The sequence below is a fragment of the Rosa chinensis genome, chromosome 1 (genome assembly GCF_002994745.2).
Source record: "Rosa chinensis cultivar Old Blush chromosome 1, RchiOBHm-V2, whole genome shotgun sequence".
Taxonomy (NCBI): domain Eukaryota; kingdom Viridiplantae; phylum Streptophyta; class Magnoliopsida; order Rosales; family Rosaceae; genus Rosa; species Rosa chinensis.
The window spans coordinates 45,765,585-45,837,673 of NC_037088.1; the positions used below are offsets into that span (position 1 = coordinate 45,765,585).

Below are 72,089 nucleotides of genomic sequence, written 5' to 3' on the forward strand. Positions count from 1 at the left end.
ATACGAGCATTTCGATATATAGTTTGTAATTTTTGGAAACCGTATGAGCATGTTATGAATTTTCCAAGTTTTAGGGTTTTCGGTTTTCGATCCGTGAGTATTCGGCCGTCCAATTGACTTGTAGTTTTGTTATATTGATCGTATAAGTGTTCCGATGACGTTGGATGGTCTCCGATGAGGATTCGACTGTTTGATCGTCATATAATTGTGTTTTGTGAATTGTGTGTTTTGTGTGGTATTGAGTGTGACCTTGATGTGATTAGGTGATTGATGGAATTGCGTGAGCGGAGTTTGGATGATTTTGTGCTTGTCTAGGTATTTGTGTGAAGACGCAGCTGGAGTTAGAGGTGAGTAAATCTCACGTGGTTCATTTACGAACCAATTTATTTATTACTCGGAATTACTTGTTTAATTGTTAAATCATTTTCAAAATAAATTATTTGTTTTAAAATATATGAACTTGATCGACAACGGTTCATGGGTAGGTTAAAACAATGTTTGATATAAAATGATTTTCGAGAAGTATAATTTATAAAACTATAGTTGGTATTAGTGGTCATTCCTGCGTGAATGACTACGTGTATATATATATATATATATATATATATTTACGTGGAATATATATATATATGGATGGTGTGGCGTTGTGATATTTATATGTTTGATGATTATATTGTTGAAAGAGTGAATTGAAAATGTGATGTGACATTGTGAGTCGTGTGGGATTTCCTTAAAAGGTTTTGTTCTGAGGGCCAAGTGGTCAGAGGTCCGACGGTTACAGTGGTAACCTGTTAGGGGGGGTTTTGTTCTGAGGGCCAGGTGGTCCGAAGTCCGATGGTTACAGTGGTAACCTGTTGTTAAGTCATCGGATGCTTGCACTTTGGTCAAGGGGGCAGGTTACGATACAGTTATCGGATGCTTGTACCTTGGTCAAGGGGGCAGGTTACGATACAGTTAGGGTGTAAGTCATCGGATGCTTGCACCTTGGTCAAGGGGACAGGTTACGGTTCAGTTATCGGATGCTTGCACCTTGGTCAAGGGGACAGGTTACGGTTCAGTTATCGGATGCTTGTACCTTGGTCAAGGGGGCAGGTTACGATGCAGTGGGTTGTTGTGAGATGATTTATTTGGAGTCAATGGGTGAACATCGACTATCGACTTTAGTTTGGAGTTGATGGGTGATCATTGACTTTAGTGTGAGATGTTGGACTTCTTCATTGATTTTCCTTTTCCTTCTAATTGTTGAATTTTAAGTAATCTCCTGAACTAAGTTATATGCAGGGATTACTGCATTTTGTATTGTTTGCTTTATTGTAATCTCCTGAACTAAGTTATATGCAGGGATTACTGCTTTTTGTATTGTTTGTTTTAATGTAAATTCCTGAACTAAACTCTATGCAGGGATTTATATGATTTCTTTCGTTTGTTTTCATGTGATCTCCTGAACTAAGTTTCTATGCAGAGATTATTGATTTTGCTAAATTCTTATTGTGGGTACAGTTGTGGGTTGTGATCTGTAGTGATTGATAAATGAGTTGGGATGACATGATTTTGGCAACCGCGTTATGTTGAGGGAAATGAGTATGATTTCCTGGTTGTGCCGTTGAGGCAAAGGAATAGTGATCTAATAGATTGTGGGGATGTAAAATGAATTGAGAGACAGAGCATGTGGGTTTTTAGTTGGGTTGAAATTGTTGAGCATGTTATTGATTAATTTGAACTTGACGTTTTGTTGTGATAATTACATATTGTTTTTGTTAAGCTAAGATGGTGAAAGCATGTATTTTGTGGAATTAAATGTTGTTGCTTGAATTATCTCACGAGTTGAGAAATTATAAGCATGAGTGACGTGAGTCACTTTAATTGAGTTTACTCATACGGGCTGAAAAGCTTACCAGGTTTGTTTTGTTCAATCCCGGTGCACTATTCTATGGTGTAGGGTTTATTGTGTAGGTTAGAATATCGGGTGATCGTTATCGAAGTTGAGGTGGACTTTCCGTCACGTGGGTGTAGAAGGGCGCTCATACTTGTAGTCTTCCGCTGTGTAGTGAGTTGTGGTAGGTGTGTTTACTTATTGAATTGTCATTCAATTTGATTTGTAAACTATCTGTAATGTAATATGTGACTCTAAAGAATGAGTCAGTATTGACATTGTGAGTTCAGTTTGTTTGTTACTTAGTTTAAATGAAAAAATTTTATATGTGTTTTCTTGTGTTTGTTCTCGCGTTTCGGATTTGAATTTTCTTTATTCAAAATTCGTGGCCTGAGAAGTATAAATTCTTTCTTTCTTTTCCTGATGTTATAACTATTTAACTTTTTGTCCACTCACACTAACGTTTTAAATGCTTTCCCCCTGAGCCCTTTGGTTTCAAATGCCTAGTTCACAGCGTTGCTGCTCGACGCATTAGGAGTGAGTGATAGTGACTGCAACTGCTTCCGTCTTCTCATATAGTAGGTTACCTATTTAACCTGCTGAATCTTATATCAATTTCTATTGTTAGATTGCTCTGATTACTATGGAAATTGTGACCCAAACTTGTAATGAATGATATTTGAGGTCTATGACCTAACTTTGGTGAATTGTTGTATTTTAATTATGGAGCTTCGTGGAACTTTAAGTATTTGAACTACTATTATCATCTTTGATTTTGAGTTGGTTGGAATATGGGAGTAGGGTGGCTCCAGGAGGATACGGTTAGGTTATTAGAAGTGTTTTTGGTTTCTTATAGGTTTGGGTTGCCTACATTTAGGGGAGGTTCTGCAGAAATTTTTCGGTAAAATCTTCTTTAAAAGTGAGTCCCGCAGGGCCACTGTAAGACCTCGGAAATTTGTTATTAATTCCTAAATGTTTCCTGGGATTAATGAAGTGTTCGTTTGTACGAGTTCGTCATTCAAGGGTGGAGTGGAAGTGTTTCGGGCGCAAAGGTTGACTTTTTATACGTTGGGTTTCTCCGAAAACTTCCCTCACAAAAGTTGTAGAGCACGTCGATACGAGTTCGTGGACATGCGGAACGCGAAAATCGGAGTTCGTATGATGAAGTTATGGCCGTCGGAAAAAGTTTCCATTTTGGTTAAATAGGGAAAAAATAAGAAAAATCAGAAGTTTCCAAAACGGGAAACTTTTTCTCTCTCCTCTCTCCCGACCTCAGTTCCGCCCAGCCAACTTCGACGGCTTCGTTCTCCGCCGTCCGGCCACCGTAGGCGGTGATTTTTGTCCCTATTTCTTCAGTCCCAACTTCGTCTCCATGACGTTTCACGGTGTGGGTAGACCTGTGCACGACGCAGCAACTCCGGGAAGATTGGCACCTGAACTACAAATCACCCAGATCGGAGATGGAGTTTCCGGCCACCTCAGTTGGTGATTCTTGGGGGCTTTTGAAGCCCAGAGGACGTAGATGTTTCTCTCCAAGCGGCTTGCAATGATTCAACCTGTGGAGCTCGAATTTTGAAAATTGTGATTCTAGGGTTCTTCGAATTTCTGAACTTGCGAGGTAAATTCCGGCCAAATGGCTTTGATTCAAGCTTTGTGTTAGTTATGAAAGTTTCAATTAGAGTTGAGATGAAGAACTCTGGTGTTGGAAGTTTTGCCAAATTTTAACTTTGGACCGGTGGCGGTGCCGCCACTGTGGTCGTGTTTTCAGCGGCTTCCAGCCACCCCAGGGATGGTTTCTGTTCCTGATTTCGATCTACTCGTCGATACGAGCATTTCGATATATAGTTTGTAATGTTTGGAAATCGTATGAGCATGTTATGAATTTTCCAAGTTTTAGGGTTTTCGGTTCGATCGGTTTTCTATCCGTGAGAATTTGGCCGTCCGATCGACTTGTAGTTTTGATTTGTTGATCGTAGAGGTGTTTTGAAGACGTTGGATGGTCTCGGATGAGGATCCGACTATTGGATCATCGTATAATTGTGTTTTGTGAATTGTGTGCTTTGTGTTGTATTGAGTGTGGCCTTGATGTGATTAGGTGATTGATGAAATTGTGTGAGTGGAGTTTGGACGATTTGGTGCTTATCTTGGTTTTGTGTGAAGACGCAGCAGGATATGGAGGTGAGTAAATCTCACGGTGTTTCGGTTGATAAATTAGTTATGTTTTATTTTAGTGTATTTTATTGTTAGCATGAGAAATTATTTATCAAAATAAATTATTTGTTTTAAAATATATGAACTTGATCGACAACGGTTCATGGGTAAGTTAAAACAAGGTTTTGATATAAAATGATTTTCGAGTAGTTAATTTATAAAACTATAGTTGGTATTAGTGGCATCCCTGAGTGGGTGACTACGTATATATATATTTACGTGGAATATATATATATATATATATATATATATCTGGAAGGTGTGGCATGTGATATGTAGACTTTTGATGATTTATATTGTTGAAAGAGTTATTTGGAGTTGTGATGTGACAATTGTGAGTCAGAAGGTTTCAGTGGTAAACCTAGGTTTATTCTGAGGACCGAAAGGTCTGAAGTTTGAAGGTTACAGTGGTAACCTGAATTTCTATTCTGAGGGCTAAGTGGTCCGAAGTTTGAAGGTTACAGTGGTAACCTGGATTTCTATCCTGATGACCGAAGGGTCTGAAGTTTGAAGGTTACAGTGGTAACCTGGATTTCTATCGTGATGACCGAAGGGTCTAAAGTTTGAAGGTTATAGTGGTAACCTGGATTTCTATTCTGAGGACCAAAGGGTCTGAAGTTTGGTCGTAAGGTTGAACCTCGGCAGAGGTGACAGGTTACGATTCAGTTGAGCTCGAGTCTGTCGTAGTTCAGGGAAGGTTTTTGGGGTCTTTCATTTGTGTTTACTTGAGATTTGGATTTCTATGAATTCTATTGTTGAATTTTAGGTAATCTCCTGAACTAAGTTTCTATGCAGGGATTACTGCCTTTTGTATTATTGTTTTCATGTGATCTCCTGAACTAAGTTTCTATGCAGGGATTACTATGAATTCTTTTGTTTGTTTTCATGTAATCTCCCGAACTAAGTTATATGCAGGGATTACAGCTTTTTGTATTGTTTGTTTTAATGTAAATTCCTGAACTAAACTCTATGCAGGGATTTATATGATTTCTATTGTTTTCTTTAATTGTAATCTCCTGAACTAAAATTCAACGCAGGGATTACTATAATTTGAATTGGGTGACTTTGGTGACCTCCTAAACTAAACTTTCGATGCAGGGATTACTAATTGTTATCTTGTGTGATTGTATGTTTGGTTGTGTTTGTGATCTTAAATATTGTTGCTTTAATTCATCTCACGAATTAAGAAATTATAAGCATGTGTGACGTGAGTCACTTTAATTGAGTTTACTCATACAAGCTGAAAAGCTTACCGGGTTTGTTTTGTTCAATCCCGGTGCACTATTCTATGGTGGAGGGTTTATTGTGCAGGTTAGAATATCGGTTGATCGTTATCGAAGCTGAGGTGGACTTTCCGTCACGTGGGTGTAGAAGGGCGCTTATACTTATAGTCTTCCGCTGTGTAGTGAGTTGGTGAGAGTGGTTACACGTTGAATTGTCATTCAGTTTGATTTGTAAACTATCTGTAATGTAATATGTGACTCTAAAGAACGAGTCGGTATTGACATTGTGAGTTCAGTTTGTTTGTTGCTTAGTTTATTTGAAAATTTTCTAAGAGTCTTCTTGTGATTATTTGTTCTCGCATTTCGGATTTAAATTCCTTTATTCAAAATTTGGGGCGTGACAGTTACTTTGGGTTTCAGGGTGAAATCTGGGGCAGGCCATGTCAATCATGCAGATAGACATTAGACAAAACAAGAAGTTGTGGTGGTACCACAGTGGTACATAGGAATAGGTCCACTCATTGAACACTTCGCGCACACTTATTCCTAGCAAGCTTATTACACTATGAAACAAAAACATAGTACATAGACCCACCATAAATGTAAAGAACATAGATATGGTTAGCTGAGACAATCCACCGGGATCCCAAACCCGAAACCCTAAAGGGCCAGAGCCCATCAGTTTGGTCCACAAAAAGGCCCAATTCCAGAACCATAGGCCCAAGGTTGAAAACATCTTCCAAAGCCCAAAGGGCTTGGCTCTCCATCTGCTTTGGGCACCTTGAACTCGGGCACCCAGTCCATGGTTCTGGCTGAGAAGAAACGCGTCGTGAGGCGCTACTCTCCTGCTGCCAGTGTCTCTGTCGTCCGCCTCCACACGAGTCCAGATAGCCCTGACGGTCAATCTGGCATATCGAAGCGGAGCAACACGAGCCCAGATAGCCTAAAGCCCCACCGCTGTCATTCCCCCACGAGGGTCAAAACCCCTTGTCGTAGTCACAAGTTGGAAACTGGAAAAGCCAACCTGACATGCTAGCCTTAAACACCAAGCCACAGCGATCTGAGGAGCCTTGAGGCGTGCTCTTCGAGGTCAGACCCGACCAACATCCGTTTGTGTTGGCCTCCTCGAATTCTCAATAAAGGTAGCACCATCATCTCCTCCGACGTCAATGGGGTTAGACATGGTGGAAGAGAGAGTTTGATACACAGCCTCTGCAAAGAGAGATCTCGGTTGGGTAGTCATAGAAACTGCTTGACGTTGGTTTTCCCCTAGAAGATCGAAGGCAAAAGGTAGAGCGTGAAACTTTGCTTGGCGTTGGCGTCGTGCGCCACTGTTGAGTCCCCAGACCATGGCGACGGCTAGGGTTTGCTAAGAGTCGAAGTGGGAGGCGGAGAACCATTTCTCCGTCTTTAAGTCTTAAGTGGGAGTCGAAGTATTAAGAAAATGGTATGGTGGCAATAGTCGCACTGATAAAAGAAAAAAAAATTACAAAGGAGGGTAGTTAATTAGGGTAGTTAGGGTAATTTGTAAAATAGAATTGAATTAAAGTAATAGAAAAATAGAGGGTGTGTGAATAGAGAAAATGAGTGTGTGAATAGTACCACCCTTTATTATATGCAAACTGATGTTTACCACATTTCCTTCAAAACATATCACTTACTGAGCATTATTAATATTCTGTTCTTACTAACCCTTTTCTTTTCCCTTCTGTTGATAGTGATCGTACATTATTGACAAAAATATCTTGAAGGTGCAGCATGGAAGAATATGACTGAAATATATGATAGATGATATGAGGTTGCCAATTAAAGGAGGCTATGGAGACCGTTATACTTGACTCTGTGTGTGTGTGGGTATGTATATATAACTATATATCAGTGGAAGAATGAAAATTCCTCACCGTACCAGTGATCCAGTTATTATGAATCCAAATAGAAACTGAATCGGCTAGCTTTTTATTTTGCATTCATTTAATCAGTTTCCGCCTCCCTTCTCTTCGATCTTTTGTTAAATATCTGCTCCTCTCTATCGTGTATGCTCCAGGCACAGAACTAGGAATTAAATTTGAGGTGGGCTAAATTTACCTTATGCTAGCAAGAAAAATTATTCTAAAAAATTTGGCAGAGTTTATTTTGTTTTGATGGAATATCTCAATTGCATAGCACTTATAAAAATATCATCCACAAAATGTATTTTGTCACCCAAATTTTTATTCAATGTCAATACAAATTCAACTACTTAAGTTGTGCTCTTCGGTTACCTGAAGCACAAAACTCATTGCACTACGACAAAAACATGATTTAAGGACATTGAAACAGTGTCCTTAAATGCATACAAGGACTCTCTAAAAAAGAGTCCTCTATCTGGGAGTCATTGTAAGTCTCAAACAAGGACACTGGAAACGTGTCCTCTTTTCTATACGAGGACACAGTTTGTGTGTCCTAAAAGCTCTGGATGTGGTGTCCTTAAATCCATAAGAGGACACCTAAATCGCATCCTCATATTATCTAATATGTGTCCTCTTTTCTCTACTAGGACACACAAAGCATGTCCTAAAAACTCTAGAAATGGAGTCCTTAAATCCATAGAGGACACAAAAAAATACATTCATATGTGTCCTTAAAACTAAAATAGGACACTTAAAAAGAGTCATGTATAAAAAAACACCATGTCCTTGAATATGATACAGGTCATTGAAAAAGTGTCCTTAAAACTTCCAAAGAATCCAAAAAAAAAGTAATAAAAGCAATCTTCCTCCAATTATACACCACCAAATGCATTATTAACTGAACCAATATTTCATATCCGTACATATACAAACAAGTTTCTAAAGTGTAAAAAATTACAATTCCACAATTCTAGTCAAGTAATCCAACCTACTGCACCTTGTAGCCTTATAGTTGCTTAATCTAATTCCCAATATCTTCAATCACAACCTGATAAATATCAAAGAAATAAGAAAAAAAGATCAAAGAAACCAAAGAAAAGAAGCACCAGCAACACATTGCCAGGTAGACTAAGCTAAGCAATAGATGAATGAAGACATGAGGGGAATGAAATGTTACCAACTATCAAACAGAAGGCAGAATGAGAGCTCAAATGGAGTTGCATGCATATTGCTTAGTTGTGCTGGTTGGTTCAGGGTCTTGCAAGCATATTGCTTACCAACTATCAAACTGGTGGTTTTTCTCTAGTGTTTGATGGTGACAAGCTAAACCTGCAGATTGCTTGGGTTCTTTTGTTGTTTGTCAATAAGAATATATTGTTAACAATTGCATGCATCAACTGTTTTATATTATGTTTTTGTTAAAGCACCTTTCATCATATTAATCAAGATAAAAATTAAAAACACAACGTTGTGTTATCAACGAACCTCTTATGCATCCATACATAATAAGGAGAACTAACTACTTAATCATTCAAAGGGGGAAAAAAAGAGATGGAAGCAGACCTTCATGGCTTTAAGTATCTAATCATCTGCTACTCAAAAGCCTTGATCTTTTATTTCCTGCAGGCACATATGTAAACGAAAAAAGGTAACTGCATTCAGCATTGATCCTTAGTTCATTTACATAAACTCATTAAGGATTAGTGATACTAACCATGAGCCATGGAATCTGAACTAATAGCTATATTCAAAGCAACCACTGGTATAACCCTGTCCTCTGCAAATCAGTAGTTGATAAATAACAGGAAGGAACCAGAGAAAACTGAACTTGAGATTACAATTCATCCCATCAAGCCTCAAGGCTCAGAGGTAACCAGGCTTGATGACTTGGTACACTTATAGCATAAACCAATAAGCCATAATCAAAATACAAACATTCCTTACTTTACCTATTATAAAATCTTCAAGTAGAGCACGCATTCTGCCACAGAAGAAAAAAAAAAAAAAGAACAATTCAATAGAGTAGAAGAGCATAATTCTTGTTTCTTTTACTACCTACTTTATGTAGTCATAAACACTATAAAACATATCAAAATATACAAGGTAAACTTGAGAGAAAAATACAAACATGTATATAAATGAAAGCTCTGAAGAAGATAGATACACAAAACTAGTAACTCAGAAATGAAATGGCAATCGCAATAAAGGATGTGAGCTGACCTAAAATCCAACTGCAAGATACATTGACTTGGGCTAAGATGTAATAGACTGTCCTGGTCAGAAACATTTAGCATATCAAGATGGTGTATAACTTCCAGCAGAGGATATTTTATATATATATATATATATATATATATATTGTCCACAGTATCAATATGTGTTATCTACTAACCTCTTATGCAAATATGAACAATGTTTCAATATTGTACCTTCAATCCTTCAATACTAATGTTCTCTCATGCAGTTCATGTTTGCCGCCGCCATTAAATTTCAAGGTCATGTTCTCTGAAATACCACATTCATGTTTTATGAATCACCACATTCATGTTTTCTGAATCATGTGAATACTGATTAACAAGTTCACATGCTGGCGTATAATTAGGAAACTAATGTTCAAATTGCATTCTACAAAAAACCTAGATACCAAACATATAAAGTTGGGGCTTGTAATTAAGAAAATATCTATTTTCTATAGGAATCTCTCACGCAAAACAAGAGGAAATAAATTCAATGAATTATATAAATTCCATTAAGGTGCATGTTCAGAGAAAGAACAGTTAAGAAAACTAGGTTTTGCTATTTATGAATCATGAGGTTCATACCTTTGACTTATGTCGATTAGCAGCAACAAATTGGGAAATTTTGCTTGCACTCAATGAACTTGCATGAGCCTGGTTAGCGCCTTCAGCATTTACAGGGTCATCATCAAAATCATCATACGATTCAGCTTCCTGTTCAATTCTAAGTTGGTTGAATTAGTTTGCACAATGGAGGAATGAGTTAAATTACAAAGTATAAGAGTAAAGTCAAACCCATTTAATGGTTTCAGATGTTTCTGGGGTCTATCAGTTCTTGGAGTGATGGAATTGAAAATACCCTTCTGCTTCAATTTTTCCTCGAGGGCAGCTCTTACTTTCAACATTTTCATGCTCTGTAAATCAAATTCATCATTCTGCCACATAGTAAGAGGTCTACATCAGAACCAAAGATATCACAACTAACGAGCTTTGTGAATATTAAAATAGTTACTACATTTCTGCTACCATGATTTCAAAACAGTAGAAGAGACGACAATTATTCTCCAGTGCCTCAATTGTGGCAGTTGGTTCAGGGTCTTGTAAATATCTCGAAGAGCTACGACTGATAAGGCAACAATATATAAAATCAATGATCTGACTATATGGTAGCCTTCGGTATATTACAAAATAATTGTTAAAAAACTTGCACTTTTTTCAGTCACCTGGAACTTTCATCAAACAGGTGGTGTGCATGACTTCCTTGGCTTGATAATGGAAATGAATTTCTTTGAAAGTGGTAAAAACCGACAACCTGGATTATTAGACAATAACCACTACATCTCTTTTAGCATCCCATTTACTAATGCACCAATCATTCCTCCAGTTAAACCGAAAATTGAGTACTAAAACGATCACAAGAAAGTCCATCAAATGCAAAAGAACAAAAGAAACAAAAAATCTGAAAATTCTAGTACTTACTGCTGCAACAGTAAGGCCCAAGTCTTCCACAAATCTTGATCTAGCAGATGATGAGTATCCTATCTACAAACTAAATTTATAGCGCTTTAGGACCAATGCATAAACAAAGAAGTAATGTACACTATTGTATCTCCTTTCTTTGTGTATGGCACATTTAACCTAGACCAACAACTTGATGCAGCAGAACATACTTATTAGTACACTAACTCTCCTTTCATAATAAAATATGGTAATATTTGGCAGAAAAATGTAGAATTTGAAATGTGAATGAGAATGACTTACAGCACATCCATAGCTGAAGGAACCACAGAGAGCGACCAATGTGCTCAGAACCACAACACCTGAAGCTCTATTGATATTGGATTTTGAACCTGATAGAGCTAGTAGCCCCTCTTCCATGGCTTCTCTGTGCATCAGAAGGAGATGAGTAAGAAGAGTGGGAGTGCAATATTGTTTTATAACGAGAGAATATGAAATCCATCTCATTGTAGATAATATCCATATTATACTATGAACCTGTTTGTTTAGAGACTAGATCTATAGTCTCCATATAAGACAATTACAGACACATAATTCCACATTCTGAAACCGAAAAATTCCAACTAAAACGTTTAAGACAACTACAGACACATAATTATAAAACTAAATTACTAAACACACAGCGAGCTCTAGAAAATTAAAAGAGATAGTTAAACACAACAAAGAAAGCATGAAAATGAATCCACTAGCCTGAGGAAAGGGCGTTTGAGCCATTGTCTCCGTCATCCTCAGCTGCTTTCTGTAATCATAGGCAAAATTCATAGCATTCATTCAATAATATGTCTCAAACTTCCAGCAAGAAAAAATTGAAACTGAGCTCAAGAAAGCAAACACTTACAGTCTGTCCCAGAGAAAACAACCAGTCGTTTCTTATGCACATAAAAACTCGGTAAAACCGAACAATCACAGAGCCTTACTACCTCATAAAACCCAAGTATTCGGTGGAAGAGAAACAGAGGCGAAGAAACGCACCAGAGGAAGACTTCGGTGAGCTTCAACAGAGATCCGAGAGCTCTTACACCAGGCCCTTCGTCTTCAGCTTCAACCATCTCAGATTCTCAGGCTTTGAATTATTCGGCGTATACATGACCGAAATCTGATCCCTACTCCATACGTATACTCTTTGCTGCTGGGATTAAAATTCACTCCTGACAATCAAATACTAGTTCATTCTGTCAAAGAGCTTCTCCAAACTTTGTAACACACCAGAACATTCAACCCACCAAAAAAAAAATTGGGATCGAGTAATCTCACCTTGTACTGAAATTCTTCCCAGAATCTGTCAACCCAGAGTATGTCTCACACCGAGTAACCTCACTATGACTTGAACCCTTGTTATGAGTCGTCGTCGTCTCCTCCGCCGAGTCAAATCAGATCGAATCTGCTTTCGGCTCGAGTTTCTTTCATTTTTTTTCTATCACAACTAAGAACTGGAAATAGATGGAGTGAATCATCTTTCTCTATTTGGGCCTTTGGGGAGGGTTTCAATTGAAGAGGGAAATCGAAAATTGGGGGAGGGAAACGAAAATGCATAGTATAGCACAATAGCTGCAGCGCCGTGCGTTTTCTAATTTCAATATTTTAATTTTTCAGTTGGAGCCCAATATTAGGACACGGCATCCCCTAAACCGGGTGTCCTTGAAAGACTCTCCACCCATTCAAAATTTGCAATTTAACATTGTCTGTCCTTAAAAACCTTCAAGGACTCCACATAAAATATGTGTCCTCGTTTGATGTCCTTAAATCCCTTTTTTCTAGTAGTGTCGATAACCGAATTTGAATCAATAGTATCAACAATTTCTCTCTCAATATGCACTGTCATTAAATCTGCAAGAAAATCATCACTCATCTTGCTTCGAAGTCGGTTCTTAATGAGCTTCATGGCTAAAAATGCTCTCTATGTTGTAGCCGTAGAAACAGGAAGAGTCATCACTAGACGGACTAGTCTCTCAATCAACAAGAATGGTGTCCTTGTGTTAACAAATATGCAAGGAGCACACCCGGGCACCCCACCAGGCCACCACATCCCTCCCCACCACAAGGGAAAATAAATTTAACTTACTCAAAAGCTAAAAAAACACCCAATCAAAATTATAATCAACTCAACTCTCAAACAATCAACACAATAAAGAAATTGCCACTATTATGGGCAATTGGGCATTTGGGTATTAATAATAGAAATTCAATATCTTTCTCTAGGAATCAATAGATTTGATTAATTACATCAAGAAATCTAGAAATACCCAAATTCTAACCTAAATTATATTCTAATTTCGTAAAAAAAAATTCATTATAGAAGATTAGTTAAAGTGTAATACTTGAACAGTGTTGAGAGATGAGAGCAGATTATTGAGGAGAGGAGATAGAGTGACTTGGTAGAGACTAGAGAGAGGTGAGAGTCTGACTGTCTGAGCTTGAGAAGTTGAGAAACGTAGAACTGAGCAGTGGGCAGAGGTGAGGAGGAGAGGACAGAAAAGGGGAGAAAAGAGAAGAAAATGAGAGACTTGCATACATTAATCATACTAGTGGCAGCACTCGTTTTCGAGGCAAGAGGCAGTGAAGAAATATGGTCAGATGCATGTACTTTAGTTATCTTTTATATGTGTATGATTTTTTTTTTTTAAGGGGAGATATGCTGGGGTCAGATACATATAATCATTTTTTCCCCCCAAAATACTGGGGTGTGCTACAGCACACTTCAGCCCACCCCTATGTCCATGCCTGGACTATGCTCCATGCTGTAAGTTTCATCTGTTGTTGTAGAACTAACGATCTCTCCTAAATGAATTATTGATCTCTCCAGTGTCTGCAGGTTTAGTAAGGCTAGCTTAGTTCATGCATGCGTACACATGGACTAGACTGGAGTTTGAGATATGCATAGAGTCGATATTATTTTGTGCGTATCAAGTAATAAGTTTAATCTCCTTGGGTGTTCATGACAGTTAACACTAGAGGATACATGTATCATCAAAATCTGGACAACATGAACGATCAGCTAGCCAATGATGCAGAAGCAATTGAACTACGGTTAGTTCTTTTAACCCCTTAAGGACCTTTAATCTTCGATCTTTTCAAACAAGGGGATGTCTTGTATTTGGAAGCAGTAAGGTGATTGATTAATGAATATAGGCATGGCTGCAGGCCATCGTATAAAGGGTAATTGATTGTAGTCTGAAAAATCCAAATTTATCTACCATCATTTGGTGTTGTAACATAAGTGTATTCGTTTATTAGCTGTTTCATGAATAATAAAAATACTACTAATGTTAGACACGTTGACTATGTTGGTATAGATCCCACATAGAAAAATTAGGGACCTTGCTTATGAGTTTATAAGGATTTGGGTCACTCCATCTATTGCCAATTGGATTTGGATGTGAACTCCAGTTACTTTATCATGTTCTTAGAGCAAGTTATCCCACATGTGCATGTTGAGAGTATAGATTCCACATGGGAAAATAAGGACTTTTCCTATGATCGAGTTTAAGGATTTGGGCCACACTCCATCCATTGCCAATTGATTTTGGATGTAAACTCTTAACAACATAGATGGAAATGCAACTAACTGATACATAAACAGGAAATATACTATATTGACGAAGGCCATGGCTAAGATCTAATATATATGTATTTATATAAAGGCCCTTCTAGTGAGGGTTCCCTTTTTTTGGCCATTTTAAGAGATCGCTCATTAGACCCACTTTTCGATTACATATTCACATTTGAATAGTTCAGTTTTTAGGTATGTATGAGTAGATCATGTCTACAAATTTTCAGTCAAATTGATAATCATTAAGGCATTCATAACTGCGATTTACAATTATAAACACGAACAATTCAGGTTGGACAGATTTGGTTTGTCCATTTATTAATATAGTTCGATTCCTTAACGATCATCAATTTGGCTGAAATTTGCAGAAATGATCTATACATTAGGACCTAAAAACTGAACGGTCGAGATGCCGAAATAGCATCAAAAAGTTGGTCCCACAAGGGATCCCTTAAAATGACCAATATATATATATATATATATATATATATAAATTTCATCCATATATATCTCTTGAAATTTTCATCGGCCCATGGATTCACTCAACGTGGGGCCTAAACTTGATGGGAAAATTCCAAACCGCCAAATGTCAGTTCAAATACATCATTGTCGCCATCGACTACAACAGCAAGTGGATACAGGCGGAGCCCCTGACGACAATAACTACCGCCAAGGTAATTCATTTCCTCTGGAAGAACATCTACTGTCGCTACGGTGTCCCGCATACAATCATCACAGACAACGGCACTCAGTTCAATAATAAAGAACTCATCTCTTTCACTGCCAACCTGGGTACCAAGATGCGTTTTGCATCTGTAGTCCACCCCCAAACCAACGGCCAGGTCGAAGCAGCAAACAAGATAATCAAGAAGCTATTACAGAAGAAGCTCGACAAGGCCAAGGGTTTGTGGGCGGAGAAACTCCCATAAGTGTTATGGGCCATCAGGACAACCCCAACTACCGCCAATGGCGAAACCCCCTTTTGTATGATGTTTGGAACTGAGGCCGTCCTGCCTATTGAGGTAACTCAACCAACCGCTAGGGTAGAGGGCTACCACCTCGAGACCAACAGCGACGGCCTCAAGCTTGACAAGGATCTCCTAGAGGAAAAACAACATAAAGCCCATCTGCACAACCTCCAGAACAAGCAGCGGGTATCGCGTTTCTACAACGCCAGGGTCAAAGCCCGCAACCTCCAACTGGGGGATTGGGTAATGAAGGAAGTCATACCACTACCAACAAAACTCCGCCCAACTTGGGAAGGTCCATACAAAATTGTAGAAGTCGTTAGCTCAGGCACCTTCTACTTAATGGACAAGGATGGCGTCACAACGACCGACCCTTGGAATACCGAACACCTTCGGTATTACTACATATAGTCATGCCGCTACCCAAGAGCATCTTGACTTAGCTAAATTTTTGTTCAATATTTAGCTAAGGGAAGCTACCCAACGGGTACTACCCCGCTTTTGTAAAACGCCGATCAGTCGGCTATCAATGAAACTAGGAATTATTCAGACCATTGTTACCAAGTCTAGCACTAGGGGCAACTGGCAACGCCAGTCAGCGGACCACGTCCGATACACTGTGCACTTGGACCAATTTTAATTCCTTTAATGTTTCATTTGTTGGCAAAAGAAAAAATTGTCAAAACTCTAGCGGTACAAGACATCGAAAACAAAATTACCAAATTCGGAAATTTCATTAACTTTAGGGCTGTTCATTACATCAGATAAATACGCCTTAGCGGCTACAAAACTAGACACTTCCATCTTCAGGGGTTAGCGAGGTTGGCTTGGCTTCCTTCGGCATTTCCACCTTCAGCGTCCAGCGGCGGTTGTTGGCGGCTTGTCTGGTCAGATCCTCGGGCTGTGGGACTTGGGGGTCTCTATGGTACCTTTCGCCAGTGTATGACCCGCCAAAAACCCGACACGGGACACCTCCGACTGGATAGGAGTCCGCTGGGAGTCATCCGCCGGACAAGCACCACTTTCCCCGCTACCCGAGCGGGCACCATCAACCTGAGAGGGGCCTACTCCCTTTGCCTGCGGGGCACCCTTGGTTGGTGGCATGACCGGCATGGACGCCTTCGCCTAGTCAATGGGGCCTTTTTGCTGCAACATTTCCACATTGGCCAGGGCACCGGCCTTCGCCGCTTCGGTCAGTGCCTTCTTGTAGTCTGCCGACTGCTTGTATGACTCCACGGCGGCGTTCGCAGCGCGGCTCCCCTCAGCACTCAGGCGGGCAACTTCACCGTCCAACCGTTTGACCTCGGCCAGCCTAGCGGCAGATTCCCGCTGAAGGATCTCAACCTTTTTGTCTTTGGCGGCTACCCGATCTCGGAGCAGGGACATATCTTGCTCCAACTTGGAGAATTGTTCATTTCGTTCCAGGTCCCGCTCAATGGCGACGGCCAGCTTGCCAATGGGCATCTACTGCGTCACAATCGGCCTTTTTCAGGCGACGCTCCACATCAGCCAACCTCTCTTGGGCCTCTCCCAAGTCCCTCTGCAAGCCCGCCACCTTCTCCCTGAGCTCCCGCTCAACCCGGGGCTGCTTCGACGCTGCCAGGAACATCTCGTGCAGCCCAACAGAGATGTGCCCAAATGCCGTGCTAAAGGGCGATTGGTCAACGGCGGTCGACCGTACAATCCCCTCCAAGTCGCCGAACCCCAGCCACTCGCAGAGATGGTACAGAAACTCCCGCTCACCATCATTCAGGAATTCCGCGTATGCGGCAAATGAGTCCAGGTTGCTCGTGGCCGCCTCTTTCGCCACGTCCACAGGATCCTCGGGAGGAGCCTGTCTAGCCTTCTTCTGCTGGCGAACCCCTGTGATCTCCACGGCATCCTCCTCTTCTCCGCCGGAGTCATTCTGATGGCGCTTTCTCTGAAGCACTCGAGTGCTTCCATCAGGGGCAGGTCTCGAGCCCCTCGTCGGCGGCTCCAACCCAGCAACGGTGACATCCTTCGCTGGGCGCACTGTTTTCTTGTGCACCCCGCTCCGGGTGGCCGGCACTCTCTCTTTCTGCGGCACAGCCTCGCTTGCCCCACCAGTAGCCGCCTGAGCGGCAGGCAGCCCGTCACCGCCAAGATGGGAGTGGTGCGGCATGGATAGCACCACTAGAACATCAGATGGGCTTAGCGCCAGCGTCTCTGAGTTCACAACCGTCTTATGAGCCACCAGCCCGGAAGCGTACGTGGATTCCAGGAAGTTGTCGATTTTAGCGCGGTCCATGGCTTTCGCGAAGGCGTCACGGCTCGCCTTGTTTCCCGGCGGAGTCTCTACAAAAAAAACAACAAACCGATCAGCATGAGACAATCTCATCAGTGATGCGATATAGCGGAGAGTACTTACCAACGGCACGAGTCAGTTGTTGATCCACCAACAACTCCCAGCCTGTAAGGAGGCGAAAATCCAGCAAGTTGCTATTCCGCCAGCAACCTCTGATGTGTGCCACGCAGCACACTTCTTCACGAGTCAGGTTATACCGCAACCCCGCTGCACAAAAAGGTCGTTGTCAGTAAAGAGTACAAGGCTGTGTACAAAAAAAAAACCCCCGCCAGTCTTGTTCAGCGGAGACCGACAAACGACCTCGAATAGGCTGAAACTCCGACTTAATCCTAAACGTCGGCTCCCCTTTGTTGGACCCGGCTGGATACTCCCACCCCGTCGTGGCAACGCAGAAGGTACCCCGCCAGTAGGACATGGAGTCTCTCAGATTTTCGATCAACTTTGGCGCTGCCTGGCGGCGACTCAGGTTTACCTGCCCCCTACAACCTTGGCGCTTCACGTACACCAGCTCGTAGAAATGCAGCACCTCCACCACAGTCGGTCCCTCGCAACCCGACAACCGCCATAGCGAGTTCAGCGCCAACATCAACCGCCACATGTTGGGGCATATTTGCCCAAAGGCAACGCCAAACTCGCACACCAAAATTTGGAGGTTTGGCACCAGCGGGAGAGTCACCCCCTAGCGAAATATCGCCTCGTGCACGGCGGCAAAGCCCGCGGGCAGGATCAAGGCTTTCTCCTCCACCGTCGGCGAACGCAATTTCACTACGCCGGGCAACCGGAACACCCTCTTCAGCTGGTTGACAGCGGCAACAGTCATTCTACCCCCGCCTCATCAACAGGGGTACCGTCCTGGAGGACCCACGCCGACTCAGTACCCTCTCCCGCTACATCTCCCCCTTCAACGGAACCACTGGCTGCACTATTACTTGCTAACCGCTCTTCAAGCATATTGTGGGCAGCGGCAGCCTCCCCCGCCCTAGAACTCTCTGGACGCGTTGCACGACCCATAGCTACTTCACACAGTATGGTCTGTAACGGCTCAACGTCTAGTGGTTCTGGCAGTGAGGTTCCTGCACGGGCAGACGGACGCAACGAATCAATAAAATTTTTATCCACCGCGCTGAATGACACTTCAGATCCGGAATCCTCACTGCTCGAAATCTCTATGTCGTCGGCCATCCCAAAACCCTAAAACCCAAATCAGTCAGCTCACACAAGATCTAACCTATCCCTATATCAGTTAGTATTCAAGAACACCAAGAACAATCACCCAGAAAATGCCAAAACAAGAACAAACACACGCAACCCAGATGCAACTATCTAGCAAATCCTTAAAGGCTCCAACCTAGTCAACTACATAACCCACCCCCAAACTCACTTTGACACCCTCATAACAAGTCAAGGAAGAGCATTTCAAAAAGTAAACCCAAAACCCAGAAACTGGCCGTGCCAGACATCCAATGAAATAGGGATAAAAATCAGAATACCAACCTCAACGATGGAGTCTCTGGTGCGACCGTGAGCGCTTATCTTCGAGGCCGGAGATCGTCGTCTTCCTAGGTATGATAACTTAACAAAATCGCCTCAGTCTCCTCCTCCAGTCTCAGACGCACAAAGCTTGTAGACGATGTATGAAGTTCGAGGTTTTGAGCAAAGTGTCAAATCTCGCTAACTTCCCCCCCTTTTATGTCAACGTCAAATAACTCTAGGCAGTCCAACTGAAAAACGACATCAAATCTCAGCCGTACAAGTGTCCCACGACTCCAATTACTCTCCGGATTAACTAAGGCGTCACCTTGGTTACAAAATCCATCATTACCTAGCATTAATAACTGGGAGACGGCTAGGCGGAGGAGACACGCCTCCGCACGCTAACCCTCTAGGGGTTCGCCACATGTCAACCACTGTCAGACGAAGCGTCTAATGGAGGCCACCACTTTTGCGAAGAAAGCGCCAATCGTCGGCAGTATCCGCTGAACGAAACCCTGCCAGCGGAACTTCCCACTTGTCACCTTCCAAGTGCCGAAGCCCCCGCTGAGCGAAACCCTGCCAGCGGAACTTCCCACTTGTCACTTTCCAAGTGTTGAAGCCCCCGCTGAGCGAAACCCCGCTAGCGGAACTTCCCACTCTTCACTTTCCAAGTGTCGAAGCCCCCGCTGAACGAAACCCCTCCAGCGGAACTTCCCACTTGTCACCTTCCAAGTGTCGATGCCCCCGCTGAGCGAAACCCCTCTAGCGGAACTTCCCACTCGTCACCTTCCAAGTGTCGAAGTCCCCGCTGAACGAAACCCAAACCCCGCCCCCGCTGAGCGAAACCCCGCTAGCAGAACTTCCCACTCGTCACTTTCCAAGTGTCGAAGCCCTCGCTGAACGAAACCCCTCCAGCAGAACTTCCCACTCGTCACCTTCCAAGTGTCGAAGCCCCCGCTGAGCGAAACCCCGCCAGCGGAACTTCCCACTCGTCACCTTCCAAGTGTCGAAGTCCCCGCTGAACGAAACCCCGCCAGCGGAACTTCCCACTAGTCACCTTCCAAGTGTCGAAGTCCCCGCTGAGCGAAACCCCACAAGCGGAACTTTCCACTTGTCACCTTCCAAGTGTCGAATCCCCCGCTGAGCGAAACCCCGCCAGCGGAACTTCCCATTTGTCACCGTCCAAGTGTCGAAGTCCCCGCTGAGCGAAACCCCGCCGGCGGAACTTCCCACTTGTCACCTTCCAAGCGTCGAAGTCCCCGTTACCAGAACTTCCACTCATCAATTTGCAAGAACGGCAGCCTCTGCTACACACAACACCGCCAGCAGAGCTCCCTTTCCATCTCGCAAACTGCGTACATTGTTGAGCGCGTCACCGCTCAATAAAATACCGACAGCCACGTCTAAGCAATGCTGGCTCTTGCTACAACAAGTGGGGGGATATCCGCCAGCGGCGAATCCCGAGGCTACGCCTCACTCTGACGACGACCACCATGCGGCTTTACGGTCAGATCGTCCCTACGGGACACAGGGACTTGTCAACAGTCTACGATGACCCTGATCAGGTACGTTGACCCCCGATACTTGGGTACTAAGATTGGGCTCGCTACCCAACACCCTCTACTCTGTGCAGCTCCCCCTCAACAAACAAATTGCCGACCGTCCGGAGATCCGTCTTGGCTAGGGAGTGGGGGACTCCCTGGCGGGCCTAGCAGGGGCCCACTCGAAAGGGTATAAAGCGTTTGCTCAATAAATCCATGGTTGACAACGCACTGACGCTAATTATGCTTCTAGCAAAGTCTAGCGGAAGTAACGCTTCACACCGTCGATCAAGTCCCCAACCAAGATTGCCCTCCTTGACTGGGGACTTGGGGGACTTGTACCTACATATACCAGAACAAGCATAATTAGCTATAATGAGTCACGCTCATTGTACCGCCAGAGGTGCCAACTCCCACCAATGGAGTGACCTACGAAGGCACGGCCAGGCGGGCTACCGCCCGAGCCCTGGATCACCCTCATATCACCGATGACGCGCCGCCACGCTCCTCGCCAAGGTAGCATCAGAAGCTCCAGACGCTGGGAATCGAAGTGCATCAGTCCCACATCGAAGACTAGATGAGGATCAACCTTCTCCTCACCTATAAAATGTTCTCTCCTCTCTCCTCATTAATTACGCATTTACTACTCATTCATTGTTATGCTACCTATCTGCATTGACTGACTTAGGCATCGGAGAAGTGAAGACCGCCCAACGCGGTCTCCCTCTGACGCCCCGTCTCTCGTGTGACAGCTAGTGGAAGCTATCAAATCCTCAGAGTAACGGTCCGCCCACCGGACCAGCGTTAAACAAAAGATTGGCTACCGCCGGATTTTGAGCATTAACAACTACGTAAAATATGCCACATATAGAGTTTGTGCAGGAACTTGGTTTCAATAGCCAACATATTGATACAAACTCTTGTCTTCCCACTATTCCAGGAACTTAGTCTGTGCAGCCATGGTGTCAAACCTTTAAAGTTGAAGCGAATGGTTTGCAATTTCTGTCCAAATGTCCAACCAAAGACATCTCAGCCAAAAAATCCAGTCCAGAACCTATATACAAACAAATAAGCTTCAGAAAGTTGAAATTCCTTTCTTTCCATCAGAACACAACCTTTTGCATGCCATCCAAAAGTGCATATATCCAATTGTTATGCTTATGATTTAAATATTGAAAGTTGCAAGTCAAGTTGTCCAAATAGAAGTCATATACATCTCTGAGCTGTATATTAGTCATTTGCTACACTCTTATGATTTGATTGATACATGCTAATATATACCAACTAATGTTACTTACAAACTTCGAATCGATATAGTGATCATTTATGTATGAAACAAAAGTGAAATGCATGAGTACTTTAAAAACAATTAGGCAAAGTCACCACTAGTAATATAAATGTACATTCCATTCCATTATTGATTACTTGTACTATGCTGACATGAGGGATAGGCCACAGCTTTATCAATTCATGGTGAAAAACAACAATATATGAAAATCTCACTCTCTCTCTCTCACACTCTCTCACTCTCACTCATAGAGGCTCTCCTTCTCCCTCGCATAAACTACTTTCTGTGATGGATATGATAAGGGGGTGGCAGTGAGATTAACACCAGTACAAAAACCTCATTACCAAATCAATATATCTCTAATACTACCCAAACACATTTGCAGCTACCAAGTTCTATTACATACATAACCATCTCGGCAAGACCCAAAACCCACCAGAAAAACAAAGAAACTTAGAAAAATACTTCATTCCAAACCGAATATATGAACATGAGTAAACAAAAACTAAACCATGCAAGTGCTTAACACAACCATTGCTCCTACTTTCCTCAATTTAGAGGGTATCGTTCATGTTAGTATAGGTTTGATGTATATTGGCATTCCTAATACAAAAGCTAGAATCATAGGTCTGCTAGAGTTATCAAGTGTAAATTGGAAGTGATATATGATCATACAATGCTCCAGCTGACTCTTCGATGCACTTCAGGTATGGGCATATGCATTTGCATTTCATTAAGGTCAATCTATTCACTAAGGTCAATCTACATGCATACTGGGATTGTAATTTGTTCTGCAATCCCTGTCAGGTCAGGTTGTTGGATGTTATTTCTTCTCTTTCACGTTTTGTGTGTATCCATTAGTTGGGTCGTAAAAGGATATTTCTCTATATGATTTGATTTGTCAAGTCTTATCGTCTCTATTAAGAATAGAATCATGTTTATTTGTTGAATATCTTTTTATAATTTGTTCCTTTCATATTAGGAGTCAATTAGGTTTTGGAGTCTTTATTGTCCAAGGTTTTAGGGGGAGACTGAAATATATATTCAACGTGTATTGTCATTCATTTGGGACTTGTGAGCGTAGAAATTTTGTGCATCTATTGAGTCCATGTTCTCTCGATTAGTGTTGTGAGAAACCCTGTGCTTCAAATTTGAGTCTATGAACTATTTGTTCCATGTTTAAGTAGATCATTGAGTCAAACACATTCATCATTCATTACACTCTTCACATCAAGTGCTCTCGAGGTCAGTTGGATTCGTTGATGTGCGTAAAAGGTTGAAGGTCGAGGTCAGCACCTATTAACAGGTGAAGACAATTCAAAGGTGGTGAAGATCTACGAGGACATGATCAGATAATCTACTAGAGTGTCTAGTACGTAAGCCGAGGTCAGAGCTTTTGGTTGTTTGTAAAGAACTTGTATTCTTCATCGAGTGATTTGTTTTCATTAGGGTCTTTAACCTTAAAGGCCCCGCAGTTGTTTTCCTCATTTTTGAGGTTTTTACTGCGCAAACAATTCTGGTCTCTTGCTTGCTGTGCGTTTGTGATTATCTTGGTTGCCTAGTTCTCTTTCTGCTGTTTTGGGATCCATACCTGTACTTCAATTCTTGTATTGTCTTTATGCTAGTTTGGGATCCATACCTGTGCTTCAATCCCTGTAGTTTCTGTTACGTTTTGATTTGAAAGAAAGTGTGATTTCTCCGAGAATAGCCTATTCACCCCCCCCCCCTCTAGGCATATTTGTTTCATCCTAGTATTTTCATTTGGCATCAGAGCAGGTTACTAAGGTGTCTTAGTAAGGTTTGTGGGAAGGATGGAACGTGAGCGCGATCGAGCCTCGGGTTCGATTAACTGTCCCCCTTGGTTTGATGGGGAAGATTATTCTCAATGGAAAATCATGATGAGAGCTTTCCTTTACTCTCAAGATGAACATATGTGGAACGTTGTTGAGAATGGATGGGTTCACCCAACTAAACTTGAAAATCCTAAAGCTAGTGAATCCTCTGATTCTAAAAGGATTCCTAAACCAAGGTCTGAATGGAGTGAATCTGAGATTCGGGATTGTAATCACGATTTCAAGGCAAGGAACAGTTTGTTCACCGCCTTGTCAAAAAAGGAGAGAGTTAGAATTAGTCAGTGTGAGAGAGCCAAGAAAGCTTGGGATCTTCTCCAAGTTACTTATGAGGGTAATAAACGGGTTAGAGCTCAAAAACTTCAGAGGTTGGTCTTAGAGTTTGAAAACATGTCAATGGGGACTGACGAGTCAATAGATGATTTTCATGCTAGACTTATCAATGTGACAAGTCAGTGTCATAGCCTTGGTGATCCATTTGAAGAACATCGTATTGTTAAGAAATTCCTTAGGTCTCTTCCACCTAGTTTTCAGTCCAAGCAAACAGCCATAGAGGAGGCCCAAGACATTGACAATTATTCCTTGGATGAACTTGTGGGGAATCTCAAGACTTTTGAGATGAGGATTAATCCTGAAAAAAAGGTGAAAAATGTTGCCTTTAATTCTATCAAAAAGGAAGAAGAAACTGAGGTTAGCACAGAAGACTTGGCCTATTTGACTAAACAGTTCAAAAAATTCTTTAAGTCTAGAAACTCTAGTGGTCCGGGCTCAAAAAATTCTTTTGACTCTAGTTCAAAACGCAGCCTGCCTTCTGAAAATTCTTTTGAAAGAAACTTCAAATCAAACAAACTTTTACAAAAGAAAAACTTCAGTGAAAAACCTAAATGTTTTGAGTGTGGTGGGATTGGGCATCTAGCTGTTGACTGTGGAAATAAAAAGTATAGCTCACGTATGGGAAAAGCTTTGAAATCCACTTGGAGTGATAGTGAGTCAGATACTCACTCTGAGAATGAGGAAAAGAATCTTGCACTTACCTCAACTCTTCATAACGAATCCTCCCATGAATCAGACGATGAGGAGCATTCGGATGAAGAGATGGATGGTAAGTACAAAGAACTTTATGCAGCGTCCAGATCAATTCTCAAGAAAAACCATCTGCAAAGTGAAGAGATTGTCTTGATCAAAAGAGAGAAAAAGAAAGCTGAGGATAGGTTGGAGTCATGTACCAAAGAGTGGGAAAGTGAAAGATCTGACTTGGTTGATCAGGTAAAGACTCTTCAGGTAGAATTAAAATCTCAAACCTTTCTTGCTAGTTCTTTAGCTTCAGAAAACGAGTCTCTAAAGCTTGAGTTGGAAGATGCTCAGCAAAAGTTCTCTAGGTTCTCAATTGGGTCAGACAAATTGTCTAAGATGATTGGAATGGGTAAACCTGATAATGAAAAAAAAGGGATTAGGCTATAATGCTGGTAAGAATTCTAAACCTCTGAAATTTGTGAAAAGTTCAAGTGTGAAACAAACTGAGAAAGAGAGACGTGGTCTAGGGTTTAGCCCTTACAATCAAGTTAGATATCCTAGCTTTGAAAGAAATTCTTTTGTGCGTCAAGTCAATCATTCATCGTGGTCTAGGAGCTTTACACCTGTCTGTCATTATTGTGGGACACCTGGGCACATTCGCCCTAGGTGTAACCTGTTGAGAAGAGAGTCTCAAAGGTTGTGGAACTCAGAAAAAGAGAATAAGAAACTATCGTTGCAGACTAAACTGAAAGAACATCTTAGAGAGGTGAACAGGATTGCTAAACTTGTTTCAATCCCAAACAGCCTGGATCTGAAACTGAAACAAGTTTGGGTGAAAAAGGAGTCATATAACTGTTTCTCTTCTTGTCTGAATGATTCTTCAATGGGTTATGAATTTGTTGATGCAACTTGCTTGTTTTCTTCTATATATCCTGCTACTAATGATTTTGAGGTTGTTGAAGCAACATGTTTAGTAGCATTGACAGCACTTTCAGCCAGAAGAGCAGACACTTGGTATGTTGATAGCGGATGCTCTAGGCATATGACTGGAGACAAGAGTTGGTTTGTCTCCTTTTCTGATGAGTACACTAGTGGGTCTGTCACGTTCGGTGACGGAAGGAAGGCAAAGGTTATAGGAAAAGGGATTGTTAACACTCCAGGTATCCCTAATCTGAAAAATGTTTTATATGTGGAAGGTCTTCAGGCAAATCTCATCAGTGTAAGTCAGTTGAGTGATGATTATGAGAATGTTAACTTCAATAAACAGAGGTGTATTGTGCTTGGCAGTGATGGTAAGAGTATCATGGGTGGTGTAAGGTCAAAAGATAATTGCTATTGTGTGTATGCTAATGAGTCTGTTGTGTCTCAGGTTTGTTTAAAAGCTAAAACTTCTGATAATATTCTTGAACTCTGGCATCGACGTTTAGGGCACGTGAACTACCAGGACATGCTAAAACTTTCAAGCAAAGAGAGTGTGAGGGGCCTACCAAGCCTAAGTGGGAAACTAGATAAGGTGTGTGCGGGATGCAAGCTGGGTAAGCAATCCCGAGCAGCTCATAGTGCAATTAATGTTACAACGACTTCCCAGCCACTAGAGCTCATGCACATGGATCTTGTTGGTCCGTCTCAAACTGAAAGTATGGGAGGTAAGAAATACTTACTGGTATTAGTTGATGATTTCTCTCGCTTCACTTGGGTTAATTTTTTAAGAGATAAATCTGATACGTTTAGCAGTTTTAAGGGTTTGTGTAATAGAATTCTCACTGAGAAACAATCCTCAAATTCTTGCATTGTTAGACTTAGGACTGATCATGGAACTGAGTTTAAAAATGCATCTTTTGCAAATTATTGTGATGAACATGGTATTACACATGAATTTTCTGCTCCAATTACTCCACAACAAAATGGTGTTGTGGAGAGAAAGAACAGGATTCAACTTGATATGGGGAGAGTATTGCTGCACTCTGCTGGATTAACTCCACACTTCTAGGCAGAAGCAATCAGCGCAGCATGCTACACTGCAAACCGAGTGTTTCTTAGACCTGGTACTGACAAAACCTCATATGAATTGTGGAAAGGTAAGAAACCCACGGTAAGTCACTTAAAAGTCTTTGGAAGCCCATGTTTTATTTATCGTGATAGAGAATACCTTGCTAAGTTTGACGCACGAAGTGATAAAGGTATTTTTCTTGGTTACTCTCCAAACAGTAGGGCTTACAGAGTTTATAACAAAAGAACATTGTCTGTTATGGAATCCATTAATGTAACAATTGATGATTCTATTGTGAATTCAGTGAGCTTGAGTACAGATGATGAACAGAGTTTTGGGAGCAAGGATGTTGTTGCAATCAAGGAAGAAGAAGAAGGGTTGGTGGATGATCCAATTTTCGATCCTCAACCTGTAATGAGAAGAAGGTTCAAACAAGTGCAAAAGGATCATTCAACCTCTGACGTGATTGGAGATGTGAATGATGGGATTAAGACCAGAAGACAAGCAACAAGTGAGGTAAGTAGTGATGCTGCTCTTTTATGTTTTATTAGTGAAAATGAAGAAAACATTGATATCATGACTCATTTTGGATTTGTTTCCTTAATTGAACCAAAGAATGTTAAAGAAACACTAGGTGATGATGATTGGATAAATGCCATGCAAGATGAGTTAAATCAGTTTACTAGGAATGATGTTTGGTATCTTGTCCCTAGGCCTAGTGATGTGAATGTTATTGGAACAAAGTGGATTTTCAAAAATAAAACTGATGAGGTTGGGAATATCACTAGAAATAAGGCTAGACTTGTTGCACAAGGGTACACTCAAGTAGAGGGACTAGACTTTGACGAGACTTTTGCCCCGGTTGCAAGACTCGAATCCGTAAGACTTCTTCTAGCTATAGCTTGCCACCTACGTTTTAAGTTATACCAGATGGATGTCAAAAGTGCCTTTCTTAATGGTCTCCTACAAGAGGAAGTCTTTGTTGAACAGCCGCAGGGATTCAAAGATCCCAGCAATCCTGATCATGTGTATAGGCTTAAGAAAGCTTTGTATGGATTGAAGCAGGCTCCCAGAGCTTGGTATGAGCGTTTATCTACTTACTTGTTGGGTAAAGGGTACAATAGGGGAGCTGTAGACAGAACCTTGTTTGTAAAAAGAGATAAAGACCATGTGATGATTGCTCAAGTGTATGTTGATGATATTGTTTTTGGATCCACGTCTGAAACATTTGTGAAGGAATTCACTAGTGTGTTGGAAAGTGAGTTTGAAATGAGCATGTGTGGTGAACTAAATTTCTTTCTTGGACTTCAAGTTCGGCAATTGAAAGATGGTATGTTTCTATCTCAAACTAAATATGCTGAAAATTTGATAAAAAAATTTGGTTTGCAATCTGCAAGTGTTGTGTCTAATCCCATGAGCACTAGTGCTAAGCTTAGTGAAGACCTCACTGGTAAGTCTGTGGATCAAACTCTTTATCGAAGTATGATTGGAAGTTTATTGTACCTTACTGCAAGCAGACCTGACATTTCCTACAGTGCAGGAGTTTGTGCACGTTTTCAGGCAAATCCAAAAGAATCTCATCTAGAAGCTGTCAAGAGGATCATCAGATATGTGTCAGGTACTACTTCATGTGGTATATATTATACTTTTGAAACTAATGTGGAAATTGCAGGGTACTCTGATTCTGATTGGGGAGGAAACTTGAAAGATAGGAAAAGCACATCCGGAGGCTGTTTCTTCATTGGAAACAATATGGTTGCTTGGCATAGCAAGAAGCAAAACTGCATCTCCCTTTCTACTGCCGAGGCTGAGTATGTAGCTGCCGGTAGCTGCTGCACTCAGATGATTTGGATGAAGCAAATGCTTCGAGATTATGGAATTCCTCAAGGTAAGTTAACCATTTTTTGTGATAACTCAAGTGCAATCAATATTTCTAAGAATCCGGTTCAACACTCACGGACAAAGCACATTGACATGAGGTACCACTTCATTCGTGATTTGGTTGAAAGAAATATTCTTGAGCTTGCTTTTTTACCCACTGAACACCAATTAGCTGATATTTTCACAAAACCTTTAGACAATGCTCGTTTTGAGTCACTTAGGAATGCCATTGGTGTGTGTTCTCGGTACTGATACTCTTCCTAAATTGGTTCATCTGCGTTTATAGCTTCTGCATGTTCATTGTGTGTTTTCATTTAGAGTAGACAAAAACAAAAAAAAACAAAAAAAAATTTAGTTGCAGTAGAATGCATTTGTCTATCCTAGGATTGCATGTGAGATTTCAATCCTGAAGTGTTTGGTGGAAAATTGATCTTAGATTGAGATTGTTGCCTCTTGCTCTCCTTTTCGATCGTGGGTCCGGGTTGCAGGGCACTATATGTTCTTCTTTCTACCTTGGGTATTTAGTCAAAGATTAAGGCTAGCTCATTCTCCCAAACTTTGCTATATTCACTTGCACACTTAAGTCTTTTGTGGGGGTAACAACTTGTTCTACGTGATCTGGGATTAGTCCTTCACAAACTATGCTCTTTTTGGTATTCGTAATTCTATGCTCCTTTGAAAAAAAAATATATATATATATATAATAAATAAATAAAATATTCCTTGCAATATGGAGCTTGGCCAGGCTATTTCTAAAGTAAACAGGCCTCGGTCGTGACCCGATATGAGGATTGGGCAGAAACAGGAATGGCTTGGTCTCCCGGTGGTTTATCTTGTTGCTTTTACACGACTCGAGTTGATGTGTCCTTTGGAGTGTCCTTGTTACACTTAGTGCCCTAAAACCAACTGGTTTGGGAGCCACTGACATAAGGCTCGCTACATGAGTCACAGCACAAACAAAACAATAAAAAAAAAAAAACAAAGAAAAGGTGTGGACGGCTTCAAAAGAAAATATATGAGCCCACACGGTGATATAAGGAGGACTTGAGAAACGAAAAGTAGTATTTGTCGGTGAACTCTAATTCTAGTTTATCATAGGTTAAGTTGAAGCCCCATATTGACTTCTGATCACTTTACCACAAAGTTAAGAAGTGCTTTAGCCCCAGTTTGTGTCTACATGCTTGATGTTCAAGATTACTGTGTAGTGTTCCTTATGCTTGGCTCATTGTTGTCTTTGAGAAGTCATCGAATCACTTTCTCTAAATGCTATGCTTTTTCTTTCCCTCTCACTTCTACGACTAAATCTCACCTCATTGTGTGTTATCATGATCATGATCATTTTTATTTATTTTTCTTCATTATGTCCAGATGAATCGATTAAGGGGGAGTATGAGTACTACTTGTTAATTTTCACATTTCTGGGTGATTCAAAATGAGTGTTGGTTGAATGTTGCTTGCATCTATATATGAATTGGGAGTTTGGGACAGTTTCATGCCTCTTAATCAACATGTTCAGGTTTCCTATGGCATCGTTCTCTCATGAGATAGTATTGAATACGGTTCTTGTAGTTTGTAAATCTATCAAATGGTACTTCTATCATGTTGGTGCCCTTTGTCATTCCTAGACAAAAAGGGGGAGAAGTTGCTCAGTTGCTAATTCTATATGTTACATGCTTTTCACTGGGTTGTTTGTTAAAAGTGTTTCAGGAAGAATATCATGCCTTTGGACTTTGCTGTAACGATTGAGGGGGAGTATGATTTGCATAGGGTATGATGAGTATAGGGTTGTTTTGTATAGGAATGCCAAAGGGGGAGATTGTTAGTATAGGTTTGATGTATGTTGGCATTCCTAATACAAAAGCTAGAATCATAGGTCTGCTAGAGTTATCAAGTGTAAATTGGAAGTGATATATGATCATACAATGCTCCAGCTGACTCTTCGATGCACTTCAGGTATGGGCATATGCATTTGCATTTCATTAAGGTCAATCTATATGCATACTGGGATTGCAATCTGTTCTGCAATCCCTGTCAGGTCAGGTTTCACTAAGGTCAATCTACATGCATACTGGGATTGCAATTTGTTCTGCAATCCCTGTCAGGTCAGGTTGTTGGATGTTATTTCTTCTCTTTCACGTTTTGTGCGTATCCATTAGTTGGGTCGTAAAAGGATATTTCTCTATATGATTTGATTTGTTAAGTCTTATCGTCTCTATTAAGAATAGAATCATGTTTATTTGTTGAATATCTTTTTATGATTTGTTCCTTCCATATTAGGAGTCAATTAGGTTTTGGAGTCTTTATTGTCCAAGGTTTTAGGGGGAGACTGAAATATATATTCAACATGTATTGTCATTCATTTGGGACTTGTGAGCGTAGAAGTTTTGTGCATCTATTAAGTCCATGTTCTCTCGATTAGTGTTGTGAGAAACCCTGTGCTTCAAATTTGAGTCTATGAACTATTTGTTCCATGTTTAAGTAGATCATTGAGTCAAACACATTCATCATTCATTACACTCTTCACATCAAGTGCTCTCGAGGTCAGTTGGAGTCGTTGATGTGCGTAAAAGGTTGAAGGTCGAGGTCAGCACCTATCAACAGGTGAAGACAATTCAAAGGTGGTGAAGATCTACGAGGACATGATCAGATAATCTACTAGAGTGTCTAGTACGTAAGCCGAGGTCAGAGCTTTTGGTTGTTTGTAAAGAAGTTGTATTCTTCATCGAGTGATTTGTTTTCATTAGGGTCTTTAACCTTAAAGGCCCCGCAGTTGTTTTCCTCATTTTTGAGGTTTTTACTGCGCAAACAATTCTGGTCTCTTGCTTGCTGTGCGTTTGTGATTATCTTGGTTTGCCTAGTTCTCTTTCTGCTGTTTTGGGATCCATACCTGTACTTCAATTCTTGTATTGTCTTTATGCTAGTTTGGGATCCATACCTGTGCTTCAGTCCTTGTAGTTTCTGTTACGTTTTGATTTGAAAGAAAGTGTGATTTCTCCGAGAATAGCCTATTCACCCCCCCCCCCCCCTCTAGGCATATTTGTTTCATCCTAGTATTTTCAGTTCATGACAAAATAAGCAAAGGCCAAAGAAAACTTTAGTTAAATTTCCATCTTATTAAAAACACATTACATTAAGCCTTAACTTCTAAATTATAGTGGCTATTTTTTCCTCATATATCTGTTTCTTGCCTACCACCCAGATGTCATATAATAAACACATCTAAACCATAATCTAAATGTAGGTGCAGACTTTCTCATGGCATCCAATCATTATCATCAGTACATCCCAAATGACGCATGGTTGGTTACGTACTGTATACACTGACAACAAATCATCCCCTAAATATGCTCACTCCTTAGAATTGTAATTAATTTAAACCAATGCTAATAACAAACATCAGTAATAATACAAAGATTCCACACCTGAATGAAGACAGAACAACGAACCAATATCAAAGAACAAAAACAGGAACACAGTGGCAGAAAAACAATCCAGGTACTTTTTCACATAGAACCTACAGAATCAAAACAAAATGACTATCAATATTCCGTAACAAAGAAAAGATTCAAAAAATCGAAACCCATATATTAACCAATATTTTAAAAGGCTGAGGCGTAGCCGGGAGAGCCTCAGCAAGGCGTTCGCCTTGAGGCGTAAGGCGTAAGCCTTACGTATAAATTAGTTGTATTTACGTATAGAACTAGTCTTATATATAGAACATGTATTGTAACAAAAAAAAATTTATAAATTGTCATCCATTCCTTTATGAGTGTCAACTAAATGCTGCTTGAACCTGAATATGCCACCAGTATTTCTTTGATCACAAAATGCACACAAAAAGTACTTCAACTCCCCGGGAATTGGTTTTGTCCATCGCCAAGCATAATCTTTCTTTGTTGTCCCACTAGTACTAGAACTCATTGTGCCTACACAATTTGAAGGTATGTACAATTATAATACACAACCAGCTGGAAGAAATTACAGTATTTACACTTGTAAGTAACCAATTAATGAAATGGAAGATCCACAAAACAGAATCTGAACCTAAACAGAATGTTGTATATCACTTTACCAAACTATATGACAAATTCAAGTTGGCAAGGACTATGTCTGTTAGTAGTCATAATCCAAGGACTTTACCGAACTATATGACAAATTCAAGTTGGCAAGAACTAAATGACTTTACCGAACTTATTCATAACAAAAGATATCAAGGATAAATAAATAACATATAATAAAGGTTCTAAATTGGTCATAGATAGAAGTATCAGAAATTAATATAGATAAAAGGACTGGTACGAGTAATCAAGTACTCCTAGAAGCCACAAGTCACCAAAAGAGATTATATGATTTAAGACTATATTTAGACAATGATGTGAACATTGACATAACTCTCAGAGGACATATATAACAACCACAATGCAATGAGAAAACTGACAGCTGCAGCAATCATCCTCACACATGTGCACACTACTAAATTACCAATCCATTCAGAATTCTTATGAATCTCAATAACAGCTTTAGTGCGAAAACTAATAGGCTAAGAATTGATTAAGCATTTTACCTTTCTCCAGTTTACAAAATCAATGAGCTCATTATCCATTGTTTCTTTTGCAGCTATGTGTAGTATCTTCTCCCTTTCTACTTGAGTTGGCCTTTGAAGATGAAATACTCTATCCATGCGACCAGGCATCAATTTGCTTGAGATTTCCAGTAGTAGCCATCAATACAACCCCATCTTGTTTCTCAAACCTGTAGAAAGTGTAAAATTAATCGAGAAACAGAAACACGCATATCATGCCCTATTGAGTAACATAGTTTGACTTAAAGATTATTAGCTACACAAACAGAGTAGAGCATAGGAAGGAACATAAAGAAGCTGCAAACTTAAAAGACTTACAAAAATAAAAACATAAACTTTTAAACCTCTGGGTATGTTATGTAACTTTTGGCTAAAATCACTTCACATTATTTGCTAAAGGATTTATTCAAGGTTGTTAGTCCAATGAATGAAACAAGAGATGAAAGTTACCCATCAAGTTCCACAAGCAGTTGATTGATAAAAGCTTCATGATCCTAATTTAGGTTGGCTGGCTGAAAACTCTGTTTCTATTCAATTACAAACAGTCATTTTGACATAAAGCAAACATTCGAAGATCTGCAGCAAAGTCATTCATCCTTTTAATGTCAGCAACCTGATTCATTACCAATTCATAAAGCATTCATCCTCTTACTCGTCACTACTTCAATCTCAACTTAACAATTTAACTCATATATAAACTTGTCCATAAACACACATTTAGACATGCACTTAACAGCAATCAAAAGATCATGACATGCTTAATTCACATTGCTAAAGACTCATCAAACTGAAATCACACATATGCACTAAGAAACCAACTAGATCCTACTACAACCAACTAACAGAGAATGACCTTAGAGTTTAAAATTACACAAATCCTGCTGCTTATAATCAAAACAGAGTTCAAGGTCCTTACTAATTTCTGATTTCAAACTAACCCAGCAACTTTCCGTTCTCCAACTTCTATTATCCAGATTCCTCAAGCCTCAACTGCTCCAAACTAAACAGCAAGTAATTAGGGTTTTCCCAATCCAAATCAAAGCAGAGACCTCAATCAACAAGGGGGGGTGGGGAGGGGTGATGAAAGCAGGCTTACCGGACAAAAAGAATAAATTCATGGCGTCCACGATGGCGCGATAGCGTCCCCAATCAACAAATCCATTTTAACCAGAAAATCAATCAAACCTAAAACACAATCGATTTCAAAAACATGAAAATTCGAGGCAAGAGAACTACCAGTTAACAAAACCCGTCCTTGGCCACCACCGTGAACTTCACATCACCAGAAACTAGCTGAAACGACGCCAATTCGAGGAGCTTGTGGACTTTCTGGTGGAGATTCTGACTGGAGATCGAACTTGGAATCCCCTTGTTGCTCGTAGGACATCATCTCGTATAAGGTCTCGTATAAGATCATCACCCAACTCTTCTTCGTTTGATACGGCGGCGTCGGAGTTTGAGTTCTCAGCTCGATTCGGGTTGAATGAATCTACTGCGACCGGGCCAATGAGCTCGGCAGATGAGTTGTTCTTGAATGGAAAGATCCGGCCCATGAAGCTCTCCACCCACCTGGAAAAGCCCCAGGCGCCGTTGCAAGCTGTCAACGAGGAAGATGGAGATGATCCATTCGAGTTCGGGCCACTGAGAGGCAGAGATCTGAGGATGAGGGACAAGTCTCTGCGGCGGATAACGAGATCCATGTCTCCGATGAGAAACATGCCCTTTGGTTGCGAGATTTACGACGAAAATGAAATCAGTAATAATGACTATTGCTTTGCGAAAGATCTGAAGGAGGGTGATTTGGGGAAGAAGAAGAAGAAGCCGGAGAATGGTGAGGAGGAGGAGGAGGAGGAGGAGGAGGAGGAAGAAGTTGGGAGCTTGGAGACTACTCCTTCGGTTTCGGCTTCGTCTTCAAGATCATCCTCAGTTGGAAGAAACTCGAAAAGATGGGTCTTTCTGAAAGATTTTCTCCACAGGAGTAAAAGTGAAGGGAGGAGTAACAAAAAATTCTGGGCCACAATCTCATTCTCGAGTAGTGGTAAAGGAGATGAAAATAGAGGCAAGTGTTGGGGGAGAAAATAGGCAGAAAATTGGCTCGTCCGAGACAAGTGTTGATCGACGCGGCAGAAAATAGAGGTAGCAGAGGGGGAAATAGGGTTTGGAGTTGGGGGATGAATTGGGGGAGTGGAGCTTGGAAAGAAAGAAGATAGAAGAGAGAGGTGGGGAATCCTAACTACTTCCTCTCATTCATCTTCCTCTCCTTACTAACTACTTCTTTGGTTCTTTGTAGAGGCAGGAATTGTGTCGGAGTGCAGTGGAGTATGAGGGGATCGCGAATAAGTTAGAGAGCGAGTTAGGGTTTCGACAATTGAAGAAATTTTGGGGTCGGGAGTTGAGGGATTGATAATTAGGGATCAGGGATGCAGGTTTCAGTGGAGTCGGACACGGAGGTTGGTTGTAGATGAAGATAAAGGTACTTGTCTTTCGGGGAGAGAAGAAGACAGATGAAAAAGAAATTGTGCTTTGATGGTGTTCTGTCTGGCCGTCTGGGTGTTGGAAAAAAATGAAGTGGGAGACAAAAGTCATTAGCCCTAGCCAATTAAGTTGTCAAACGCACCGGCTGCTGGGCTATTTTTATTTTGTGTTCATGTATCAAACAACACATAATGAAGTTATGTTGTCTGATTCCGCACACATTAAATTTGAGTTACGGCAGCAAGGAGGGAAAGTTCCCGCTCTGTGTAAGCAAAATTCAGTTTGGGAGCAGGGGAATGGAGATGCATCAAAACATCTAATATATCTTTCTTGATCATACAACATAAAAACAAAAACTGTTGTATGACAATTTGCAAACTACACTCATACAACAGATATAACTATTCTGTTGTACAATGAAGTACCAATTTGGATCCAAATTTGGGTCGATCTAGGAGGGAAATCTGCCGCTATTTTTTTTATGATTCACACAACAGATTATTCTTGTAACCGTTGTGCAATGGCGATCTAAACAAAAACTTCAGAATTTTAACCACCTTATACAACGTAGGTTTACTAAACATGTTGTCTAATTCACTTTTCTTCATCACACAACACTTTTTTTTTTTCGTTGTGCAAAAAGTGTAGTGTGTTGAGGTTTTTGGTGTAGTGTCTAATGATCCATGAGCCTTGGGTACGGTTCTTGATGCTATTATGAATTGAATGACTATTGTCGGAATATATTTGTGCATTGAATTTGGTTAGGAGGATACCCTAGTGACCTAATTTCCATTTCTTGCTTTTCTTTTGTTTATTTAATTTAGTTGTTAGCTAAAGCTTTCATTTAAATTCTTGCAATTTAGATATTAGAAAATTACAATCACAATTTTGAATGACAATATCTCACTCATTTGTACATATCCACCACTAGGCTCTTTGTTTTGATTAGGCTTTGGTGAAAATCAAAGCCAAGCATTGCTAAGCCTTGGTGCCTTAGAGTAGCATTTTTATTTTATTTTCTTTATTTTTCTTTTGTTTTCTTAGTGACTTTAGTTCCGACCACCCAAGGATTGTGGGTTAGCCACAAATCCCTGTGGTACGCTTGCGTAAATATGTATCAAGTCATCATCTATCCTTCGGTTTTTCAGGTCAATTGCTTTACTTCCTTTCCTTTTGTTCTGGGTATGTTTAATTTGATCGGTTTCATTCATTTCTGAGCTGAGTTGACAGAGAGTGGGGGTTGATTGGTTCGATTAGGTTGTGGGTGTCCGCTATTTGGTTTTTCTGAGGAGTTTGTATTTGATTGATTGCACATAGAGGTTCTTCTCTTCTTCTTTTTTGTGTTGGAAGTGTAGTAGCTACCTCTGTCCTTGAAATAGATGTTGTGGATGTTGTGCTTGAAACAGATCTTTTCTTTTCAAGTTACAGAAGTCAACTTGAACATGTGCTGTTTAATTTGAGAATTCAAATGGACATCACACTCTCGATTTTATGCAGAACATCTTCCATAGTTTGAACTTGATAAATGACATCTGCAGTAAATGTCTGTGTGCTTCGAGACTGAGTTTGGTTATTTGCATTTTTAGTGGAATGAAAAATTTAAGCATAACATACAGCTAACATTACCATTGTCATATGCTAGGAATTTAAAATAGATGAAGAAGAAGGAAAAAGAAGAAAGAAACGGGTTTGTACACTAGACTAGATTGCAACCTTTTTGCTGGGTCACTGTTTTTTATTTCTAAGCTTCGATTGTTGATCAACAGTGCAAACAGTGTTATTTGGTGTGAGGTTGAAAAATTTGTGATTCCCTGTGTTATTAGAACCAGTGAGAACCTGATTGCAATCAAGGATATATGTAGATGGACTTGAATCTTAAAATTTCAATTGTTTTCTGTAGTGTAGTTGAACTTGGATGGCTTTTCTGGGTTGTTGTTTTTATTGGATTGCAGTATTTAGAGGAGCTAAAAATTTCACCTTTTTGTTGAGTTTCTAATTCCTTTCATTGCTTGATAACCTATGTTTATACGCTTTTTTGTTTGTTTTATTTGAATCGGAAGAGATTTTAAAACCGATGAGATTGTCTGTGGCCCAAAGATGATACTGCTTCTCAAAATTGCAAAGTTTGAGTGTTTCTCAGTAATGGATTTGTCAAATTGTGTATATATATGTGTGACTTGATCGATTTGAAATTCTTAATGGCAGGTCCCTCTATGTATTTTGGTTTGAGATAACATGACTATTCACTTTTGCTTCCTTCTAATTGGTTTGAGATAACATGTCGAATCACTTCTGCTTCCTTTTAATTGGGTTGAGATAATGCAGTGAGTCATTTAGCTGGTATTCCTTGAGCTGCAACTTTTGAATTGTCGTAAACATTAATTGGAGGAATTGGTTTGGGTTTTTTTTGGGGTGCTATTTAATGAAAGCCAATTAAGAAACCAGCCTTATGACAAATTTAGATTGACTATTTTTGTCTCTTGCATTATTTACTATATATACAACTAAGTTTAGACAATTAAGTCTTCTGAATTTTGATCAAATACAACTAAATGGATCAAATATATTTAAAATCTTGATATATTTGTTAGTTTATGATCATTACAGAACCTCCAGCATATTGTTTTCTTTGTTTTTTCAATATAACAGTATGTGTTCTTTAACAGAAAGTACATATAACTTTTAGTTATTAATATTCAGAACTGAGAAACTTAGTCTTTTATTACTGCCAATTCAAAACTGAATGTAGTAACAGCAATATGCAGACTATTTAAAACTATTGACTATGACCATATTTATAAACGTGCCAGATGTTTATGATAAAATTCTTTTCTGTGATGAATTTAATCCATAATGTGGACAATCATTTACTTTTCTAAGGTGTTACCCTATTTTGAAACTACATTATAATGCATATACACTTACTATATGTCTAAAAGTGTTATGTATCAGTTTATCACTATTATATGCCAAATGAGTTCATTGCAGTTTTTTTTTTTTTTTAGTTTACACATAACTAACTGATAAATTTACTGTTTGTATTATCAGCTATACTTGAACCATTGAATCAACTTTTGCCATCAGCTAGAGGTGATCAACTTGGTAATTCTCTTGCCTTTCCAATTCGTATGTGAAGTGATTAGTTAGTTGTAACACGTTTTATCAAAAACATTGATCGAGTTTATAGACATGTTCATATTCAAGAACACCTCTTTGGTCAAAATTGTAGACATGTTCACATTGGTCGTGTTACCTGTTTTGAAACATTGTCTCAGAGTTGTACAAGGAAAGATAATCGTACAATTAATTTCATATCTATGAATATCTCCGAGAATATCTCTAATTCTAAACCCTATTACAACTAGGTCAAGTAACCTAGAGTTTGGGCCAGACACACACATATTCTGGATTTACTTGAACACTCCCCCTTGTGTCGCCCAAACGTGGTGCTCCTCTCGTTGCCTCATTAAAAACTTTGCCGAGTAACAAAAACCCAGTGGGACACAAATAACTTCGGTCGAAGGAGCAAAAGAGCACAACACACCCTTCACATTTCGAGACCATACATGTAGACATCTCCCCCTAATGTCTGCATCTCCCCTTGATAGCAACGGTCATAGGAGTTCGGATAACTTCCGCAAATGATGCTACCAACATGTTTCCCGAAAGTGGAATTTAGGAAATGACTTAGTGAGCAAGCCTACCGCACTGTCCTCAGATTGAACCTAGTTCACTTTGATCTTGAGGAGAGTTTGTTGTTGTTGATTATCCTTGGTGTTGTCGATTTTGATGTAGCCTTGCTTCATTTGTTCAAAACAAACAGCATTATCCTAAATACTCGTAGGCTCATCTGTGGTAGACTTCAAACCATAATCTTTCGAACATGTGTAATTATGGATCTAATCCATATACATTCATGAACCACTTCATAAAGAGCAATGATCTCTGCATTGTTCGAAGATATAGCGACTAGAGTCTGTTCTGTAGACCTCCAAGATATCACGGTCTTTACCCATGGTGAACACTTAACCAATTTTGGAATGACCTTTGTGTGGGTAAGAGAGATACCCAATATCAGCAAAACCTTCCAAAACACATGTTGTTTTGGGATAGGGATAGTGGATGCAGGCCAGTGTTGGCGGCGTTCATGGTGTGTGATGGGTCCGAATCCATAATCTTTCTGTAGGGATAGAACAAGGCCATATCAATCGTACATCTCAAGTACTGAAAGATATCTTTTACACCAATCTAATGACGTCACGTTGGCGCAGAGCTATACCTTAGCTAACAAGTTCACTGCAAAAGAGATGTCTAGTCTTGTGCATTGAGCTAAGTACAATAATGCGCCTATTGTACTTAAATAAGGCACTTCTCCTCTAGCACATCTTTGTCATCATCCTTTGAACGAAGAATATCCTTTTCAAGATCAAGACTACGGACGATCATGGGGGTGCTTGAAGGCTTGACCTTGTCAAAATGTCTAAGCATCTATCGACACGATGTTCAAGTTCCAAACTGAGACATAATCATGCTCTCCCAAAATCCTTCATCTCAAACTTAGATTTCGAGTGTTCAGCGGTTTCCCTTAACTCTTTAAGGGCTTCCAATGAAGATCATGTCCAATATGAACCGCGATAGAATCCGAAACTTGTTATGGAAACGCGTGGGCATATCCCTTCCCAATCAAGTAGTCACTTTAGTGAGCGTTTCAACCTCTTTGTAAAATGCACTTCGTGGTCTAGAACCACTTGACTTGGGTAAATGAAGTTCAGCATGAACCTTCATGTATATTCCGTATCTAAATCCCCATATAGATACGTAGTGACCACATTTGTAAGCTGCATGTTCAGTTATTCGGAAACTACCAAACTGACAGGGTAGCGGAGTGCACTGACATCCATTACGAGAGAATATGTCTCATCGTAGTCGATTCCAGGGCGTTTTGTGAGAAGCCTTACGCCATTAGGCGAGATTGCCAAAGTATTCTTCGAACCCACAAACCTCCCACGCATCCTAGCTAGGGTCATGGCCTGTAATGCCAGAGTGCCACTCTCTTTGGCATTGGCGCCATGCCTACCTCCGTGTAGGGTGGCACTACGTCCTCTCGTAGGGACGTCTTTCCTTGCAGGCATATTTGTAGTAGATGTGTGATCTCGTCACTTTAACAGGGATTGAGATGATACATAGTGGGGACAGGCCACGACAATTCCTGTCGCTCCTGTTGAATATCCGTGTTCTTATCTCCCCCTAACGACGGGAAGACTATCTCATCAAAGTCACAACCCGCAAATCTAGCGGTAAGGAGATCGCCTTGCAAGGGCATTAAGTGGCGGATGATTGTTGGAGTCTCAAATCCAACGTAGTTGCCCATTCGTCTGTAAGGACCCATATTAGTGCGCTGTGGCGACGCAATTGGCACAGTAAGTACGATACTTGTACCCAATCACTAGCTGTAACGCAGAGATACATTGAGTGACGATAGGTCGTAGACGAATTAGCATAGCTGCATGCGACATTGCATCACCCCAAGCAGATATAAGGAGATGGGTGCGCATTACCAATATCCGGACTACCATCGTAGTCGTTTCCGCGAGACCGTTTGGGTGTGTTCATGGGAATATGATGTCAAATATCAGTCCCAATCCAATAACCATTGAAAGTCTTTGATGTAAACTCTCTAGCATTGTCAAGTCCAATTGACGGAATAGGATTATCCGGGGGGTGATTCGGTTGTCATATGATATGTGCTAGGAGTGTAGCATAAACAACATTTACAGGTGGACAATGGCACAACACGTGACCAGCGTGTTTGTGTGTCAACCAACATCATGAGATATTTAAACGTCTGCGAGTTGGTTAAACTAGTCCACAGAATCCTCACGGACTCTATGTAAGAACAGAATGAGTATTTTTATATCCTTTGCATAGAAAGGTCTTAGTCCTAACTTCCTTAAGGAATAGGCTTTGTAAAACGAGCGAGAGGCTATAGAAGCAACCAATGAGGATTTTGGTTGGGCCTAAGCGTCTGAAACGCTATTTGAAGCAAAGTTGGTGATTGCAGCATCACCTAGAGCGTCATCACCATGATGGATGCCATCCATTGCGTCATGGATAGGGACTGTACCAGCCCTAGGCTGGTGGTGGACGGCGGCGGTGCCCGAGGTAGCGGCGGCGGTCACACTTAGTCCAGGAATCAATTTTTGATTCATGCTTCGTTTCGCTCGAGAGAAAAAATGTCCATGTGAAGTCTTTAGTAGACGGATCATCATATCATGACTAGGATGACCTATCCTATCATGACAAAGCCAATATGTGTCTAAATCCAAGAGATCTTCTCTCATAACTTTATTGGATTTAATAGCTCGAATAGTGACATAGAGTCCACTAGAGAGACACATAAACTTCTCTAAGATGCGCCTTTGTTCACAATCGTTAGAGGCATTGTAAAGGAACTCATTTTCGTTCTCTACATGCGTTTTCGCATGGTATCCGTTGGCTATTCATAGGTGCGCATCCCAAGTAGAGCGATTATATGGACCAAGACGTCTAGAAGTATCCCTAAAATTAGGGTTTCGCTCTTGGCGCCCTCTCTTAGGGGCGCAACTAAAATTTCTAAGCGTAGTTGCTTCCAAGAAATTAGGAATTTGTGAGCGTAATCGCTTCCAAGAAATTCAATTCCAAGTGATATTGGATTAGATCGAAACAATGACGTAAGTGGTCGATCATAAATTCTCTACAAACTCTAAGTTTGGAGATCTCAACAAGCTCCAAGCTTGGAGTGAGCACCAACTCCCACAGTTCGGCTTAATTAGGTCTCCCCTATGATGAAGAAAGGGGGGTAGAAGAAGGGAGTTTACAAGTCCTCGAGAAAAATAAGGGAAATTGAATAAAAAATAAAAAAACGGGAACTTTTAGTAAAAAATACCTCGAAATAGGTCGCCAGAAAAAGTGGCCGGTAAAGTCGCCAGAAATAGGCCGGAATAGTCGCGGGAAAATGGCCGGAAAAGTCGCCTGCGGTGACCTGTCGCTGGAGCTGCTGACGTGGCACCTGCTGCTAACATGGCACAGCTGCTGACGTGGCACAGACTGCTGACTGATGCTGATGTGGCTGCCTATGTGCTGCTCAAGGTTCTAAAAAACGCTAGGCGCTAGTCGGGCGGTGACCCAGGAACTAGCGCCTAGGGGCCTAGGCGGGGACTAGGCGGTTTTTTTTTTTTAATTTTTAAATTATTTTAATGACATATAATAATATAAATGACAATATTTAAAGTCTAAAAATTAATTATAAATATAAAAATAGTCAAAATATAGAATAAATTAGGGTTTATGACCGCCTAGCCCGCCTAGTCCCCGCCTAGTAGCCCAGCGCCTAAGGGAAACGCCTAAGCCAAAATCGGAGCGTTTCCTTGCCGCCTAGCGCCTAGGCGCCGCCTAGGCCGATTTTTAGAATATTGGTGCTGCTGACGTGTCGCCCTAGTGGGCCTGCCGTTAGTGGGCTGCCTCCTCCTCATTTTTTTTTTCTTTTCTTCTTCTGCCGGATGTTCTCTTTGCCGGTTCAGTGTCATTCAGACCAGTTTTTGGGCTATTTCTTCTGGTTCAGAATTTTTGGTCTGAGAAGCTTCTGCTGGAAAAGTTTGGTAGAAATTGGAGGTTCGGATGGTGGTGAACCGGTGGAGTATTTGCTGCGGGTGATTTAGAGATTCCGGTGGCCGGTTCGATAAGTTTCCAGCTGGTTCTGGTGGTTCTGCTGCCGGTTATGGATTTCTTGGGTCGAGGGCTTCAAGTTGTGTGGCGGAGGCAGAAAAGGTATCAAAGTTTTGTATTCGGATTTAGGGTTTTGGCTTTTAGGTTTTAGGGTTAGGACGTCGTGTTGCTAACGTGTTTAAGGAAAACAAAAATTGGGAGAGAATTGAGTGGTGCTTTCATTGATAATAGGGGTCTCTTTATATAGAGGATTACAAGAAATAGAATCAGAGTTGTACAAGGAAAGAAAATTGTACAAATAATCGGATATCTATGAATATCTCCGAGAATATCTCTAATTCTAAACTCTATTACAATTAGGTCAAGTAACCTAGAGTTTGGGCCAAACACACACATATTCTAGATTTACTTGAACACATTCAATATTTTTCTTTTCCGTATATGGTAGTTAAAAAAAATTCAATCTCCTAAAAAATCTCAAACATTGTAGATTTACATCGCCATGAGCCATCAAATTTTCAAGACTAACAGTACAATACGAAGAGTCTTCTGTGGACCAAGGTCCACCTACACCAAGCCAAAATTCGGTGTGTGCCGACACGCGCGGTTACTTAACCGCGACTAGTTAAGTAGAGATTTGGATGGATCAGAACGGATCGATATCTCTCGTCAACCCTAAAGCGGATCAGATCGATCTCTTTCGTCATCATTCTCCTTCTCTCCCTCCCCAATCTGAGAGCAGTGTGCTGGCGATTTTAGATCGCAAACCCAAATTCGCAGAGATAATTTCTATTGAAAACCCTAAGCCATGAGCGGCTACGAGAGCCGGAAAAGGGACCGTAGAGACTCATGGACCTCCAAGAAGCAACAGAAGCTCACCCGCACCGCCGACGAAGACTTCGAGTCAAAGCTCGACTCGAACCATGGAAGAAAAAGATGATTTGTATATACTTATGGCAAACCGGAGAGCAATGGCAGCGCAGAGGATTCTTCACCCAAAGAGAAATTCATCTGGGCTTGAAGAGGAATTAGAGAAATCGAAGCGTGATGAAGTGAAGCCTAGTCTTCTTGTGAAAGCTTCACAATTGAAACGTGATGCTCCTGAGATTACTCAAGTCGATGGGTCAATATCCTCCGCCGCACCCCCTCGCACCACCTCCTCCACTGTGTCTCCATCAGCGAGTTAATTGAAGCAATGGGACCCACGACCTCAGATATTCACTCTTCACGAAACCACATGTGAGAATCACGCTCCCAATTTAACCATAGTTCACCTGCACCATAGTCCATAATAGAATTTTCGCCTTACCTAACCTTTTAGGTGGTTACAAAAATAGTGGTGCTATTCGCACACCCATTTTCTCTATTCACACACCCCCTTTATTTTTCCATTAGTTTAATATAATTTTTTTTTACAAATTGCCCTAACTATCATTTCTTGTAATTATGTTTCTTTTTCTTTTTTTTTATTTGGCAAGTCAATCATGAATTAAACATCATTACACAATAAACTAATTTTTTCTCGTGAATGTCATTGCTGATTTAGAAAAAAAAAATGATGGGCAGGACAAAGTGCAATATCAAAAATTCTGCAATTAGTGTGGCAAAGTTTAGGCCTCAAATGAAAAATCACGACGTAACTGATTTTGAGGATTTAGATATGTCATGATTGCTATACAAAACTGAAGAAATGTATAAACATATATATCACCTAAACTAAAGGAGATCCAAAACCTCTCACATCTGATTAAGCAACGTTGATTCAAGATACCATTCCGAGTGACAAAACATTATGCAGAGTGATGATATGACTAAAGTCAAAATGAAATCAAAGCATCAACAATTTCAAAATTATCAATCCATTCAAGTCAAAACCATGATTAGCAAGCAAGCCATACCAAAATCAAACTAAGACGAACAAAACACACAAATTTAAAGCTCCCACTCTACCAAATCGCTGAGAAATTGATATTTTTAGCGAAGAGTGATGGATTGAAATACACCAAATAATTTTAGTAGAATATTACCAGGAATGATGGATAGGGGCTTGAATGATCACTAAACTCATATTTTTCTTCTGTGTCTCTATTGCAAATCAGATATAAAATTTTCTCCAAAGATGGGTCTAAAGTTGCTTGTTCTACCATAACTAAACTTCAAATCATCACGTTAGAGAGATAGAATGACTATACTAGAGAAGTTTTTGATGGAAAAGAAAAGAGAAAATTGTAAAGAGTCTTGAAGTTCTTTGTGTCTGTGGGAAAATAAGGGTTTAAGATTTGGAGATGATTGACTTGCCAAAAAGAAAAAAGAAAAAAGAAAAAAAGAAAAAGAAACAGAATTGCAAAGGAGGGTAGTTAGGGTACTTTGTAAAAAAATAAAATAAAATTAAAGTAATACATAATAGAGAGAGTGTGTGAATAGAGAAAATGGGTGTGCGAATAGCAGCATTCTACAAAAATTCATTATTGCCTTTCTTTGTTTCTTTGTGAGTGTGCACATCTGTAAAAGGAAACAAACATGGACATGCATGAAACACATGGCCCACATGGGCACTATGCCAGATAAGACCTGTAGTCCGTTCCAAACGTTAAAGACAAAAGAAACCTGCATGATTGCGGGGGCTGGTCCAAGAAGTTCCATAACAGTGAACTGTAATTATTTCTTCTACATATGGGGAACCATGCTATTTATTATATGCAAAATGATGTTTACCACATGCATTTCCTTCAAAACATATCACTTATTAAGCATTAATATTCTGTGCTTACTAACCCTTCTATTGTCCTTTCTGTGTAGTCTATAGTGATCTCACTAGTACCGTTAGTGACAAAAATATCTTGAACAAGGAGGATAATGATTGAAATATATGATAAATATTTCGTGGTTGCCAATTAATGGAGGCTATGGAGCCTTTATACTTGACTCACTCTCTCTCTCTCTCTCTCTCTCTCACTCTAGTCTCTATATATATACAAGACTCTTCCACTAGAATGGCCATATGTGTATATATCTGTCGGTGGAATGAGAATTCCCCTCACAGTACCAGTGATTGAGTTATTATGAAATCTAGTAGAAACCGAGTCTGATTCAATCAGTTTCTGCCTCCCTTCTCTTCGTTCTTTTGTAAAATATTTGGTCCTCTATCTGCTCCATGCTGTAAGTTTATGTCATGTAGTAGAACTAATGATCTCTCGTAAATGAAGTATTGATCTCTCCAGTGTCGACTGCAGGTTTAGTAAGGCTTAGTTCATGCATACGTACACCTGGACTAGACTGGAGTTTGATATATAATTCTCTGACTTTCAGTTTGATCACTATGTACGTATATTTGCATGAAGTCAGATATTATTTTGTGCGAATCAAGTAGTAAGTTTAATCTCCTTGGGTGTTCTTGACAGTTAGCACTCCAGAGGATACATCTTTCATTAAAATCCGGACAACATGAACGACCGGCCAGCCAATGATGCAGTGGCAATTGAGCTACGGTTAGTTCTTTTAACCCTTAAAGACCCTTATTCTTCGATCTTTTCAAACAAGGGGATGTCTTGTATTTGGGTAAGGTGATTGATTAATGAATTTATGCATGGCTGCAGGCCACCATATAAACGGTAATTGATTGTAGTCCAATGTAATTATCCAGATTTATCTAGATCATTTTGTATTGTAACATAAGTGTAGGCGTTTATTAATTAGTTATTTCATTAATGATGATGACGATGATAGATTCGTTGACCAAACCATAAAATGCTAAGAGATGGCAGCTATCGCGTTCATTGAGCTCTCATATTTGAGGTAATTAGCAGAGTTCTGCTAGGGTTTTGGAAACGGCTCCATTCTCAGGGCCGTCTCATCATGTACCTGATCCATCCTTATGGATCTCTGGGTAGGCTTTGGCCTGCTGCCGGCCTCTCTGATGGTGGTGGCGGTTTTGATTGGGTGGTGGTGGAAGGACAGAGTCTTGCAGTGGTCGAACCACAGGGATCCGATCTCCTCATCAATTGGTGGTACAGATCAGATGTTGCTAGGTTCGGTGAATTCAGAATAAGAAGTCCGCGGCTTCTTTTTCGATCGGGCGTGACATGATAAATTTGCTAGAGAAGCTTGCTGCTTCCGCATATGGCAGTGATTGTGGGTCTGGGATTGTAGCAGGTGCGGCCGGAGTGGCAACCCCAAGGTGCCGGACTCGTGTTTTGGGTGCGAGTCATGTCCAGACCCGACTCTGGGATCTGGATGGGTTGTGGCTCCAATTGGGCTTCGGGCTTAGTACTGGGCTCTGGGATCTTAGTCTGATCTTAGTCTCCTTACGACTTAGATGGTAGGTGCTTATGAGAAAGCTCTCTCCGTGTAGGGAGATCTTAGAAGCTCTATGAATAAACTGGGATTTCAACTTGGCCTGATTCGGTTTATTTATGTAGTGTCAAGATTACTTGATTTTAATTGGTTTACATCACTATCCAAGGTGTTCTTACTTAAGGTTCAAGACTTTGTATGTCTCTAGGCAGTAGCTCAATTCTAACGGTGTATTGTATGTCCCTCTCTACTTATTTAATAGACTGAAACCTCCTTTTGATTAAAAAAAAAATAAAAATAAAAAAATGCTGAAACATAGATAGAAATGCAAGTAACCCATATATCAATGAAGCCCGCGAAGGCCATGGCTAAGATCTATTTCATATATATATGGGTCCTTGACTCAAAGCACAAAAATCAGCTAAAATTATCCCACTTACCCCAGCAACAAATTTTTATTCCTATTAACCCAATTTGAAGTAAAATAACAATTTTAGCCTGAAACTAATTAATAAATTATATTTCATGCCACTCTGACCCCCTCCCCCCCCGGGATCTCTACTGCTCTCTCTCTCTATCCCCACCTCCGGTGCGACGTCCAACTCCGGATCACGCCTGAAGCTCTCTCTCTCTCTCCGGTGCAGTGGTGCGCCGTCGAACTCAGGATCACAGCTGAAGTTCTCTCTCTTTGGGGCGGCGGTGCGGCATCGAACTCTGAATCACGCCTGAAGCTCTATCTTCACCTCTGGTGTGGTGTCGAACTCCAGCATCACGCTTGAAGCTCCGGTAGCTCCGACTGGAGTTTAACTCAGTCTCGATGTAGAGCGTCGTAGAGGCGATCGTCGGCGACGAGGCTGGTAACAGGTTGGTGTAGACCACTGCTCTGCTTCTGGTGCTCCTTCACAATTCCCTCCACTGCTTCTGCTACGGGTCCCGGGCCTCACCCATCGAACTCGGAGAAGGAAGGTCTGCAACCGTCAAAGTGGAAGATGGGAGGAGAAGAAGATGTGGGTGCCCAAATCATTTTTTTTTTTTAAGTAATAGGGCAGAAGGAAAGGGAAAAAAAGGTTTTGAATGTCTATTGGGGGGGGCAATGGACGTATATTGAGGGGCAATAGATGTTTTGAAAATCTCGTTTTTTTTTCTTTAATCAAAGTTTTATTTGTCTAATTTTAAGAAAATTAGTTCCCATTCCGATGACCGAAAGTTCTAGTGGGGAGCAATAGACGTCTATTGGGAGGCAATAGATAGTCTTTTGCCCCTCTGTTGGGGGGCAATAAACATTTCCGGCGACCTATGAGATCTCCGACGACCTCTGGCGAGGTTTTCAGAAAAGTCTTGTGGGCGGCAACCAGTGACCGGATTCCAGCGAAGTCTTTTATGGTCTCTCTCTCTCTCTCTCTCTCTCTAAGTAATAAATGGGTGAGGGTAAAATGGTATTTAAAAAAAAAAAAAAAAAAAAACTTAGTGGGGTATTAAGGAAGACTTCCTTAGAGTATTTTAGGTAAGGGGGAATTAAAAAAACTTAATGGGGTAAGTGGGAAAAAAATCTCTAAAAATGGAGTAAATGGACAAATACCCTATATATAATATATAGCTAAATTTCTTCCATACATATATATATATATATATATATATATATATATATCTTGAAATTTTCATTTTTCACAGGTACTCATTGATATAAGATGCACCAACTTAATTCCTTATATTATGTTTTAGACTTTATTACAATTTTAATTGATTCTACAATTCTTTTCTCAAAATATTAATTTAATATATGAGATCTATTTCTTCACCAATTTAATTGATTCTATAAAAATTTTCCCAAAACTAATTTAATATTAATTTTTTTGGTTCTATATATATGAGCATATAATTTCTGCACTTTTTTGCCAAATTGAAAATTAGGACATACATAATTATAAATGAACTTATCGACAAATTTATTTTTCCTTTTATTTGATCTAATTCGGTACGTACCTTAATGATCACTAATTTGATTAGATAAAGGGATCCCTCACAAATATATATATATATATATATATATATATATATATATATTCAGATCTTATCCAAAGCGATGCCTCACTCTGAAATTTCAGAGCGAGGTTAGGGTTTAGGGTTACTTTTCGGTCGTATTTCCACATCTCGACCGTTCAGTTTTTAGCTACTAATGTATAGATTATCTCTGTAAAATTTCAACCAAATTGATGGTCGTTAAGGCATTGATAACTGCCTTAAAGCTAGTACGGTTTAGGTTGGACAGATTCAGTTCGTCCACTGGTTTAAGTGAGTTAGATACCTTAAAGATCATCAATTTGGCTGAAATTTTGCATAGATGATCTATACAGTAGTACCTAAAAACTGAACGGTCGAGATGTGGATCATCGCTCTGAAATTTCAAAGCGAGGCCTCGCTCTGGATAAAATCTGTATATATATATATATATATATATATATATATATATATATATATATATGAACAATTCCTAGGTTCACCCTTGGGGTAAATCAGCCATTCACCCTCTCTTGCGATTAACGCATAATAACTTTATAATTTTCTAATCAAACCATTCATGTTGTATAACGTAATATAAAGATTAGCTCTGTAAAAAAATCAATCAAATTGAAGACCTTTTAGTTATTCATTTCTATGAAATACATGGACGGTTCATCACAGTAGTAGTAAGTGTTGTTAGAACCATCCATTTGTTTGATTCAATTAGATAATTAAATGATTTCTGATTCGATTGATTTTTTACAGAGATGATCTTTAAAAGATAATTTAAGATATAGACCGTTGGATTATAAATTTATTAAGTAAAAATATGTTAATCGACAACGGGGGTGAATATGCTCATTCACCCTAGGAGTAAACCTAAGAATTGTTCTATGTATATGATGAATTTGTATTTTCAAAATTGCTCCATGTCTTGAATTAGGTCTAGTAAAAAAACATGCGTTATCTAAAACAAACTAACAAAGTATTTGACTGTTCCTATCCTATTTTATTTTAAAAATTAATAATAATATATATGCGAGCTTAGTAGCAGTTGGATCTCAAGATATAACTCAGCTGGGATCTTCTCTGCAAAAGACAAATCTGAAACCATTGATTCCACTTTTTAATTAGTAAGATGATACTGTTTTGTTGTGTTCTTTCAGTATTATCGAAGAAGATGGAGTAAAAAGGACAACAGTCGTGGAAAAGCTCACAGCAGAAACTCATAAGGCCAAGAATTGGTGGAACACAATCTTTATTATATCATGTGCATTTGCTGTCTTCAATGATCCTATCTTCTGTTATATCATGGCCATTGACAACGAAAATAAGTGCTACACGTTGAACAAGAATTTGGCGATGAATTATGTTTATGCTCGAACAGCCACAGATGTTTTTTACCTACTGGACTTTTTTATTTCTAAGTGTGGATGTTGTTGCTGTAGAGGGAGGAGATCATGCAAGTCATGCGCTACTAATACTTTATCCATTCTGTCTCGCATCTTCGTTTCTCTTCCCATTGCACAGGTACATAGACCAGCCTTTATAATGTGACGAAGGCAAATTGTCCCAGTGACATATTTGACATCACATATCGGTATGTTCAATTATTTCACATCATAGATTCTAATGTTGGCGTTGCTTCATGTGTCCAGATATATGCCGCAGGGGGGATGAATGCAGATCTAGATCCTTTTACTAGTAAATATCTTTTTATCACTTCGCTTCAATATACATTACGCATTTACTACATTCACGATTGGTTGAAGCGACGTCCTATCATAGACATAAACCGAGTTGAAAGATGGGTTAGACCTATATTGGGTTTTGTTCCCTTCATCCTTGCTTCTCATGTAAGTTTAACTCTTATAAACAGTCTTTCTCACCTAAGGGACAGTTTTAAGGAACTGTAAGGGACAAATGCATCTCAACCATATGTATTAAATTTAAAAATTAAAATTATAACAATTTAAAACTGTGCATTTGTTTTCACCAATCAGATTCAGTTGTCCCTTACAATCTGTTAAAAACTGTCCCATAGGTGAAAATGCATTCTCTTACATCTATCTATATTAATTAAGTAAATTCTCCTAAAGTTGGTTAAATTTTTGAACTACTACAGAAACCTTTTGGTTAATAATGTAACGAAAAAAGAAAATTTAATAAATATGGACAACACAATAAACTACACTTGAAAACAAAAATAGTTAGAATGACAAATCTAACCACCTGGTATAGTGGAAACATTTCCTATTTTCTTTATATTTTTTGTCTTAATCAGTTTTAAACCTTATGTTCACAATAAGGTTGTTTAATCTATCATAAGCTATTAAAACTATAAAGTTAATTGAGCTATAAAGTTGGTTAAAATTTCTACAATAAGGATTTTGTAAGGAATTTGATAGAGATGCATTAAGAGACTCTATTTTGTCAATGAAATTTGGTCTGGAAAAAAAAAGGGGTAACCATTGAATTTTTTTTTTTTGGAGAATCATGCCCTTGAATGGTTGAATCATATATAGATTAAATTAAAAAATCCATCTCTCTACCCGTTTTAATTTGTGTGTGTGTGTATATATGCACACTTTTTTTTTTTAAACAACCAATATATTAGTTTGTTTACCAACAGCTAGTAAAGTTAGAAACGGTTACTCTGATGTTGTTCCCAGATAGATAAATGAAGTTTGTTCTCCATGAATCAAGATTAGTGAGCGATTATATTTAGGGAAAAATTCACCAACGGTGTCTGGACACTTAGGGGACTTTCAGAATGATACCTGAACTTACAAAGTTATCAATGTGATACCTGGACTCATTTTTTCGTATCAACATCGTACCTATGACAAATTTCCGTAACGGCTCCGTGACGGAAATTGGCCGTAGGTATCACATTGATACGAAAAAATGAGTCCAGGTATCACATTGATAACTTTGTAAGTTCAGGTATCATCCTGAAAGTCCCTAAGTGTCCTGACACCGTTGGTGAATTTTTCCCAATTTTGCACGTGAGTCACTTAATGAAGACAAAATGACCGATTTACCCTCAAATTCTTTCTTTCTTTTCTTTTCTTTTTTTCTTTATTCTTCTTTCTTTCTTTCTTTCTTCTTCTTCTTCTTTTCTGGTTTCTTCTTCCCCTGATTTGAATCATCAAGATTCAAATCATCTTGCTCGTCTGATTCCCACCGTCGATCACCGATCGTTGATCAAACACCGCCGCTGTGTCTCAATCCACCTTCATGCACCACAGATGTTTCTGGTTCCCCCAACTTCAAATCCTATAGCAAAGTGAAATTGTGGATTGAGGCTTCACCGTTCACTCCGAGTTCATCCCCGCCGCCGCCGCCAATGACTTGACCACCACCACTCTCGTTCTCTCCTCCGACCCCTTTTTATACACCATTGATCAGAAACTCAGACCCCGCCAGCCCTGCACTCTCAAATCACAGCTCCAATCACACCCCTCCATCCTCTCCTTCTTCCCGACATGCAACACCACCTCCACACCATCCTCACCTGCAACTTCATCGGTTTAGCCGACAACTTCGGCCTCTAGCCCAACTTCGATCAGAGGCAATTTTAGGCAGACAAAGATTAACAACTTCGGCCTCAACACCATCCTCACCTGCAGAAAATTCGAGCTGTTCTTATTCACCAGCTTCGCCACTCCGCTGCTACCCACCATTGTGCCTCGCCGATTAGTAAACAAAGGACTCGGAGCCTCCACCATCGAGAAATTGAGGCTCACGTTCTGCGTGTCCTGCGCGGCCAATCGACGACCTTGCTAGGCTGGTCGTATCCAAACCGGTCCTGCATGTCGTAGAATTGAATGGCGGTGTGGGCGACGAGCCTGATACTGCGATCCCTGGGGCCTTTGGTGGTGCAAACCTTGTTGTGGCTGTCCTTCCGGCTGGTGGCCCTTAGAATGTGGCCTTGAGCCTCCACGATTTCGCTAGCGGTGGAGGAAGAAGCAGTCCTTATCCCCAAACCCAATCGAGAAGCAGCGGAGGATGACGTTGTTGTGCAGTGGTGGAGGTTGTTGTGGTCAAGTCATTGGCGACGGCGGCGGGGATGAACTTGGAGTGTGCGGTGAAGCCTCAATGCACAATTTCAATTTGCTATAGGATTTGAAGTTGGGGGAACCATAAACATCTGTGGATCATGAAGGTGGATTGAGACGCAGCGGCGGTGGGAATCGGACGAGCAAGATGATTTGAATCTTGATGATTCAAATCAAGGGAAGAAGAAACCAGAAAAGAAGAAGAAGAAAGAAAGAAAGAAAGAAAGAAGAATAAAGAAAAAAAGAAAAGAAAAGAAAGAAAGAATTTGAGGGTAAATCGGTCATTTTGTCTTCATTAAGTGACTCACGTGCAAAATTGGGAAAAATTCACCAACGGTGTCTGGACACTTAAGGGACTTTCAGAATGATACCTGAACTTACAAAGTTATCAATGTGATACCTGGACTCATTTTTTCGTATCAATGTGATACCTACGGCCAATTTCCGTCACGGAGCCGTTATGGAAATTGGTCATAGGTACGACATTGATACGAAAAAATGAGTCCAGGTATCACATTGATAACTTTGTAAGTTCAGGTATCATTATGAAAGTCCCTTAAGTGTCCAGACGCCGTTGGTGAATTTTTCCCTTATATTTATACTAGAAACTGCTCACACCTGGCCTATGGGTGTGGAGAAGTGAGTGGTTATCAGTTTAGAAGTGGATAGTTTATCTCTAAAAAATATTATATATTTTTTAAATTACTTATATAAATTTTAACTTTTTTATCCCTGACAATTAAGGGCTAGTTTGGGATTGCTGTGACTTTAAAAAAAAACTGTTGTTACTGTGTTGTGAGAATAATCAGCTGTGAATTAAAACAGTTTCGTGTTTGGTAAATAATATTTTTAAAAGTGCTGTCAGTACGTAAAACAACTGCAGAGTGTGGTTTGATCTACAACAGCTTCTAAAAGTAACCTCTGGGCTGCTTCTAAAATCTGCTGTCAGTGACCTATAACTTCCAATTAAAGTTGCTTTTTATTTATTTACCAAACACAATAAAATCTAAATTTTTGAACAAAAGCTGATTTTTAAAAAGCGAAACAATCCCCAACAGGGCCTAAATCAGATATATAACATTTTGTGGGTATAAAAGTAAAAAAATTTAGTTTTGGCTAGCAAAGCCTATTCTCTTCATCATAATACAAATAGGTTGTTGCTGTCCAATTCCTAATTATGAAAAGTAGAGGTATTAATTATAATCACTTAGATGCATTGTTGACGTTTTTATTTCAGAAATATTACTGTGGAGTATAGGGTTTAAATATTGCCAAGACATTTATCACTTTCTTTATTCTTCCCACGATGGCAGCTGCTTTACTCACTCTAGCTTTCTCTTACGGTGAGGGGCTACACAAGGAGGAATATATGATGCAATCTGAATAGGTGGAGGGTAGTTTTATTCCAGTTGGGATATTTTTTTAATATTTTGAATAGGATTTGATATTATTAGAAATCAAAGCCATGAAAACAGGCCAGAGTCTAACAAGTACTTACACAAGAAACCTGGTACAAACACCAAATATCCTATCTAATCCTATACTAAACTCATTAAAGTCTAAAGGGACGCTCGCTGGAGAGCAAGCCTAGCTAAGCAAGAATAACTCGCTTCCTAAGGAAAAATCAATCATCTAGCCTAATCTGCCAACACTCAATTGTGGTACAAACTAAAGACTAGAAACATCTTAGAAAAGCTCATAGAGAAAATTACTACTTTAAAAGACTTGCATCCAGATGTCTAGGCACCATAGAGATCTAGGAAAGCACCATCTCCTTCCCCTTAGGATTGGAGGTAGTACCATCTTCAGTCCCCTCAGCAGCTAACAACCTCGGCGACAGGTTGATCTTGTTGCTCTCTGAAATCAGCTGACTCAAGTTGAGCCCTGGCCTAACGACCCAAGCCCAAACCCGAGCTAAGTAAATAGAAGCCCAATCACGCTGCAAGGCCATCACCGTCGCCGCCTGCCACAGATCTGGCGGCTTACCTTTCCACCACACCATCTCTCCTCGAGCAGTGACTACCAAAACCAGGCAAATCGTCATTATCTTTCTTTGACAAGCCTTACAGGGACAAAACTCGATAGAATATCGGCTGGTACATTCCGACCTCAACTCTACTGCAGCCCAACAACGTCGTCACTCCATTGAGATCAAAGCCAACCCTGACAGATATGCTTTGTCTAAATCGGAATCGTAATCTGTCAATGACAGTCCAGCCTCTCCCACACCCTGTGTTGCCTTGACGCACTACAAATATCCCAACAAAGCGAGAAGAAAACCAATAGAACTCTACCGCCAGATCGGAGAAATCCTGACACCCACCACCACTGCTCGATGATGATAGCCCAACACCCACAATGAGAAGCCACGGTGTTGCTAGTTCAGACGGAGATTGGAGAAAACCCAAAGAGGGTTGTCTGCTGCCGCTCTAGGCTCTCCCAGTTAGGATATAAATATATCTTTGACTTGAAAAGAGAAAAATTGGAACTAAAATTAAAAAAAAAAATTCAGGATATCCAAATATTAAATTGATAGGGTGTAGGAATTTCTGAAAATTTAATAATTAAGCGCTGTTTTTTTTAATTAATGACTTACAAGTTTTTTTTTTTATCGGTTCCTCAATATTTTACTCTATGTCTTTTTCTTTTTGTCTAACTGCTTGTGAATCTCAACATGGGCCTATTTTTTGCTAGGGTTGGTTATTTTCTAATTTTCTCCAGATATTTTTCTGAATTTCAAACTTTGTCTAATTTACCCATGACTAAAATATTTTAGGTGCTGCTATAGTCACCCTACTAAATCCTCAGTTTATCCTACACAAAAATTATAAACCAAATATTTCAATACTAACCCCACAATGACTGCAAATTTTGTAATGTATAATCTTTTGTATATATTTATAATCATAAAGAAGGAAGAGATCGAGGAAAGCATAAGATGATTTGAGAAGGAGATGATCTTCTGTACAGTAGTAGTGCCACGTGTGTGGCACGGCTAGCCAATAAATGCCCATGTAGGGGGATAGTGGGGGGTTTTTTAGGTATGCGGAATACAATTGAGAGAGAGAGAGAGAGAGAGAAAGAGAGAGAGAGAGATGTGATTGGGCAACCATACATATGGTCACCGTACTCAAGACTTTCACTTTGAGAAGAAAAGAGGTCTGGGTGAACATAACGATGGTGGTTTATTTTTATTTATTTATATATATTTTTTTGAAAGGTTATTTTTTCATGCAATATCTTTAGTCATTAATTGTGTTTCCAACATAAAAGAAAACAATGTCCCTTTGGGGACATGCAATAAAAACATAAAAGAAAAGAATTGAGGTAATGTTGGCTATTGTAGTTACCTATATTCTCTCTTTTAGGTATAGGAATAGGTGATGAAAACGTGAGTTTAGGGATTCCCTAAAATAAGAATGCTATAGAGGAATTATTGGAATTGATATTTGAGAGAGTCAGAGAGATCCTTATATGTTTGGTAAAAATAACGGTTAGAAAATTTGTTGGAGATGTTCAAAATAATAAAAAGAATAGCTAGGGCGGGCATCACATGTTCTCTTTATTTTCGTATAGATTTGTTCATTGAAACTATCAATCATTTTTAAAGAAATCAAATCATTATCTGACGAATTAGTGTTAGCTTAGTGGTTAGAGCACCCACTACCTAAGATCGAGGTCATGGGTTCGAGTCAGGATGAGGGTAAAAGTGAAATCCTTTTATCCTCTTTGATATGTACTAATAAAAAATAAAATAAAATAAAAAATCATTATCTTTGTTTTAATTTTCATCTTTAATTATTTTTCAAGAAATTTGATTTATAATTTTTATATGGGTCTTTTAGCTATTTGGAGCCTTCTGGTACCTTCTTGCTACTCGGAGACAGCTTCACTGTTGGGAATTGATGAGACATAATATCACCTATTCCGATCCAGATACTGGTATACAATATACTGGTATGGTATATGTGCGTAGCTGTGCATCGAATCCTAACGAAACCTATCCTAACGGGACTAATATCTCGCTTTGGGATGACTTATGCCCTGTGAAAGAAGCTGATCCAAAGGCCTTCGACTTTGGAATATATTTTTATGCTCTGCAATCTGATGTGGTTAGTCCATCACATCCTCTCTTACAAAGAGTATTCCAATCTTTTTGGTGGGCTCTACGAAATCTGAGGTTTGCATCTAGCACCACCTTACACATGTTTCTTCTATTTTTTGGAGCAAGATATTAAGTTTTTTGTTTTTTTGTTTTTCAGTTCTTTTGGTTCAAATCTATTGAGCGGTATGAATACGTTGGAAATCTTTTTTTCTGTTTTGATATCTACAACAGGCATGGCGTTGTTTTTAGTATATCTCAATGCAAGGGTGCAGGTTCGTGCTGTACATCCTTTATATGTGAGCGTGTGTGTGTATCGAATTTAATCAAATTATGATAATCATGATAAACTTATTTTCATGTCGTGGAAACATACATACACAGGAGTCGAAAGACAGGTCAAATAAGCTTATGTTGAAAGAGAAGAAGCAATTGATGAAACCATATGTCGATCTGTGGTTATCTAAATACTACCTCTCTAAGGATAAGGAAACAGAGGTGACCAGAAAGAAAAAAGAAAATTTAAAGATAGTGATCATGGAAAACATACACAAACTCAAAGAAAACAGTGATCTTGATGTGCAAAATATCCTTGGTATTCTTCCCAGAAAAGACAAACAAAGCATCATGTTAGCTTCATTAGAGAAGGCAAGAACTTCCTCTTCTTCTGTATATATCAGCTCAGAGTGTGTACGAGTACTTATAATACATGCTTATGTATTATTATTAGGTAATATATATGATTAATATATGCAGGTGTCAGTGTTTCAAACCGTAAATGAAAAGGTGCTAAAAGCAATTTGTCAACGTCTTGTGCCACTGACCTATACTGAAGATAGCTATATTGTCCAAGAGGGGAAACCACTTGGGAAGATGCTCCTATTCATTCAAGGCACCGCAGTCACCTACTCTCATGGTGAAACCAGCAGTGATTCCTCAAGCAACAAGTGTCTTGAAAAAGGGGACTTTTATGGCGATGAACTCCTAAATTGGGCATTCAAATCTCCCTCTTTCTCTGATTTACCTATCTCGAGGACGAATGTCATTGCCCAAGAAAAAGTTGAAGCATTTGCTATTAGAGCCAAAGACTTGAAGAGTATTTGCTTTAAATTCTGGTGGTCTTTTAGCAGAGAAGTAAATGCTTCTCAATTGAAGCAGCATTTGGCAGCTTCTTCCATACAAGCAATCTGGCGCCATCGTCGAGCAAGAATCCGCTTGGCAGCTTGTTACGTAAAACCAAGCAGTTGGCTCCGTCGTCGTGCAAAGACTATAGGCCTAACTCACTGGAACAGATTTGTTGTAGATTAATGCAAACATTAGCTTTTTGGGTTGAAGTACAATAAATATTTTATTTCGAGTTGAGTTTAACTATTTGTATAATTTTTGTTTCTTTTTGTTTAATAACTATTTGTATAATAAAGGGATAATGATAAAAAAGGTCATTTGGAAGTGTCATATTATAATTTAAACACCACAAATGTTTCGATGATAATTTAGGTCACCTGTTCACGATCTACCACTGCATTTCAAATTAATTACAAAACTACCACCGTCAGTTTTCTTTGGCAGTTTCTGGCCAGTAAAGTAAAACGCCACTATTATTCATCTTCTCCATATCATTTCGGGATTTCAAACGTCAAAAAACCACTCAACCCTACTCCGAAATAGAGAATTCTCCATCTCCGGCTGCCACATTCTGAGACACATACATTCTCCGACGACTGTTTTGCTCAACAGTGAAGAAGCGCCGACTGTGCAAAAGTACTTCACAGAAAAAGCCCCAAAATTTAGGGATTTGAAGAATTGCAGAACTCGAATCGTCTACCTCGACCGGGTAATCTTTCAGACTTGATTCTCATAAACTTCTCTTACTCAATTTCGAGTCATTGAGATAGTGTTTAGTTTTGAAATTATAAGTCGAGTATGATTTATAATTATTTCTGCATTTGATTCTGAAACAAAACAATTCGATTCCAAGTTTTGGTTTGGTTTGAGTGAAGATTTAAAGCTTTTTTGAGTGGAGATGATCAGTGACTGTCTTAAAAATTTAGTTTGATGCTGTGACATAGCCAGTGACATAGGCTACTGAGTGGGTATCATTTCATTTTGGAGTGGCTCTGTTTCCATTTTGGTGTGATTTGATACATAGTCATTACCATTTATGTGGAGATAATGACTGTGTGTGATGCTGTTTAGGCTTTAGGCTTTACTTGAATGGAAATTCTGCTACTGCAAATACCTATTTTATAGGCTCAGATAATGAAACTGGTCAGTGATCATGTAACTGATCATATAACTGGCCATGTAACTGGCCATGTAACTGATCAAGTAACTGACCATGTAACTTACATGTATATAACTGATCATGTAAACTGCCCATGTAACTGCCCATGTAACTGGCCATGTAACTGTCCATGTAACTTACATGCATGTAACTGATCATGTAACTGGCCATGTAACTTACATGTAACTGGCCAAGTAACTGATTATGTAACTGATTAAGTAACTGGCCAAGTAACTGTTTATGTAACTGACGTTGAAATTGACATGAGCTGTAACTGACCATGTAACTAACCAAGTAACTGATCATGTAACTTACAATATATGTATCTCGCCAAGTAACTGATTATGTAACTGCAAACTCAATGCTAACTTTCTTATTTTTTCAACAGAATTTAAACATCAGAAATGACAAGAACAAAAAGAAAAGAAAGGGAACCAAGTGATGATAATGAAGACTACCAAGAGGTGGAATTAGAAGATGAAGAAGACAATCAAACGATACTCACAAAGAAGAATTCGAAGAAGAGCTTGAAGAAATCAAAGAAAAGGAGAGAGGAAGAAACAGAAGATGAGGAAGAAGAAGAAGAAAAAGAAGAACCATCACCGAAGAGATTGAAATCAAAAAAAAAAAAGACAAGAAGGAACAGAAGAACAAGAAGTAGAACAATCACCAAAGAAGGGTTCTTCAAAAGTTATTAGCAAAAAACAGAAAGTAAGGAAGGTAAAAGATTCTGAAGTTCAAGAAGAAGTAGAAGAAAAACCTGAAGCAGCACCAAAGAGGAAAAAAAATGTGAAACCAGGACATGTGCAGTACAGGTGCACTTTAATAAGTTTCTTGAACACAATTAAAGATAACAAGCAGAATCTCAGTGCAAGAACATTAGATTTGCTCAGGCAGTCACCATTTGGAAACATTGTCAATGCATTCCATGGTGGCTACATAGAGGACAAGTCAGCCAAGAAATCTGATGATTTCATTACACTCCTCCTACAGGCCTACGACCATGAAAATGACCTCTTCTTCTTTGGAAAGAAGAAATTCAGGATCTCGACAAGAGATATTTCAAAGATCCTAGGAATGCCAGATAAAGGTGAGTTGGTCCCAAAGACTTCTGAGGGGGCATATCAGTCCGACTTTATCCAGCAGTTTTTTTCAAACACAGCGAGAATTAACAAGAGAGCCGTGGAGAAAGCTCTGCAAGATGCGCTCAAAGAGAATGCAACAGCAGAGGAAGGGATTGAGAAGAAGGACAAAAATGTGGCAAGATTAATCTTGCTAGACTTGTTCATCAAGTTTCTGTTCCCAAATGCAGGAGGAACAATTTCATGGGACTACGTAAAAGCCTGCGAAAATTTGGATAAGATTGGATCTTATGATTGGGCAAGGGAAGTTGGAAGCTTCTTAAAAAAGTCTATAAAGACTTTGAAAAAGAAAAAGGAGTCAAGCAGCCAATATAGTAATACAGGGGGCTGTGTTCTGATAATACTGGTAAGTTACTGTCAGACTGAAATGTAACTGGTCAAGTCACTGATCAAGTCAAACTGCAAGTCACTATGACTAATTTTTTTTTTTTTGTGCAAGCAGTATTGGTTCTGCCAAAAGACTGGAAAAATCAAGCCAATATCTGGAAGGGAGAACGAAGATCATGGGATGAGAAAATGGGACATCCAGAAACTGATAAAGAATTGGCCAAGTTTTAACAGCTTGAAAAAAATAGAGGTATTTTCTTCTTTGTCAAAGTAGTTGTCACTGGACAAGTGACTGGCCAAGTAACTATCTTGGTTAAAAGTCACTGATTAAGTCACTGTCACACTGCATGTCAATGGCCAAGTCACACTTCATGTCACTGGCCTTCATAACTGTTGTAAACATGTCATAGCTCATGTCACATAGCATGTCACTGACATATTGAATATGTTTCTTTCAAAAAATCTTTGAAAACCTGAAGGAGGATAGAGAGGAATCAGAATCAGAGGAAGAGGAGAATAGATCAGATGAATCAAAGACAGTTCCGGAAGGAGAGGAAAAAGGAGCTGATGATCAGAATTGTGAAAACGAAGAAGATAACCTAGAAGTTGAGGTGGCTGAACAGGAAACATCTTCAGAAAAAAACAAATGGGAGAAAGAGCTTCAGAAAAAAGAGGAGTAGATAAGATATATGACTGCAGAGAAAGATAATTTGAAGAAAAAGCTGAATGAAAAGGAACACAAACTAAGGAAAATCACAGAGGACATGGTGAATCTAGAGGAAAGAAATACTACACTTGTGACCGAGAATTTCTGCCTTGCATCATCGGTGAAGGAGTTAGAGATAAAATTGAAGGAATTGGAGCAAATGTTGAGCCCAAAGACTCACACCTCAATAGCAGCTCAGCAGCACAGCTCCCCACCTCCTAACTCAACAGAAGGAAAAAATGAATTAAATGAAGCTGCATCTAAGGCTGCTGAAAACACAAAAGAGAAAGATCAATCGACTATTGAGGAAGGTCAGTCCCATGGGATCTGCACAGTCGAAGAATCTGCAGAAGCAGCAGCATCTACATCTCCACCTCACTGCACAGTGGCAGAAGAAACTAAATCGACACCTCCATCACATAAGGAGTCACAGTTCCAGAGCCCCACAGTCCACATGCTCACAGTGGCAGAAATGGAACAACAAGCTGACAAGTGTCAGATAGTGAAAAGTCCTATAGTTGAAGAAGCATTTCAACTTCGTACGTTGAGCATAGAGAAAGAGAAGAAGACACCAGAGCAGAGCCAAAAGGGAGAGTTAACAATGGACCTTACAGAGCAACATTCCGGTGAAACGGTATCATCAATGGGTCTCTACTCTTACGTTGTGAGATTAAAGAATAGGAGAAGAACACAGAAAAAGGACAACATTTACTGGTGGGGAGATGTGAAAGCAAAAAGACAGAAGAAAGCAAAGGAGATTGAAGAGAGATTGAAAGATGCTGAAAAGAGAGAAAAAGAAAAGGAGATGAAGGCCTCACTGCCAGATGCTGAACTTAAAAACCTAGAACAGATGGTAGCACAACAGAAATTGGACGATTTACCAGAGGATGTTCTGGAAGCAATAAGAGAGATGGACACTGCAGAAAATGCACAAATCAATAAAGAGCCAGAAGAGAAACAGCTACCTGCTGAGGTCGTAGACTGGGAGGAGAGCAAAGTATACAATTTTATGGACCAGGACACCAAGAGGAGAGTCCAGAAATACTGGTAAAATGCACCATCAGGGTAATAATTTAATTAAGTTAAATTTCTATTTTAAACTTATTGTCACTTGCCAAGTCACTGTCCATGTAATTGACAAAGTAACTGGCCAAGTCATTGTCCATGTGAAGACACTGGCCAAGTCACTGTCTATGTAACTGACAAAGTAACTGTCCAAGTCACTGTCCCTGGCCAAGTCACTGTCCATCTAAATCCGGAAGTCACTGACCATATGAAGTCACTGGCCAAGTCACTGTCAATGTAACTGGCCAAGTCACTGTCCATGTAAATGCGGCAGTCACTGTCCATGTATATGGCGAAGTCACTGGCCATGGCCAAGTCACTGTGCATGTATATGGCGAAGTCACTGGCCATGCGAAGTCACTGTCCATGTAACTGACAAAGTAACTGACCAAGTCACTGTCCATGTATATGGCGAAGTCACTGTCCATGTAAATCCGGAAGTCACTGGCCATGTGAAGACACTGGCCAAGTCACTGTTCATGTAACTGACAAAGTAACTGGCCAAGTAAAGTCGCTGGCCAAGTCACTGTCCATGTATATGGCGAAGTCACTGTCCATGTAAATCCGGAAGTCACTGTCAATGTAACTGACAAAGTAACTGGCCAAGTAAAGTCGCTGGCTAAGTCACTGTCCATGTAAATGAAGAAGTCACTGCCAATGAGTTGGGCAAGTGAAGTCACTGGCCAAGTCATTAGCCATGTGATTGTTAAATAACCAACATCACAAACTATGTTACTTACACTTCATTCTTTGCAGAGTATACTTCTGGGATGGAAGACGGTATGGAGCACAGGTTTCAAGACAGGATTTAAAAGACATAATCATGAATGAACCGATAGCAAGCAATTGCATCGAATGTTATGGAATTCTCTTGACTGATCAGTTGTTGGAGAAAGAATCACAAGGATTGGATGTCCCAACTTTTATGAATCCCTTATGCTGGGTAAGTAGTGGAACGATTATCAATGTAAAATCAAAGCAACTAATTCTTAATTGATAATAACTAGTCTTCTTTTTTTCTTGCAAACAGCATTCTGCAGAAAATTTGACGGTGTATTACGTACATCTGTACCTCTGCGAACCACTGTTCGAAAATCTGGCAAGATCCAACTATATATTCTTCCCAATCTCACATGAATCAGGATTTCATCATACACTGCTCATTTTTGACAAGGAATTAAAGAAATGGTTCCACTCTGATTCAAAAAGACCAAAAAAATCATCAACTGGAATATACTTTCAAAATGTTAAAAAAATGGTATGAAACACTTTCGTCATACTAATTTCATATATTTAATTTAAGCAGAAAGCATATTATTGATTATGTTGCGATGTTGGAAATGCAGGTTTAAATGGTAGAGCTTTGGATGACTGCAGTAAAAGAACAAGCAGATGACATGATAGAACAAGGTTGCAGGATGAAATTTGATGAAAAGAACAGTTCAGAAGAACAACTGAAAATGATAGAAGTTCCATTGACTGAAACAGAGAGAGAAAGCATAAAGTGGATCAAGGATAACTACAAACGAAAAATGACAGTGACAGAACTCAAAGACAACCCTCAGCAAGGAGAAGATTCGTAAGTACACAGCTCTTTAAAAATGTCAATATAATCATTATAAAGTTCAAAATCATTTACTTCAATTTTTATATGATGAATAGATTGGATTGCGGACTTTTTGTAATGTACACAATGGAGAAAATTTCGAACAAAGGGACAGTTCCAAAGAAGCTCACAAAGGATGATATTTTGAAATTTAGAGCTCATGTGGTAAAGTCATTTGCAGAGAGTAGGCACAACTGGAACTCACAACATAATGAAGTGTAGAAATTTGTTTAGGGAATAGGATAGGTTATATAGGTTATATAGGAAATGACTATATAGGTTATATAGTCATTTCCAAATATTAAAAAATTTCCTTTTTTTAATATTTTCTTGCAGATATTGCTTCAGTATATAAAATTTTGTCTTATATGATACCTTTTAAAGTAAGTAAATGGCTAAGTTATAGAGAAACTGAATGTCACTAGAAATGGCGACCTGAATGTCACTGGCCAAGTCACTGTCCGTCTCAAGTAACTGGTAAAGTCACTGACAACGTAACTGCTAAAGTAACTAGCCAAGACACTGAATAAGTCACCAGCCATGATTTGGCAAAATAATTGTAAAAGGTAATGTCATGAGCAAATACATAAAGCAAGTAACTGTAAAAAAATTCATGTCCTTATGTACCGTATAAAGTAACTGGCCAAGTCACTGACAAAGTCACTCACTAGCAAAAGACAAGACATTACCAAACTGATCTTTTATTTTTAATTGCAGCGTGCCACTGCACCGCGACTGCAGCGTTCCACTGCACAAAACAAACTGTAAAAAAATTCATATCCTTACATACATTATAAAGTCACTGGCCAAGTAACTTAAAAAATAATGTCATGAGCCAATAAATAGAACAAGTAACGGTAAAAATTGAAGTCACTGCTTATGTCACTGTCTATGTTTCAAATTATCTATCCAACCCTTCAACTTCCAGAAAACTGCTAACCCGAGGGCGACTATATCTCTTAGTTCATTTTACAATATCTTTTCACAATTTCAAAATTCAGAGAAACTGCTCAAAGATTTTCTCTCCGGCTAAAACAGCGGACAACGTCTGATTTCCTCCACCATCAACCGTGGGTAAGCAAGATTGATTCACTGACTAGGCCCCAAATTCTACGGTTCTACAAATTTACCGAAAATATTTGAAAATCTGTGCTCGTCAGAGACAGCCACCGGTAACTTCCTCATACTTCTTTCATATAATTTCGATTTGAATAACATGCGTTTTGTTTGAATTAGAAAAGTTATTTCAATTACATGTGGAGTCTCATGAGAAAATGAATTTGAATGCGAGATTTGTTTGACTTACATGTGGAATCTGATGAGAAAATGATGATTTCTGTTTCAATTACATGTGGGATTTGATGAGAAAATGAATTTCCATGTTAGTTTTGTTTGAATTACATGTGGGATGATGCCATAAAATTTCAGCATTTTGTCATGGTTCAATGTCTTTGTCACTGCCCATGTCGCTGCACTGGTCACTGGCTATGATAATGTAACTGGTCATGTAACTGGTCATGTCATTGTTTATGTCACTATCATAAACATGTGCATAAATATGTCACTGGTTATGTAACTATCAAAATAACTATTGAATTCTAATTTTCTTAACTGTTTACAGGATTTTTTAAAAAAGTTCGAGGAATGGCCCAACTAAAAAGAAAACAAAGTGAGGAATCCAGAGAAGAACAATCTGAAGAACAAAGTTCAGAAGAAACAATTGCGGAAAAGTTAAAACAGATAAAACGGAATAAAGTAAATGAGAGAAAAAGGCGAAAGCAGAAAACTGAAGATGAAGAAGAATCAAGTGAAGATGAGCAAGAAACAACTAAAGTTGAAGAAGAATCTAATGAAGAACAAGTGCGGGGTAAGAAGACGAAGAAGGATAAAAAGAAGAAAAGAAGAAATAGGGAAGAAACTGAAGATGAAGAAGAAGAATCTGATGGAGAAGAAGTTCCTGCCAAGAAGAAGAAGAATCTGGATAAAAGGATGGCAAAAAAAGAGAGTACAAAGAAGAAGGAAGAAACTGACGAGGAAGAAGATACAAAGGATGATGTAGAGGAAAAAGTCCCAGGGAAAAGGAAAAGATATGTAAAAGAGGGTTATGTGCAATATCGCTGCACAATGATTGCTTTTCTGAAAACAATTGCAGAAAACAAAAATAACCTGACTGAAGGGACTTTAGAGCTGCTGCAGAAAACTCCCTTTGCAACGCTGATAGATGCATTCCATGGAGGTTCAATTAAAGAAAATGATGCAAAGAAATCAGATGATTTAATCACACTTCTGCTACAAGCATACGACAGCGACACAGACCTTTTTGTGTTTGGAAACAGGAAATTCAGAATGTCAATAAGTGATATATCTATGATTTTAGGAGTGCCGGGATCCAGGTTATCAGTACCAAAGACCAAAGAAGGGGCATACAAATCTGAGTTCGTGACTAAATACTTTGACAAAAAGAAGAGGATCAACAAGGCGGCTGCAGAGGAAGCTTTGAAGAAGGCATTGGCAGAAACTCCAGAAACAGGGGAAGAAAAAACGAAACGGGACAGAAATGTTGCCGTATTAATACTTTTGAACCTTTTCATCAAACTCCTGTTCCCAAACTCTGGAGGAACAATATCTTGGGACTATATAAGAGTCTGTGAAGAGGTGGAAAGTTTGGGAAAATATAGCTGGGCAAAGGAAGTTGGCGACTTCCTTAAAAAATCAATTAAACGAAAAGGAAAAGAATCCCAAAACATGGCAGGTTGCGTGATATTGGTGATGGTAAATTCCCGTACCTTGTTAAAAATTTGTTTATGCATCATTTTGCTGTCCCATAATTAACTATGTATGCTGTTGTAAGTACAAAAACTAGATCAGTGTCATGTCATTGGTCAAGTCACTGGACAAGTAACTTGCCAGGTCACTGTTGATGTTACTGTCAAGTTTATGTCACTAACAATGTCACTGTTTGTGTATTTGCATATGTCATTGCTTATGTTTGTGATATTCATATTGCTAAGCAGCTGTTTGAAAAATAACTAACTAGTTTTCTATTTTTATTTTTTATTTTCCAAACAGTACTGGTTTTGCCACAAGACGGGAGTAGTGCCGCCAATCTCTGGAAGAGAAACCGAAAAATACGGAATAAGAAAGTGGCAATTAAAGACCCTGATAGAAAAAAAAAAGGATTTCAACACCATGGGGAAGTTGAAGGTATGTTAATTTGATGTAGATAAACTAGGTCACTGGTCTTGTTAATGTTGTAGGGTTCCAACTGCTCAGGTCACTGAGCAAGTCATTGACTATGTCACTGCTCATGTTATTGTTATATTTTCATGTCACAGTGCATGTAACTTTACATGTCTGATTGTGTTGTTGTTTTATTTCTGTCACTGCTTATGTCACTGCCAACTTTTGTAATTTTGTTTCAGAAAATCTTTGATAAAGTTAAAGAAGATGCAGAGGAAGAAGATTCTGAGTCTAATACAGACACAGAAAGTAAAGAAAAAAAGAATGATGGGCAAGAAGAAAATGTTGAAACTACAACCAGTGGAAATATGGTGAAGGAGACTGCATCAAATGATAAACAGAAGAAAGAATTAGAGACAAATCTTTAGAAAAAGGAAGAAGAGCTAAGAGAGGTGGAAATAGAGAAAAAAGTCTTGGAAGAAAAAATAAGGAAATTGGAGAAAGAGTTGGAAACAAGAGAAACGAAAGGTGACAACATTAACAATGAGAAGATGGAGACAGAGATAGAAAAGAGCAATGAAGAGAAGAATGAATTACAGACAAAGCTCGAGGGAAAGGAAGAAGAGCTAAGTGCTTTGAAAAAAGAAGTTGAGGAGAAAGAAAAGGAAATTGGCAGAATAAACGAAGAGAAGGAGGATATGTTATTGGAAAATGAGGTGTTGCAAATTGAGAAAGCCTCACTGATTAAAAGAGTGAAGCAATTGGAGGGCATAGTAATGGCACTAACTGAGAAGTATGAGTCGCCAATAGCACGTCCAGGTGATGACAACGACTCAACTCCACCTCCCCCACCACCAAAATCAAAGGCCCCTCAGGACAAGCCAATTGACAGCAAGCACTCCAAAACACAAAATCTCAAAGTGGAATTCAGGGAACTCAATCACAACCTACCGACTCCACAGCAAGCGGATCTGCGGAAACTCACTCTACCGACAGAGGACATCAGTCACCACTTGAATGCCTTGCCCAAGTAGCTGCACAAGTTCATTCACCAACCTCTCCTGATGTTAAATTGAGAATGACGGAAGATGCTTGCACACCGAATACTGCTTGGGTTAATGCATTGTTTGTGTTTCCACCTCCGGGCGCGTTACAAACTCCACCTCCAACAAAAGTCCATTTGGAAGATATGGAAGCAGAGCCACACAAGTATCAGATCATTGTATCACCAGAAGTTCAGCCTGTTTTTGACGTTGAACCAATCAATTGCTGTCCTCATACGGAACAGATGACAAGAGCTGAGTTCACCAAGCCAATATTAGATGACATATCAGGGCAGGACTCAGAATCTATTGGCCTCTATTGTTATGTGGTTAGAACGAAGAGAAACGAGACAGTACAAAAAAAACATCATATTTCCTGGTGGGACGAAGTGAAAGAGCAAAGGCAGAGGATGAAAATGACCAGAATCAAAGCACTGAAAAAAAAAAGGACAGACAGCTGAACAGCAGCCAGAGCAGGAAGTGATACATGATTTGACGATTCAAGTGGATGACGACGAAGAAACAGAAAAAAACAAAATTGAAGTCATAGATTGGCAAAAGCTACAACTGTACAACCTACTTGACATGCCAAATAAAAGCAAATTAGAGAAGTACTGGAACAAGGCAGAACAAAGGTAAAATTTCATGTTACAACCCACCACCTAGTGACTTCAATTGCAATGTAGCTGGCATAGTAACTGTCCAAGTCACTGTCCAGATCATTTTCAATTGCCATGTAGCTGGCCTAGTAACTGGTCAAGTCACTGTCCAGATCATTTTCAATTGCCATGTAGCTGGCCAAGTCACTGGTCAAGTAACTGTCCAGATCAGTTTCAATTGACATGTAGCTGGCCTAGTCACTGTCCAGATCATGGCAATTGAGATGTAGCTGGCCTAGTCACTGGTCAAGTCACTGTCCAGATCATTTTCAATTTCCATGTAGCTGGCCAAGTCACTGTCCAGATTATTGGCAAGTGAAAAGTAACTGGCTAAGTCACTGGACTAACACCGTTCTATGTTATGCAGTGTATTATTCTGGGAGGGAAAAGAGCCTGGAAGCGAAATCACAAGGGCAGATGTCAAAATGTTTATAACCAATCAATCAATAGCAAACAACTGGATTGATTGCTATGGGGAAATATTGAAGGATGAAATTCAAAACGAAAGTTCACAAAATTTGGGAAGATCTGCTTTTATGCATACCATGTGTTGGGTAAGTATGACGAGCAATTTCTATAAAAATTGAATCTTTATCTCTCATTCTTTGTTTATTTATAACTCGTTCTATGTATTTCTTTCTTTCTTTTTTTAAATAGTATTCGACAATACATTTAACTGTGAGAAACCTCCATCAATACTTGTGTGAGCCGCTGTTCCAAAACATGGGAAAATGCAGCATGCTTTTCTTCCCAATTACACATAATGAAGAATTTCACCACATGCTATTGGTCTTTGACAAGGACATACCGAAATGGCTGCATTTTGATTCAATGAAACCAAGAAGAGCAGGAACAGGGCAGTGCTTTAAAAGCATAAAAAAATTGGTAAGAAACTTCTTACTGACCATGTATCTGACCATGTAACTATCACTCACTAATATGTTAAAAAATACAGGTTGAAATGGTCGAGCTGTGGATTAGAGCAGTAAAAGATCAAGCAGACGATATGCTGTAGCAAGGCTGCCGAATGAAATTTGACAAGAGTAAAGCACTCACACAAAATTAAAGATGGTTGAAAGTATTTTGAGCGATGATGAGATAAGAACAATAAGGTGGATAAAGGAAAATTATGACGGTGGAAGGATCCCCTTGAACCATGCCAAAATCTGCCCCCAACAAGACGAAGGATCGTAAGTCTATATTCAAAAATTTTAAATGATAACTTTACTGTTACTAAGTTGGTCAAAATCATTAACATGAAACTTTTTAATTGACAACAGATTAGATTGCGGAGCTTTTGTAATGTATTACATCGACAAAATGGCAAAAGAGGAGAAGATGCCAAACAAAGTCACCAAAGCTCAGATGATGAAATTCAAAGCTCAAATATTCAAAAAATTTGCTGAACATAAGCAGAGCTGGAATTCAGCAAATTAAGAATTTTAGATATTTGTTTGTTTACTTCAGAAATTCAGAAATTTGTTGTTTAGTTCAGACTATGACTTGTATGGATCTTTTTATTCAAGATTAATGCATCTTCTGAATTCATAGGACAAGTCGCTGACTTGGCCAGTGTCAAAGTAACTGGCCAAGTCACTGTCCATGTAAATGCAGAATGTATATGGCTAAGTCACTGGCCAAGTCACTGTCCATGTATATGGCGAAGTCACTGGCCATGTGAAGTCACTGTCCCTGTAAATGCGGAATGTATATGGCTAAGTCACTGGCAAAGTCACTGTCCATGTATATGGCGAAGTCACTGGCCAAGTCACTGTCCATGTAACTAACAAAGTAACTGGCCAAGTCAATGTCCATGTAACTGACAAAGTAACTGGCCAAGTCACTGTCCATGTAAATGAGGAAGTCACTGGCCAATGAGTTGGACAAGTAAAGTCACTGGCCAAGTCATTGGCAATGTGATTGTTAAATAACCAACATCACAAACTATGTTACTTACACTTCACTGACAATGTATGTAACTGAACATGTAACTAATAATGTAGCTGAATATGTAACTGGACAAAAAA

The 72,089-nt window shown here is 39.6% G+C and overlaps 3 protein-coding genes and 1 long non-coding RNA gene across 6 annotated transcripts; 2 read left to right on the forward strand and 2 right to left on the reverse strand.

The window, feature by feature from the left end:
- Positions 1–8,386: 8,386 nt before the first annotated feature.
- LOC112181818 lies at positions 8,387–8,971 on the reverse strand. The gene is made up of 3 exons (XR_002929120.2): positions 8,911–8,971; positions 8,760–8,816; positions 8,387–8,525 (listed from the first exon to the last, which is right to left on the reverse strand). It is a non-coding gene; the product is annotated as an uncharacterized LOC112181818 (long non-coding RNA).
- Positions 8,972–10,023: 1,052 nt separating this feature from the next.
- Positions 10,024–11,824, reverse strand: LOC112181817. 2 transcript variants are annotated; one of them, XM_040510185.1, is made up of 7 exons: positions 11,790–11,824; positions 11,642–11,690; positions 11,195–11,318; positions 10,657–10,745; positions 10,460–10,556; positions 10,229–10,368; positions 10,024–10,147 (listed from the first exon to the last, which is right to left on the reverse strand). In XM_040510185.1, exons 3-7 carry the CDS (start codon positions 11,309–11,311, stop codon positions 10,108–10,110), a joined length of 483 nt encoding a protein of 160 aa, XP_040366119.1. In that variant the 5' UTR covers positions 11,312–11,318; positions 11,642–11,690; positions 11,790–11,824; the 3' UTR covers positions 10,024–10,107. The 2 variants fall into 2 exon arrangements, 1 of the variants encoding a protein (XP_040366119.1); XR_005802912.1 differs by lacking the exons at positions 11,642–11,690; positions 11,790–11,824 and adding an exon at positions 10,913–10,982 and having other exon boundaries at positions 11,195–11,323.
- A 12,084-nt stretch (positions 11,825–23,908) lies between these two features.
- On the forward strand, positions 23,909–25,408 carry LOC112167764. Its single transcript, XM_024304837.1, has one exon. The coding sequence runs from the start codon at positions 23,909–23,911 to the stop codon at positions 25,406–25,408; it is 1,500 nt and encodes a 499-aa protein (XP_024160605.1).
- A 21,157-nt stretch (positions 25,409–46,565) lies between these two features.
- On the forward strand, positions 46,566–59,505 carry LOC112182788 (cyclic nucleotide-gated ion channel 1). 2 transcript variants are annotated; one of them, XM_024321328.2, is made up of 9 exons: positions 46,569–46,752; positions 46,827–46,914; positions 46,995–47,081; positions 51,054–51,417; positions 51,546–51,743; positions 57,794–58,128; positions 58,211–58,325; positions 58,435–58,698; positions 58,807–59,505. In XM_024321328.2, exons 3-9 carry the CDS (start codon positions 47,038–47,040, stop codon positions 59,356–59,358), a joined length of 1,872 nt encoding a protein of 623 aa, XP_024177096.1. In that variant the 5' UTR covers positions 46,569–46,752; positions 46,827–46,914; positions 46,995–47,037; the 3' UTR covers positions 59,359–59,505. The 2 variants fall into 2 exon arrangements, with proteins under 2 accessions (XP_024177099.1, XP_024177096.1); XM_024321331.2 differs by lacking the exon at positions 58,807–59,505 and having other exon boundaries at positions 46,566–46,752; positions 58,285–58,325; positions 58,435–58,517.
- Positions 59,506–72,089: the final 12,584 nt, after the last annotated feature.

Bases quoted from the DNA above. Each gene is read 5' to 3' on its own strand.
- LOC112167764 (XM_024304837.1), top strand. From the start codon at position 23,909: ATGGAACGTGAGCGCGATCGAGCCTCGGGTTCGATTAACTGTCCCCCT.
- LOC112182788 (XM_024321328.2), top strand. From the start codon at position 47,038: ATGAACGACCGGCCAGCCAATGATGCAGTGGCAATTGAGCTACG. The intron at 58,129-58,210 runs GTTTGCATCTAG...TTTGTTTTTCAG, and splicing joins TGGGCTCTACGAAATCTGAG to TTCTTTTGGTTCAAATCTAT. The intron at 58,699-58,806 runs GCAAGAACTTCC...TAATATATGCAG, and splicing joins TGTTAGCTTCATTAGAGAAG to GTGTCAGTGTTTCAAACCGT.
- LOC112181817 (XM_040510185.1), bottom strand. From the start codon at position 11,311: ATGGAAGAGGGGCTACTAGCTCTATCAGGTTCAAAATCCAATATCAAT. The intron at 10,369-10,459 runs GTAGCAGAAATG...ACTATGTGGCAG, and splicing joins TCTACTGTTTTGAAATCATG to AATGATGAATTTGATTTACA. The intron at 10,148-10,228 runs GTTTGACTTTAC...AGAATTGAACAG, and splicing joins CATCTGAAACCATTAAATGG to GAAGCTGAATCGTATGATGA.